This window comes from Argopecten irradians, chromosome 2, assembly GCF_041381155.1.
Source record: "Argopecten irradians isolate NY chromosome 2, Ai_NY, whole genome shotgun sequence".
Lineage (NCBI taxonomy): Eukaryota > Metazoa > Mollusca > Bivalvia > Pectinida > Pectinidae > Argopecten > Argopecten irradians.
In genome coordinates this window covers 29,006,053-29,078,141 of record NC_091135.1, presented here as the reverse complement: position 1 = coordinate 29,078,141, position 72,089 = coordinate 29,006,053, and the positions used below count along the sequence as shown (strand labels likewise).

The window sequence follows — 72,089 nt, the reverse complement described above, 5'->3', positions numbered from 1 at the left end:
GATACAAAATACGACTGGTTCGCCCGTTGTCAGTATAATGTGACCGGGTGGGGTGTGTTGCTTGGTGTCTTCGGCGGCATGCTTCAGTGATATAGCACTATAAAAAGGGCAACAGTTCCACTATACAAGAAGACACAACACGAACATACCGCAGTCTCCCAGTACACTCACCTCGCACAACATACACGCAACACACCGCATACATGGGAGGCCGTCCTTACATGACCATAGCTGTTAATAGGACGTTAATAAATCAAACAAACAAACAAACAAACTTACTTTAAAGTATGAAAAGTTATTTCTTTAAAGACATTGAGATTATGGACAGTTTTTGGAATTATATTTATTTTGTTTGGTTGTTTGATTAATTAACGTCCTATTAACAGTTATGGTCATGTAAGGACGGCCTCCCATGTATGCGGTGTGTTGCGTGTATGTTGTGCGAGGTGCGTGTTTTGGGAGACTGCGGTATATTCATGTTGTGTCTTCTTGTATAGTGGAACTGTTGCCCTTTTTATAGTGCTATATCACTGAAGCATGCCGCCGAAGACACCAAGCAACACACCCCACCCGGTCACATTATACTGACAACGGGCGAACCAGTCGTCCCACTTCTGCATGCTGAGCGCTAAGCTTGTTTGTTTAATTAACGTCCTATTAGCAGCTATGGTCATGTAAGGACGGCCTCCCGGGTATGTGGTGTGTTGCGTGTATGTTGTACGAGGTGCATGTTTTGGGAGACTGCGGTATATTCATGTTGTGTCTTCTTGTATAGTGGAACTGTTGCCCTTTTTATAGTGCTATATCACTGAAGCATGCCGCCGAAGACACCAAGCAACACACCCCACCCGGTCACATTATACTGACAACGGGCGAACCAGTCGTCCCACTCCCTGTATGCTGAGCGCTAAGCAGGAGCAGAAACTACCACTTTTATAGACTTTGGTGTGTCTCGGCCAGGGGACAGAACCCAGAGCCTTCCTCACAGGGGCGAACGCTCAACTCAAGGCCAAAAGTGAGGCGGTGCCAAGGGAGGCATTAGGAAAGATAAAGTCAGTTAGGAAGAAGAGAAGAGATAAGATCCTAAATTTAGTCGCCTTTTACGATCATGCAATAGGGGCAGCAGGTACAATTCTAAAGCAATCCTATGTAGGTGTCAAAAAACCCAACATTTAACAAACCTGATATGGGGTTGAAAAATATTAGTCTTGCTTATTTGTAGGGATACCTGGTGCCAATTTCTCGAAACAATAATGCAGACCTAAGTTAAAACGAAATGTATTTACATCAGTAAACACTAAGCATACATGTATGTATACCACGCGCTTGACCACCCAATCTGATTAAAATCAGCTGTTTGATACTCCGCTTACTACGTGCTCCGCTACAAACATCTGACAGTAGCCCATCGAGGTCACCGTCCGCGCGACCTTTCGAATAACCAATCGGAACAGCGCGCTGGCAAACCATGACTGGTATTTCGTAGTTCTCAGCTTCAGATATAAGATCCGATGAGTTCCGAACAAACAGGTAATGGCTGCGTCCATTAGCACAACACTTACTCCACGAAAAACGTACCCTCTTGGGAATGTGTGCATTTTGTGTGGTTTCTCATACATACAAGTAGAAAAACAAAGCGACGGGACAGATGTAAAACGCACATTCTTAGACAGAAAACTGAAACTTTCCACGGAACGCGTGAAAACAATTGAAGACTTTCTCGATGTGAGTATTCAAAGTGTGATTACAGAGGGTGGCGAATGTGGTGTATGCCAGAAATGTTATCGTTCATTAGAACGATTGGCTAAAACCGAGAAGGAAGTAAAACACAAAAAAAACTGAACTGAAGAATGCAACCAACAGTATTACAAGTAAACTTATGCTAAACATTTTATCACCTAAACGGTCAACTATTTGCAAAAGAATGTTACGCAGTCCTAACGCACCACCTATGAAGAAGGTCGCTCCGTTATTACCTGTTGTTTGCATCAGCCCAGTGAAAATACCAGCCTTCAAGGACATAACAAATACGCTGTCGCAAGCACCAATAGCTCACTTGACAAGTATACCTGTACCACCTGTACGAACATGCATTCCAATATTGCCTGCCACTCAACCTATCGCATCATCGCTGGAAGTAACATCTTTTATACCACCTAAACCACCAGCTTCTGTGAAAGTGAAAACTACCAGTGTCCGAGCCAAAAAGTCACTTGTGAAAGCATTCAGTACCATTCCCTGCAATCCAGATGATTTTCAGTGCACTAGTACTCCAGAATTATCTACTCAAGTTGAGGTATAACATTCATATATTTATTTATTTATTACCGAATTAAATGTTAATTTGATATTAAGAGACTGATTATTTAAATATTTAAATTAAATTTAAGCTGAGTGCAAGTCATTAATGATTTGAACTGGAAGAATTTCAAAAGTATCAGGTAAAAGTTGTGCTTTTAATAAATAATCAGTCTTTGCCTTGATAAAAAGATGAAACAACTTGATGCACAAAACTCAAAATAATTTATTTCAATTTTAAGTAAAATGATATTTCATTTTTACAGTATGAACAATTCAATTACATGAAGTATACATACACAAACACCCTCTCTTTGACACTTATATACATATATTTGTAAGTGCCTTTTTGTGTTATATATTATGTATACACACACACACCCACACACACTTATAAATGACTTTTGTGTATGTATTATAATAAATGTATATTAAAAAATTATTAAAACAGGTTTGTAATCTCTAGCGCTAGAGCGGAGATTACAGACCTGTTTTAATTTTAGTTTTTTTAATATTTTAATTCCATTACAAAGATATTCTATATTTATTAATTTTTTTTTAATATATAAATACACACACACACACATATAAGTGAATTTTTGTGTATGTTATACATATACAATGTATACACACACATATAAAAGTGTCTTGTGTTGTTTCATCTGTAATTACATTTTCAAAGTTATTAATTGTTTAAGTTTTCAAAAGATGTAGATGTAGCTTCCTTGCATGTGGAAGCTTAAGACAGAAAATTTACCTGTTTTATTGTTTTTGTTTAATGAAAATTTTGAATAGGAATCTTGAATTGGTGACACTCAATCACTACATTAATATTATTGTTTCATGACAATGTTACAATATGTTGATTTAATTGATATGTGATTCTCATTACATAATTACATAATTCCTATTCAAACTTTTATTCTGTTGTTTGAGATAAGTTTGATGGATTTTTGATAGCTAGATGCCTTGCCCTTGGTTGGCAATTTTTGTTGTTTAAAGATGTTCATGTGCATGTATTATTAGTTGTTATTGTTAACTTTTTTGTTTGTTTTTTCAGACTGACATTATGTTAGGTGTACCTTCATCATTTTTCAGGAAGAATATCTAGAGCTGCTGCAGGGTAAAATTGAGGACTACCTTCAAATCACATATAAATGTACAGTATATATGTCTATTAAACTATGACTATGAAATATTTTAAACTTTTGTATAAATTAATATCTGTGTTTTTAAGTATCACAGAAGTAAATGTTTTGAAGTTTTGAACTTTCAATTTTCACATTCATTAATTAAAACCTTTATGTGAAATGATAGTGTATAACATTCAGATTTAAACTAAAATAGAATGAGAAAATGTGGTTATAAATTAATGATCTCTTGCAAAAACAAAACCATCATAAATTACATTATGTATGGTATGCTAACATATCATATTTACTTTATTTTCATTAGATGTTATCAATATTTTCAGATAGTCATGACATATCCTAGTGGGCCAAGGACACAATTAGTAAAGAATGAAATGCATAAACAGCTTTGTAAAGCTATATTTAAATCAGAAAATGTTGAACTGTCAGTGACAAAGTTATTGGCGAAGACCAACCCAGATGAAGTGGTAGATGCCGCATCAAAGATTATAGCAGAAGAATCTAAAGAATTATGTAAAAGAACATCTGGATCTGTTCTACAGTTGAAAGACCATAACAATCTTCTGCACTTTTCATGGGACAAACTGCATGAGGAACTAGAAACTTGTGCACCAAATGTTTTGAAAATTGTCAGGTCTACAGTAAGTGATATCCCAGTTTCACCCAGAGAAAAAAAATTCATGAATGTTCTTCATGCTGTAGCTTCAGGTCTTCATGGTCGCAGCTTAGAGATGTCAGGACTCCATTACTGCATAGCATTTGTGCTTATTCACGGTGGATGCACATTGAGGGTAAGATACTGAATTGATTTATGTAAAACAAGATGGCAGACAGGCAGCCATTTTGAATTATGTCTAAATTACTGCAAAAATAAATCTTTTTGCATATACCAGTACAAAATATGCTATAAGAAGATGTCAGAAATTAGTAACAGCTTCACATGTAATTCATCTCATAAAAATTAAAAGGTAATGACTCAGCAAAATATTAATAAAAAATGCATGATTTTTAATTTTTAGGATATTGACAGACTTGCAAAAATTGGATTGTGTGTTTCATCAAGTTCTGTGCGCAAGAAACTTGTTTCGTGGAAAGATACATTGGATGAAGAGGTTCTGAAGCTTCGTATTGAATGGGAAAACGGTGGACGGAATAAATATCAGCTTGTAGGTGATAACTGGGATAAAAACATTGTACCATCTTTCAGGTGAGTCTGTGTATTTGAAACAAATATCTGTAAAATTTAATTTTAATTTAGAATGTTAACTTCTGTTAATTGTCAATCTGATTAAAATCAGCGTGTTGGTATAATAAATATGATAAACTTGCAAACCTACTTATGTCAATTACTATAATATATATGTAATGTAGCTATTTCATTTATTTCTGGTCTGCACATTATAAACTGTTTTGTTTAGTTTTGTTTTATTATATTAACATCCTATGAACAGCCAGGGAGATAAAACTTTATAAATAGAGTTTTAATTTATCTTTACTTGTTCTTTCAGAACATCTCAGCAGAAGACCATATCACTACACCTTTTCAATACAATAGTTGTAGTTTATAGGGTCATACCTGCTGAAAGACAATCTGAGGATACAGACACAAAGATTGAGGTTGAAAAGTTCGTTCCTTCAGTAGAAGAACAAAGTTTACTGATGGATGAGCTCATCTTTATTGTTGCGTCCTCTGTGATACAGAATTTATCACAGATGAAAACAATTTATGGGAAGATCTATCCGAAACATCTGGCCCACCAATTCAGTGACCGAGCAGGAGAAAAGACAAAGCAGGTGCTAATTTATCATTTCTGTATATTTGTACATGTATTAACCATAAAGCGTGTTTCACTATTTTCAAACAAAATTAAAACTTTGCCATCCATATCTTGCAGAACACAAAAGCCAGTGTTCTTTGGTAGAGCTTTGATATTTCATTTAAAATATTCATCTTTACATAGGAGATTAAAACCAAGAAATTTGATTTATGCGTTTTTTTATCCATCTCGGACAGTGGTGTTCGACAAACGCCGATGTATTTCAGGAATTATTTGTTTTAATTATATTGAAATGTACCACAAATTTATTCGAAACATGGTGGTGATATAGGTTTTCTGTCCATACAAAGTAATGTATCAGTTAGTATATATTCAACAAAATATGTATTGGCTTAAAAATTCATCTTAATTGTTTTGGTTTCACATATTTTATTCATATAATGAATGTAATTTCTTGTGTTATTTTCAGTACTCTCTCGGGCTATCAGACTGCAATGAAAACAAAACTGCGGAAGTTATCAAGCTGTTGAAGGAATTTCAAACCAAATATGTTCCGTTTAAGAATGAAGATATATTGGAACCAGTTTTCTTTGGAGGTAAGCTAAACAATTTTTTTTACATATCAACATTGAGTATATCTTACGTAACTAAGAAATCAGATAGTATCAATGTAAACCAGGTTATAGTGTTAAATGCAAGGATTTTCATGAAAGAGGGGCTACATTATCCATTGATAAGCCTGATTACATTCAATGAGATCATGTATGCTGCAAAGGTATGAGAGATGTTTTCATGTAGATGTATTCTTTTTTTCAGGTGACCGATTAACTGATGAAAGAATACAAGCAGGCCAACAAGCTATGCTAAATAGTGATACCCGGACTGGTCGACTGGAAGGCTTCATATCTAAAATAGAGGATTTCCATAGACTGATGAACTTTTTGGAGGTACATATATACAATCTGATTAAAATCTACACTGAAATAGAAAATGTATTTTTAACATAAATTGTCTTATTTAAAGCTTATATGTGGTGATATGATGGCAACATGTGTTACATTTCATGTTATCAGGTATCAAATTTTGTTTATACCAGTTGAAATAAATGTCTTGTACATACAGAATGTTTGAAACTAAGTTTTTGCCCTACCATCATCAGATCAAGATGTCGGGCTAGTCAATTCACCTGTCATCTGTGGTCTGTCGTCCGTTCTTAAAAAAATCTTGTTTCTGCTATTTCTCAGAGAGAACTCAAATTTCATAGGATCCTTTTGGTCTATAGTGTTGCATATTGCACTTTAAGACTGATCACAAAAACAAAATCTTGGATTTCAACAATTTAAGGCTTTTATGTAGACTTAACATACTTTTCCATATTTATTAAATGTTTCGGAAACCTCCAACAGGACATGGTAAGTTCAAATCCTATGTTTGTCAAATTAATGCACTACTTAATGCACTACTTTCCCTTTTTTAGGCTATTGCAAGACTGACTTACAGCACTGAGTCTGGGAGTGATCAAGGCACAATGTACTATTTTCGCAATAGATTGAATGCCAGAAATGTGAAAAGTGATGTCAGAAATCATTACAGAGCGTACAAACTTTTATACTACACAGTGCTTGATGCTTTGTGTTGTGTTATGTTCCTGAATGAATTTGGTAGTTCCAATTTCGAAGAACCTATTCCACTTCCAGAGGACTTCAATAACTCAACACCTGAATTTAAAATAGGCTGGCTGAACGGAATTTGCAGAAGCTTGTTGAAGAAACATTTTTTCAATAATGGTGAGGATTTGATGGAAAAACTTCGAGAAGTGCTCAGTGATCCTGACCATCCAGAAAACTATTGGATATCAAACATGGAGGATGGGAGAGTGAAATGTCATTTCTGTGAAAAGACATATGCTTATGTGGGATCATTAAAGGTGCACGAAGAAGTCAAACACAACGCAAAGGTTCCACCAGTGAAAAAGCCAAAACTAAACAAGGACAATGATGAAATTGAAAGTTACTGTAATCTGTTGTTTAAACTGACTTTGTTGCACAAAAATTTGGACTCGGCTGTGGACATGGCAGATGGATATCGTTCCGTTCGCTCCGCGAAATATGAACTTCCCATTTACAATCTTACAAACAAAACCAAATATGGTATTGGATCTGTCCATCTCATTGCCTTAACAGAAGGCATTTTACCTGATGACCAAAGAATTCGGCTTATAGCAAACCGATGCATAAATTTACAGGGAGGAGCCAACAACAATATGGCGTTAGATGAATATGTTGAACTTTTGAACCGTGATAGTAAAGTCACTTGTTCTGGATTCCAGACAAAAGACAGCATTTTAGCTCGGTCAAAGGAATTTCCAATACTAATGAACTTTGTGAAGCACTACGATTCGGTATGTGATGTTTCACAACGTAAAGGCTTCCATCACTTGCCATCTTATTGTGAGGATGTGAAGAAGTGTTTCATGGATCTTATAGATCTTGATGCATTGAAACACATCAGTGGTAGAAAGATGAAGTGCAGAGTGTTTTCTTCTGACAAGAACATTTTTGACAAATGTTTTCAAGGACTTGGAACCTTCATTTACAGGCACAAACCCCTCCATGCATATCATAGATTAAGGAATAACAGGGTTTAATGAAGCAGACGAAAGACTTCGGTTTCCTGTTCAACTACATCTATGTGCTGTGTCTTAGTGATGAGGATTTGGTTTAGTATTGTTGTAGATCTTATCAACATCTAAGGTCATTTTAAGAATGGTTCTCAGTCACATTTTACGTTTTTAAATGGCTAGTGCTGAGTAGTGTATGTACTCCCTTTTTGAGCAATGGGCTTTAGATGTAGGTGAAAGTGCTTTGTCAGATTAAGGAGCTTCGAGGACTTTTATTTCATAAAGTCAGATAAAAAAGAATCAGTTTTACGTGTCAGTCCTGTTACCATGGATATCTCATAAGAATATATGAAACTGAACTATTCAATTAACCAATATCATTTTCAGAGTTGGTTTCATTTTCAAGAAATATAACTTTATTTGATATCGTATATAAAGGTTATTTGTCAATGAGGGAAAGCATTATGATTCAGTCATTCCTGTTACCATGGATAATGTAACAGGAATGGCATAATGTGGTTATAACAGGAATGATCATTGATATGTAAAAGTTCCATACTTTTCTTGATTATGAAATGATCTTGTTGGACATTGATTCTACTATTTTGACTTTTCAAGTCTTTGCAACTTTGAAATACATGCTGAAGTGTAAGTAGTTGTTCAGGTCAAGTTTTCATTTATGGTAACAGGAATGAAAAGAAGTTTGTAACAAGAATGATTCTTTCTATTAAATGAATCTTCATTGCTCTAGTTTGATGTCATCTAATTATACTATGATATTGAAATAAGTAATAATCAGAGGCAAATTAAAGCAACAGAAATACTTTATCTGTATACGTATGACTTTGAAAATGTTTAGAATTAAAACCAGGTAACACGAATGACATTTGGTAACAGAAATGACAAAGTAGCAACAAAAATTATTCAAACCGATATGAATTGATGCAAGTTGTAAATTATGATTGCACATTTTTTTAAGAAATTTCCTCTTCATTTAAATCCTGTAAAGAGAAATGTCAGAATGTTTAGATTGTTTTCATACAAATTGAAATTGTACCAGGAATGACATACATGTATGTAGCTTTGTCATTGATTCTTGTTACAGTACTTGCTTTATTTGTAACTTCACCAAGTTAATATTTAACAAATGATAAGTTTCAGTATGCTAAAATATTCTGATATTTCTTGTACTTCAATAAAGTCTCAGAATCGTTAATCTTGCCTTTGTGTGTATCTAAATGAAATGTGGTTAAAGCTATGTGTAGTAGTTACCGGTACTAGTATAATGAGGGGCCACGGTGGCCGAGTGGTAAAGATTTCCCAACATATTACCACAAGCCCTCCATCTCTGGGATGCAGGTTAGAATCCCATGTGTGGCAGTTGGCAGGTACTTATCGCTGATCGGTGGTTTTTCTTCGGGTACTCCGGCTTCCTTCCACCAACTAACCTGGCATGTCCTAACATGACCCTGAGCTGGCAGTTAATTATATAATAGGACGTTAAACTAATAAAACAAAACCATACTAGTATAATGAAGTTTTGTAATACTGACAACCTTGCTGTACATACGGCACAATAGCTTGTCATACCCTCCATTTAAAAGACTCCTGATGATGTTAATAGTGTTCATAGTAAATACCATCCTCGATACTCCAGGGGTTACTATTAATTGTGTTATAACAATCCCTGGTTTGAATGCGAGATAGTCCAGTGGTGGATACAAAGACAACAATAGAAACTCCTGGAGTATCGGGGATGAGAGGATATTGGTTGTGCGTGTATGAAATAATTTGAAAACGATTTTCAGTAAAACAGCTACTTGAGTATGAACGGTTTTATTAAATGGAATACGAATACTTCAACAACTTTCAAATAATTCATCCTCAAAGTCTGACACATGCACATCTGGAACTGCTTCATTCTCGGACATTTCCGATTCGTCACTTCCATCAGAGACAAAATGAAAAAGTGTTTCAATGTGTGTTCTTGCACATGTTTCACATGAACAAATACTGTTGCATAAATCACAACAAGAATGGTCCCTTTCTTTTTTGGCTAGGTCTGAAAGCTCTGCAGTGGACAGGAATGGTGTCAACATAGTAGCACGTCTGCAGTCAGAATCAGCACTTTTCGTGTAAACAGCTTTGACATCACTGTCTACTCCACGTAAATGGTATGAGTTATGGAGAAGCATGGCGGTAGCATTTTTTCCATCTCGTCCTATCTCTTGCACGAGGTCAACTATGGACTTTGGACAACCATATAATACAACATTATAAAAGTTTTTTATGTCAATGCCCATACCTAGGGCATTAGTTGCTACAACTATTTTCAAGTCACTGTTTGGGTTTTTCAGGGAATCCATGATTCTTGACTTGCTAACATAATCTGTTTCTGAGTGAAACATGTCAATACACTTGCAGTCTGGTATTTCCTGTAGTATATAAGTGTATATATTGGCTGCATCTTTTATTGACATGCAATAAATCAAAGTTTTTGGGAAAAGTCCATCTTGTAGTCCATTAACAACCCATGACATTGCCATTTCAGTATTGTTGGCAACTTTATTCACCACTATTTTTATGTTTTCCCTGTTTGGTGAAATTCTAATGTCAACAAGATTGTCTGAATTCAAATTTAGAATTTTTTTCACTCGGTTTGAAATTTTCTGGGTACATGTCGCACTTAAAGCTAAAACTGATGCTCGTGGATGCAGTGATCTAAGTTCACCTATACATGAAAACCATTTTCTGAATGCTTTTTTAGAGTCTCCTTCATCTTCTCCCCTGAAATTTAAAAACATTATTGTTAGTAATTTGTGACATATGTTCTAATATTACCTTTCTTTGTTAATAGTATTTATTTAGTATCTAGAATGGGTAATAACACTAATCAGATTAGGGTCACTTGTCAATTAGTTATTGCTTGATGGTTCGTTATAGACTTTTAACAGTGGTTGAACATTGACAAGGTTTTATGTCTGTGTTTTAATATCAGTGTTGGACTAGACTACACTGTCTTATAGTATTTTATTTACAGAGTTATTATGTACTAACCAAGTCGCAATTGTGTGAAATTCATCAACGACAATAGTCGAAACTTCAAACTGCTGCAGTGCAACTCTCCATTTCTGATCACCAACTAATGTCTCTGGTGAAGCAAATAAAAAATCAAAAGATCCACTTTCAATGTCTTCGTCAGTTTGAGAACAACCTCCTGTAAATTGAAAACAAACTAAATGGAAACACACGTTGTGCTGTTTTGTTTATCGTAACGATCGGCCGTTAAATTATTAATGAAACATTCACGTTCCAACGTAAACAATTTTGTCATGATGTTTCAAACATCGATGATCGATAAATTTCATGTATATTGTAAATATTTAACAAATGATTTACCTTTATATATTGCTTTGATGCCAGGGATTTTGCTCAAACGATCACATTGATCCTGCATTAGAGCTGTCAATGGCGAACTAACAACAACTTTCATTCCATCGTCAACCCCCATCTCTCTTTTCGTGGGTATCAACATTTGGTACGGAAGGGACTTCCCAAATCCCGTGGGAAGAACGGCCATACAATCTTTCTTGGCTAATAAGGCATCTAATATTTGCCTTTGTTCGGGTTTTATCGTGTCAATTTGAAAATGTGTGGCCAACACGCTTTCGATCGCTTCGTCTGCACTCATATTCGCCATTTTGACAGAAGACCCGAACCGCGCTTTGAAAGACGAATTCTGATTGGTCGATGTTTTAATGATATTCTTAGTTTCGAAGGTCGCGCGGACGGTGACCTCGATGGGCTACTGTCAGATGTTTGTAGCGGAGCACGTAGTAAGCGGAGTATCAAACAGCTGATTTTAATCAGATTGTTGACCACCCTGCAGGTAGGGCGTTAGAATTGTACCTGCTGCCCCTATTGCATGATCGTAAAAGGCGACTAAATTTAGGATCTTATCTTTTCTTTTCTTCCTAACTGACTTTATCTTTCCTAATGCCTTCCTTGGCACCGCCTCACTTTTGGCCTTGCGTTGAGCGTTCGCCCCTGTGAGGAAGGCTCTGGGTTCTGTCCCCTGGCCGAGACACACCAAAGTCTATAAAAGTGGTAGTCTCTGCTCCTGCTTAGCGCTCAGCAAACGGGGAGTGGGACGACTGGTTCGCCCGTTGTCAGTATAATGTGACCGGGTGGGGTGTGTTGCTTGGTGTCTTTGGCGGCATGCTTCAGTGATATAGCACTATAAAAAGGGCAATAGTTCCACTATACAAGAAGACACATAACATGAATTTACCGCAGTCTCCCAAAACACGCACCTCGCACAACATACACGCAACACACCGCATACATGGGAGGCCGTCCTTACATGACCATAGCTGTTAATAGGACGTTAATTAATCAAACAAACAAACAAACAAAGCTTGACTTTTCGCACACTCGCTTGATTGATATTTCCCTCATTTTTTGCGTTAAACAACGTATCCACTGACACAGATTCCCAATATGTTGTGTTAGTGAATTATTTTATAAGATATCTGTAAGATAGGCTCTGTTCCATGGCCAAAACACAACAAAGTCTATAAAAAGTGGTAGTTTCTGCTCCTGCTAAGCGCTCGGCATACCGGGAGTGGGACGACTGATTCACAGGTTGTGAGTATAATGTGACCGGTTTGGGTGTGTTACTTGGTGTCTTCGGTGGCATGCTTCAGTGATATTTTACTATAAAACGGGTGATCGGGTGTTGTAGTGGTTAAGCGACACAACAAGAGTATACCGCAGTCTGTCATAGCACGTGCCAATCAATTTATACACGAAACACCGAATACGTGTGAGGCCATCCTTACATGACCCTGGCTGTTAGTAAGAGGTTAATTTAATCAAACCAATAATATTTCCCACATTGATCATCAGATTATTGCAGTTCTTACCATCTTGAGAGATATCATCTACTGTTACTAATTGTAGAACTCTCATATATGCCTTATGGTCTTATAGTGTTGTCGAGAGATGGCATAGTACCCGAGCCGGACTCAAAAGAGGGCAATAATGTTTTAAGTACAAAACGAATTGAAAAAAAAATTATGTACGATCATCAATAAAAATTTATTCAAAACTACTGCCACGTCTCCTGGCAGCTAGGCAACCAGTTCTCGCCAAGTACCAATTCTTGTTACATCACGTGAAACGTGCACGCGTGTTTGTTTTTTCGCCTTCTTATGTCATGAAAGAAGAAAGACCGTAATCACAGACAAATATACAAAATTCTGTGAGAAAAAGCTGCCTAGAACGTAAGTTACCGGGTAAAACCCCTCAAGAACCCAATATGGTATCAGCTGATCGTCAGGGGGGGGTCACTTGATTTCAATTGCTTAAAATAACAAATGTCAAATTATGTCAAACTTAACCTCGATTTGTCTTCTGTCGCCTGAAACAGTTATTAGTCCAAAATAGAAACACTAAAAGTGGTTTTAAACATACCTCACGTACTCCGGACTACATATTTTCTTTGCAAAATACGACAGAACACGGGTTTTGCAACTATGCAATGGCCCTGCAGGTAGGGCATTAGAATTGTGCCTGCTGCCCCTATTGCATTATCGTAAAAGGCGACTAAATTTAGGATCAATCTTTTCTCTTCCTAACAGACTTTATCTTACCTAGTGCATCCCTTGGCACCGCCTCACTTTTGGTCTTGAGCGTTCGCACCTGTGAGGAAGGCTCTGAGGCTCTGGGTTCTGTCCCCTGGCCGAGACAAACAAAAGTCTATAAAAGTGGTAGTTTCTGCTCCTGCGTAGCGCTCAGCATACATGGAGTGGGACGACTGGTTCGCCCGTTGTCAGTATGATGTGACCGGGTGGGGTGTGTTGCTTGGTGTCTTCTGTGACATGCTTTGTTTGTTAGTTTGTTTGATTAATTAACGTCCTATTAACAGCTATGGTCATGTAAGGACGGCCTCCCATGTATGTGGTGTGTTGCGTGTGTGTTGTGTGAGGTGCGTGTTTCGGGAGACTGCGGTATATTCATGTTGTGTCTTCTTGTATAGTGGAACTTTTGCCCTTTTTATAGTGCTATATCACTGGAGCATGCCACCGAAGACACCAAGCAACACACCCCACTCGGTCACATTAAACTGACAACGGGCGAACCAGTCGTCCCACTCCCTTTTTTGCTGAGCGCTAAGCAGGAGCAGAAACTACCACTTTTATAGACTTTGGTGTGTCTCGGCCAGGGGACAGAACCCAGAGCCTACCTCACAGGGGCGAACGCTCAACTAAAGGCCAAAAGTGAGGCTTTTGTTTGTTTGATTAATTAACGTCCTATTAACAGCTATGGTCATGTAAGGACGGCCTCCCATGTATGCGGTGTGTTGCGTGTATGTTGTGCGAGGTGCGTGTTTCGGGAGACTGCGGTATATTCATGTTGTGTCTTCTTGTATAGTGGAACGTTTGCCCTTTTTATAGTGCTATATCACTGGAACATGCCGCAGAAGACACCAAGCAACACACCCCACCCGGTCACATTATACTGACAACGGGCGAACCAGTCGTCACACTCCCCGTTTGCTGAGCGCTAAGCAGGAGCAGAAACTACCACTTTTATAGACTTTGGTGTGTCTCGGCCAGGGGAAAGAACCCAGGGCCTTCCTCACAGGGGCGAACGCTCAACGCAAGGCCAAAAGTGAGGCGGTGCAAAGGGAGGCATTAGGAAAGACAAAGTCAGTTAGGAAGAAGAGAAAAGATAAGATCCTAAATTTATTCGCCTTTTACGATCATGCAATAGGGGCAGCAGGTTTGTTTGTTTGTTTGATTTATTAACGTCCTATTAACAGCTATGGTCATGTAAGGACGGCCTCCCATGTATACGTAGTGTACGATCATGCAATAAGGGCAGCAGGTATAATTCTAACGCCCTACCTGCAGTAAATTTAGGATCTTATCTTTTCTATTCTTCCTAACTGACTTTATCCTTCCTAATGCCTCCCTTGGCACCGCCTCACTTTTGGCCTTGAGTTGAGCGTTCGCCCCTGTGAGGAAGGCTCTGGGTTCTGTCCCCTGGCCGAGACACACCAAAGTCTGTAAAAGTGGTAGTTTCTGCTACTGCTTAGCGTTCAGCAAAAAGGGAGTAGGACGACTGGTTAGCCCGTTGTCAGTATAATGTGACCGGGTGGGGTGTGTTGCTTGGTGTCTTCGGCGGCATGCTTCAGTGATATAGCACTATAAAAAGGGCAAAAGTTCCACTATACAAGAAGACACAACATGAATATACCGCAGTCTCCCAAAACACGCACCTCGCACATCATACATGCAACACACCGCATACATGGGAGGCCGTCCTTCCATGACCATAGCTGTTAATAGGACGTTAATGAATCAAACAAAAGTATACGTAGTGTTGCGTGTATGTTGTGCGAGGTGCGTGTTTTGGGAGACTGCGGTATATTCGTGTTGTGTCTTCTTGTATAGTGGAACTATTGCCCTTTTTGCAGCAGGTACAATTAGCTTCAGTGATATAGCACTATAAAAAGGGCAACAGTTCCACTATACAAGAAGACAACACGAATATACCGCAGTCTCCCAAAACACGCACATCACACAACATACACGCAACACACCGCATACATGGGAGGCCGTCCTTTGTAACATATCATTGTACTATCCATATTCATATTACGCGCCCAACGACTCTCGTGCATGAACCGGATGCGTTAAAAGGGTAGATGGGATATACAACACGCACGAGCGAAACGTAAACATGCCGGTGTAGAGAATAATAATTATTTGGACATTATATGGGACGTCTACACGCAAACTTCAGCTTGCGGTGATTACCGTATTACAAATCCATATCATAAATGTTGTATATGTAATGGATAATTTCCGAAAACCTGTCCATTATTAGAGAGAATGGATAGTACCGAGCCCGCAGGGCGAGGTACAATCCATTCTCTCTAATAATGGACAGTTTGATGAATTTATCCTTAAAACCCATCATACCACTACTCACTACCTTGCGTACCCTGTTGCCCATTTCAGAAATTGCACCGGTGTTCAGTCACCTGTGACAAATAATGGACTAACAGTGTTGAGATGCATGCACAATCATTTAGTTTTACACCTTTGGAGGTACAACAGTGTTTTTTAACATGTCGTATAGTGATATTACCTTGCCCGGCCATCATTTAGGGACGTACGCAGCTGTGATTCATATGATATAACGTTCTAACTGGAGTAATTGTTTGCCTGTTTGAAGTGACCTGTTTATTCGCATAAGGACAGGTGCATTGTCTAACTTTACATCAAATACATACAAGCAAGGTGAGTTTTTCCTACAACTTAAACATAATTGTTTTTCCCCAAAAAATAGACCATACGCATGTTATAGATATGATAAAACACATCCATATCTGATTGCTATGATAGCATTGCACTGGTATACTGTGAAACCTGTCTAATCCGACACCACGCGGGAGCAACTTGTTTGGTCAGATTATTCAGGGTGTAGGATGTTTGTTTGTTTACATTAATATTGGGAACTGTGTGAACCAAGTCATTCCTCTCCTGCCTCCATGCAAACGTGGCACTTAAAAACCAAACTCTCATCCTCTAACTCCACACTCGACAGACTTCGTTTGTTTGATTAATTAACGTCCTATTAACATCTATGGTCATGTAAGGACGGCCTCCCATGTATGCGATGCGTTGCGTGTATGTAGTGCGAGGTGCGTGTTTTGGGAGACTGCGGTGTATTCATGATGTGTCTTCTTGTATAGTGAAACTTTTGCCCTTTTTATAGTGCTATATCACTGACGCATCCGCCGAAGACACCAAGCAACACACCCAACCCGGTCACATTATACTGACAACGAGCGAACCAGTCGTCCCACTCCCCGTATGCTGAACGCTAAGCAGGAGCAGAAACTACCACTTTTATAGATTTTGGTCTGTTTCGGCCAGGGGACAGAACCCAGAGCCTTCCTCAAAGGGCCGAACGCTCATCTCAAGGCCAAAAGTGAGGCGGTGCTAAGGAAGGCATTATGAAAGATAAAGTTAGGAAGAATAGAAAAGATAAGGTCCTAAATTTAGTCGCCTTTTACGATCACGCTATAGGGGCAGCAGGTACAATTCTAACGCCCTACCTGCAGGGCACTGGAAGTCAGATATTGTTGTATACGGAACAGTTACAACTAGGATGTAGGGAAAGCAGGTGTCAGATAAGACAGGTTTCGCTCTTAAGTATATTATGTTTAACCATAATCATCAGATTATATGTTATAAGGATTGTGAGATATATGAGCTAAAAGAGGCTGCATATTATCCCAACTCAGTTAAGAATCTAGAATTCCTTTTTCTCGTCAATTACAAGTTTTAAAAATATGTAACAAATAATAATGCAAGACTAATTATGTTTTTTTTTTTCTTTTTTTTTCAGAACAGTAACAGCTAGGAAGGGGAAGTAATAATTTCAATGGAAGAGTGAACATTAATGTAAAATTTTGGATAGTCAAATAAACATGTTTGGTTTTCCTTACAGCAGCGGTTTTTTTTCCTTTGTTCAAAATAGACTGTCCATTATTTTGGGAAAAGACTGTCCATTATTTTCGGAAATAATGGACAATGGCCCTATGATAATGGACAGTGAGTTACATAATGGACCCTTGATGTGTCCATTATGTAATATAATGGTCATATACAACAAAGGAAACTTTACTATCTGGGTTTTAAAGTTTCTTTTATATGCTGTGTAGATAAACAGCCGAGTTTTATTGTTAGTCTATTTATAGATACCTACCCGGTACGGTGCAGTCATATATAAGCGTGTTTAAAATGGTGTTCTGAATATTTCCTGTATTTAAATGATTGTTACTCGGGGTATATTCATATAGAATGATGATATATTTATAAGATGGTTAAAATGTGTTTATTCTATAACACACGTGAGTACGTGTCATTATTTAGTGTTTATTAAATCGTCGCGCGCCGTATTTTGGTATTTGAATTAAGGTTGAGTAAATGTATGTAAATATGAATTATATCAAGTTTGTATGATTGTCTACTACATGTACTTAGACTGACGTTATATATCAGGTATTTAGGGGTAAACTTATGGTGTATTGTAGTTACCCGTCCTGGTTACCTGTCCTGGGTGAGCCGTAACATGGTCGAGGCCTGACAGCGGAATAAGGAATTAGTATTGACTGATTGCCCCTAGTACCTTCTGTAGAGTGATCTGGCAGGTCTTGTGTATATAAGATATCGGAGATTGACTGTTCTATGGTGGATATCTGCCCATCTGTGTGAGCTAACTGTGGATGATTGCTTGTTTGTTTGTTTGTTTAATTAACGTCCTATTAACAGCTATGGTCATGTAAGGACGGCCTCCCATGTATGCGGTGTTTTGCGTGTATGTTGTGCGAGGTGCGTGTTTTGGGAGACTGCGGCATATTCATGTTGTGTCTTCTTGTATAAAGCTGTTGCCCTTTTACAGTGCTATATCACTGAAGCATGCCGCCGAAGACACCAAGCAAAACACCCCACCCGGTCACATTATACTGACAACGGGCGAACCAGTCGTCCCACTCCCTGTATGCTGAACGCTAAGCAGGAGCAGAAACTACCACTTTTATAGACTTTGGTGTGTCTCGGCCAGGGGACAGAACCCAGAACCTTCCTCACAGGGGCGAACGCTCAACTCAAGGCCAAAAGTGAGGCGGTGCCAAGGGAGGCATTAGGAAAGATAAAGTCAGTTAGGAAGAAGAGAAAAGATATAAGAGCCTAAATTTAGTCGCCTTTTACGATCATGCAATAGGGGCAGCAGGTACAATTCTAAAGCCCTACCTGGATGATTGCTTCCCACGACTGTCCACGACTGTCCGTGAGCCATTGAGAGACATTGACGGAACTCTGCCGCCAGTCCAGCTAACGAACCTATTACGTGTAGATGTTTATATGTGCTAGTTGTTGATGTCTATATATATAGGGTGGTGAGAGAGTTGTTGTATTGCATTTGTGGCTGTGGTTTAAAGTGTAAAGTGTAATTAAATATTGTAAATAATGTAAATACATTGTTTTGTGCCCGCCCAAGCTGAACAATATGCTCATCCTTACATGACCCTAGCTGTTAATAGGACGTTAATTAATCAAACAAACAGCAACTATGCAAAAGACGCGCTCGATCTGTGACGTTTCATCTATGGTTTAGAGATTTTTTTTTATACCAAACAGTAGATCTGACCGCCCAGTGGTTCTTATTATGGATAACCGTGATAAGAACCACTGGGCGGTCAGATCTTTTCTCTTCTTCCTGACTGACTTTATCTTTCCTAATGCCTCCCTAGGCACCGCCTCACTGTTGGCCTTAAGTCGAGCGTTCGCCCCTGTGAGGAAGGCTCTGGGTTCTGTCCCTGGCCGAGACACACCATAGTCTGTAAAAGTGGTAGTTTCTGCTCCTGCTTAGCGTTCAGCATACAGGGAGTGGGACGACTGGTTCGCCCATTGTCAGTATAATGTGACCGGTTGGGGTGTGTGTGCTTGGTGTCTTCGGCGGATGCGTCAGTGATATAGCACTATAAAAAGGGCAAAAGTTTCACTATACAAGAAGACACATCATGAATATACCGCAGTCTCCCAAAACACGCACCTCGCAATACATACACGCAACGCACCGCATACATTGGAGGCCGTCCTTACATGACCATAGATGTTAACAGGACGTTAATTATGACCATAGATGTTAACAGGACGTTAATTAATCAAACAAACGAAGTCTGTCGAGTGTGGAGTTAGAGGATGAGAGTTTGGTTTTTAAGTGCCACGTTTGCATGGAGACAGGAGAGGAATGACTTGGTTCACACAGTTCCCAATATTAATGTCATGTAAATATGTATATAATAGTTATATTTTCCAGTTAATTCAAATTTCATAAACATTATTTGATCAAATGTACACTTGAAACACAAACTAACAGCATATTTAGACTGTTTTGACGAGGTATTCCACAAATTGTGACTTTCTCCAACTGAACTTTTCTCTCATCTGAATTCATTATCACGTGACAACGTTCCGCACGCACATGTTCCTTCACTCATTTAAGCGAGGACCTGCAAGATTGCCTTGATAATACATTTTCAACTTAAATTTAAGGTTTAAGAACGGTAAGTATGATCATAAATACTGATTCTATTGTATTTTGGAATGTCATTAGTGTGAAAACCACATAGCTAATAAAAATGAAATGAAAACGAAAGTAAGACTATGATGTGTGTGCCGTTAGTTACATCAAATGTCAATACAAACCATTCATAATCGCAGATTCTTACATCCATTCAGTATTTTCAATAAATGAATAGTATGGATGTCATTTTAACTGTACCTGTCGTAATTAAAAGTAATTAAAGATTTTGCTATTTTTAACGCGATTTAAAAATGTTGGCGAGAATTGGTAATGTACTACCGGAAATTGGGTGCAATATCCCGACTACAATAACCGCTCCCCTATCCGCACAGAATTTGTTTTTATTTTCAGACACGGACACACTAGAGATAAACTTCAAAATACCGAGGTGCCACATGGGGTCAGTTTACGATATTTCTGTGCATGTTGATAAATTCCGAAAAAGTGGCGAGAACTGGTCGCCTGCCAGTAACGTTCAGAAATGTCATGGTCGTAGGCGTCTAGGTATATTTTTAGCTCACCTGGCCCGAAGGGCCGGTGAGCTTATGTCATGGCGCGGCGTCCGTCGTCCGTCCGTCCGTCGTCCGTCAACATTTCCTTTAAATCGCTACTAGTCATAGAGTTCTGCAGGGATTTTAACCAAATTTGGCCAGAAACATCCTTGGGGGGAGGGGAACAGAACTTGTATAAATTTTTGCTCTGACCCCCCGGGGACAAGAGGGGCGGGGCCCAATAGGGGAAATTGAGGTAAATCCTATAAATCGCTACTTGTCCTAGAGTTCTGCATGGATTGAAACCAAATTTGGCCACAAACATCCTTGGGGGAAGGGGAATAGAACTTGTATAAATTTTTGCTCTGACCCCCCCCCCCCCCCGGGGGACAGGAGGGGCGGGGCCCGATAGGGGAAATTTAGGTAAATCCTATAAATCGCTACTTGTCCTAGTGTTCTGCATGTATTGTTACCAAATTTGGCCAGAAACTCCTTTGGGAAGGGGAACAGAACTTTTATAAATTTTGGCTCTGACCCCCGGGGAGAGGAGGGGCGGGGCCCAATAAGGGAAATTTAGGTAAATCCTATAAATCGCTACTTGTCCTAGAGTTCTACATGGATTGTAACCAAATTTGGCCAGAAACATCCTTGGGGGAAGGGAATCAGAACTTGTATAAATTTTGGCTCTGACCCCCCGAGGACAGGAGGGGCGGGGCCCAATAGGGGAAATGAAGGTAAATCCTATAAATCGCTAATTGTCCTAGAGTTCTGCATGGATTGAAACCAAATTTGGCCAGAAACATCCTTGGGGGAAGGGAATAGAACTTGTATAAATTTTGGCTCTGACCCCCCGGGGACAGGAGGGACGGGGCCCAATAGGGGAAATTGAGGTAAATCCTATAAATCGCTACTTGTCCTAGAGTTCTGCATGGATTGTAACCAAATTTGGCCAGAAACATCCTTTGGGGAAGGGGAACAGAACTTGTATAAATTTTGGCTCTGACCCCCCGGGGACAGTAGGGACGGGGCCCAATAGGAGAAATAGAGGTAAATCCTATAAATCGCTACTTGTCCTAGAATTCTGCATAGATTGTAACCAAATTTGGCCAGAAACATCCTTGGGGGAAGGGGAATAGAACTTGTGTAAATTTTGGCTCTGACCCCCCGGGGACAGGAGGGGCGGGGCCCAATAGGAGAAATTTAGGTAAATCCTATAAATCGCTACTTGTCCTAGAGTTCTGCATGGATTGTAACCAAATTTGGCCAGAAACATTCTTAGAGGAATAGGAACAGAACTTATATAAATTTTGGCTCTGACACCCCGGGGCAGGAGCGGCGGGCCCAATAGGGGAAATAGAGGTAAATCCTATAAATCGCTACTTGTCCTAGAGTTCTGCATAGATTGAAACCAAAATTGGCCAGAAACATCCTTGGGGGAAGGGGAATAGAACTTGTATAAATTTTGGCTCTGACCCCCTGGGGGCAGGAGGGGCGGGGCCCAATACGGAAATTTAGGTAAATCCTATAAATCGCTACTAGTCTTAGAGTTCTGCTTGGATTTTAACCCAATTTGGCCCAGAAACATCCTTGGGGTTAACAGAATTCCTATAATTTTTGGCTCTGACCCCCTTGAGCAGAAAGAGTGGGGCCCAATAGGGGAATTAGAGGTAAATATTCAAATTCCTTCAGAAAAGAAACAATGAACCTTACTAGGCATTACAAACCAGGTGAGTGATACAGGCCCCCTGGGCCTCTTGTTCAAGGCAGAAATCTTTGTAAATACTCACTGCATATTGCATTGCTTGCTCAGTTCAATTTTCTATTTTGTTCTTTTGTAAATTCGTCAGCATTCAAATTTCCATACCGTGACATTTATGTTTTGTAAAACGTCGTCCGCACACAGCTTGTTTGACTGTGAACATCGCAGATAGCGACAATGACGTCATTTTTGTCAATATGACGTTCGTAACAAAAAACGCTTCAAACCATAGTCCTAGGACTACGATCCCTGATTGAAGATTACTTATTAAGAGCCAGGGTCATATAAGGATGGTCTCCCATGCATGCGGTATATTTTATGTTGTGTCTGGTATAGTGGAACTCTTCCCCTTTTTATAGCGCTATATCGCCGAGGTATTTCACCGGAGACACCAAACATCACACGGTCACATTATACTGACAATGGGCGAACCAGTCATCCTACTCTCTGTTTGTTGAGCATATAGCATAAAAATCAAATGTAATCCATGGATGCATGTATATTAAAACAATGGTGACCACACTAGAACTATACAAAAAAAATGTTTTATTATAGTCATGGTAAATGATTTAAATGTTCACTCGCCGTTTAAGCATTATGTTCATGAATTATTTTCCTGTAATGCAGTGGTCGTTCATATGCCTATGATCCAAAACAGAAAGCAGTTAAATAATTATAATTACATTTCAACCATTTAATCGCGTATATGAAATATTCAAATATCCCGCCAGTTACGTCAGGAGTGATGATCAAATGGGACAGCTGACTAGCGCATGATCTTTCCTGTCTCATTTTGAAAATATGGTCCGTGGAAAAACCGTAAATAAAATAACATTTCTTCAATTAAGTTTATTAAGTTTTAATGTTTATCTTTCATTATTAATTACAATGTTTTACCCGATGACGGAATCATATGGCCACAGCTTAACTCAATTTATTATAAGAGCCGGGAGTTCTCTGCTTACTTGAAATTCTTTATTTCCTGACCGCCTGCGTTAAAAACACTAATTGACCCGCCAGTGCCTCTTTGGTATCAGAGATGACCTGTATCCCCTCCGTGCAAACGGAGTGAGTGCAATTCCAGCCACTGCCCCCAAAATTTCTACGTGTCCCCTGGTTACCCCCAGGTGGACAACACTCCCTAGCGGTATCGCTAGTGAACAGGATCCCTCCGGGTTCCATATTTTGGAATACCCCCCGAACCTGCCCTCCCCGGTTAACGTGGGTAGGACCTAACACATATAATTTGGGCTATATGGTGCCTGGACTGCATATTCCAGAGACCTCCCTAGGGTCTCGCCCTTTCTAAACTAAAACCGTATGGAAATATTCCTTTTGAACTCCATTTGGTTAAAATTATACAATCTCTTGGTAAGGAATCCTTACGCCCAGTTGAAAGTTCTATTATCGGTGTTTATATGAAACACATCAAAAAGTAACCGATTCGCTTATTAAACTTGACAAAGTAATCATTGTTCGTTACATAGTATCCTGAAAATGAATTTGACTAGATAAAATTGACTAGACACTAAAATGATGTAAAATTAAACGAATGTTCACATAGTAATGTAGAAAATGTACATAATTGATCCATCCACGTGAAGAATGTCGTTCTCCAAGAAAATTGTTCCAGATCTGCATCACAAGCCATATACATAATAGGCCTTAAAGGGTTTGTAACACAAAAACCTTTTTTATAGATTTTCTGATATTTTGACCCTATCAATGTTGGCTGACACACGTTTTACAGCCATCCGCAAAGCTGTTTATCTACTTTAAGGGCAGTAAGGGTGAATTACTGCGGCTGAGAAAACTTTAATGAGCTAGCCGGTCACGTGGTACCAACGCGTCATCCGTTTCACCATGCTCTGCTGTCTGCTGTAGGTACGGTATATTTATAGAGAAAAAATACAGTCTTCTACTATTTTTTTTGTAAATATCTGCAGTGGAAAACAATGACAGGGATATCCCTGCTTTGGGCTTTGTTCTGGACATTATCCCATACCAGTTCGACACTTTGATGAACACTGATAATTCTCTTTCTACGGAGAAGAGGGTTAACATCGCCAGATGTTTCAGATACTGATCAAGAGAACCAAGAAGGTAATCAAGAGGATCGGTTGACAAACACAGTATGGTTTGTAATACACCTATTATTATTTTAATTTATTTGCATTAAATATAGATGTGGATGCCTTTATGGGTATTCGTCAGATACTTTCTTGTTAATATGTAAATATAATCTGTAATATATCTTACATAATTATTATTTTACATAAAAATCATCCATTGAGAACAATCAATGTCTCCTTTTTATTTACATTTTAAAGCGAATAGTCGGGCAAGTGACTGTAAAATCGGTAAAAATGGTATTAATATATCCGGTATAATTTCTTATGAATTAGAAAAATAAAACTTTCCGTCAAAATCGCTGTACATGCAAGAAAATAATAATATCTATGGGAATCCTAAAAGTCCTCCCGACCGGCTATGAGTGCAGTTCAACCTTAACGCATGCGCAACATCCACCACTCTCCGTAGTAAACAAAACATGGCTACCGTAGTTTTGAACCAAAAGGTTTCCGCCGAAACAACCAACTGACTCACCTAAAATGCGAAAGGAAAGGCAATGGAGCAGCGACAATCCCAACAAATGACTCGGTAAACATTACGACGCATGGAGAGTGTTAATACAACTTGTTATAGTGAAGAGAACAGTTCAAACGAGCACGCGGCTCCGGACCGCTACTGTACGTACCTAGGCCTACTACCCGGTACTCCCTGCTCAGCTGATAGTGAGTGAGTCTTCGTATTTTGATCATTATGTAAATAGTCCCTAGCAGTATTTTTTCATAAATGAGTGGTCACATATGGTCACATGTTTCATACCTGTTCCCCAATCGCGTAAAACGTAACCCTGGGGTAAATAGCGGTTCTTTCGTAGGGCCTCTTTAGGGGTAATGAATGCCCTGTATATTTATAAAATGTACCGTTGTAATGCATGTACAGTTAGAATGTAACCGCTAGTGCATTATCAAGCTAAGATTTGTTTCAATTAATCTATAATATTATGCTACCGGTCAATTCATACAGTTCTGATGTATATATTTATAGATTTTTAATTTGTAAATTTTTGTTCTGTACATGTTCTGGTAGTGTTATACACATACATTGTATATAGGATTTACATTGTAGGTTAATTGGTAAAATTGTATTGTATATGTTCTGATATACACATATACATATGTACATGTAGGTTTTAGCTTGTTCTTTAGATATATTTGGAGGACACATACAGTATTATTTCTGGTCATAAATAATAAATAGTGTATGTATATTTATTACAACTGTACCTGGTTCATGTGTATATGACAAACTTTACAGAGTTGAAATGTACTGCAGCCATGTATCATTTATAATTATTTTTAATTTTTTTGGAACTATAGATAATGAATTTTGTATCTTTTTTGAAACAATATTTGATTCTATCAAATGCATCAGTGACACATTCACAACTTATAAAATGTTTTCTCTAAAATAAAAAAAACCCTGTAGAATGAACCTACATTTATTCATTTATATATATTTGAAATTGATCATTTCAATTTTTGTCATATTCAACAGATATAAAAAATTGTTGGTTCTTTTTTTCAGGCACCATGCATGCATAGTGACATGAATACATCTAAAGTTCATCCCTTGGACCTGTATCCTAGTGTATGTATACATATACATACAATTAGCATCATATGAAGACTGAAGAATGTTGATATGTGTGCTCTTGAAAGTAAACTTTTCCAATATGGACCTAGAAGATCATGAACAGAACATTTAAACAGTATTAATTTATTAAATGTTCCTTTCAACTGTAATCATTAAATAAAATTATGATGCAATACTTTTTCATTGTTTAACTTTGTAGAAATATTTGTTTATATTAGTTCTCTAGATCCAGTGATTATAATTCTTGCATCCATATGCCGGCCCATTTGTTTGTCAGGGCTTGTGAGATAGCTTTTCAATTACTTTTAAAATATAAGGATTTTTTTTTACATATAGCAATATAGATACCATTGTCTTAAGATTTCTAAATTCTACTTTACAAGAGAGTAGACTCAACATATAAATAAAACCATAAAACTAGCAAGTTATCTGAAATGTTAAAAATCTTTTTGTCTGAACCAAATTTCACATTTATTGTCTATGTGTAACTTGTACATAGACCATTTATGTATATTAATACTGTAGTAACAGTGATCACAAACCCAGACCAGACTAAAATGTTAGTATGTAGTACTATGTACATCTGTCTTGATTTGAGTTTTCCTAAACAAAAAAGTGGTACCTATTGGGAAGTTGTGACTTGGGGGAGGTGAAATACAGATGAAATAGATACACATGGAAAAGAAAGATATACAGTACCATATGGATTCAAAGTTGCTCCAAATCAATGAGACTAAATAACCAAAAAAAAAGCCATGTAAACGCCCAAATATGCAATGACCAGATCAATGATAAAGCACCCTTCCACTTCCAGTTATCTGTAGCTATTTCTTCTATATTTCAACCCCCCACACTCAAGTTACAAATTCCAATCCCTCATGATTCTTCTGTCTTTTAGCCCCACCCCACCCCCCACCCCCAACACACGCATTACCTGATTGATTGTCATGTTATTTCAGGTTCCTATTCAGGTATTATTCCTAAAAACCAAAAAGGGTATACACACTGTGTACTCTCAAAGGAGGGGAACCACTTCATTCAAAAATGGAATTTACAATTTCATCTTAATTTTGAAATTTTCAATTTAATTATTAATTACTGGACTATTAAAACAGTATAGAACCCCTCGGCTACAGACAAAGTACTGTGGTACACATTTCTCTTAATTAATTACTTTTCTTCAACTCAATCATCTTTTTCTCCAGAGCACAAAAAAGAACAAGAAACAACAGAAAAGGAAAGTAACATACATGTAGGCCTATATGTTTTCTGGAAATATATATGATATGTTAATTCTCACAGCATAGGCCTACATGAATGTGAAGAATTAAATATTATCAATGTTTGAGAGAATTTCCTAGTTGTAATTCTATAGCAGCTACATGGAATGTACGTTTACATATATACATTGTACGATACATATACATCATGAAAGTTTCTTTCCTTCCAGCTGGACATTCATGTCATCTCTCTCCAGAACTCAAATATTGTTTACAAAAAAAAACCCAGAGACATAGATAATTTAATTAAATCTCTGCAAAAAACTACACGAATAATTGAACACATATATTGTACTTGTAAAATATCTATGTATGAGCTAATTTATTTTCACATCTTTGACAGCTACATGCATGGACGTTCTATGGAACGTTTTCGTGTGGTTTTTAAATGGGAAATTATGTTACGATTATTTGTATTTAACCTTCATGATTCGGTTCATGTAAAATACGACGAATGCGATGCTGCAATAATTGCCCCTTGCCGGGGCCCCATCTCTGCATCGGCCGAATATTTGTGTCGATTTCCATGTACAAGATGCTTTTATCGAAAAATGATTACAAAGCATTGTCATTAATGTAAGAATACTTCATTTGCATCAAATGTATCATCTCAAAACAACAATTTGCATACCGCATTAGTGGTTTATCACACGAAGCGAAACCGACACGACTGAGAAACACATGTCCATGTTGACATTTCCACGCAGCCTCGTTTTCAAAGAGTTTGGCGAATTTATATTTAGAACTGTGCTAAATTTACACGGGGCTTCCCCAAAATTTCAATGGTCAAAACTGGACACCGTAAGCAGAACTTGACCATCATTATGGTATACAATGACTTTTGGAAGGCCAAAGAACGCATTTAGACTGGTTTCCTTTGCCCGACTATTCACTTTAAATGCATTTGTATGCTACACCAATTTTACATACCTACATATATATTATGTAAAACATACATGTATCTCAATAAAATGTCTTTTATTAATTAACATCAATGACAACAATGTGTGATATACTTTATTACTATGTCAATAAACAATTGAAGAATTCAGTAAATAAGGGTTATATTCTTAACAACAGATGAATGTATAATAATGACATTGGTTACAACTGTGAAACAAAGCTAATTACACGGTTCAATTACCACAAGTCAATTTTTCCATTTCATGTTTTGGATACATATTGAGTTATCTTTTTTTTTTTAAATTTGGTGCTCATGTGGTTTCTGTGATCATGTGGTTACGGAATTGTAATCTACGGTCTGCTGTCGTGAGATAAATGCTGTCAATTAATAGTTTCCAATAAAACATCTCTGTAGATGGTTTATATTGTTATTAGTTTTACTTATTGCTATGTTTATTATTTACTGAATGCTAATTTTGTTGCAATAATTTATATACATTTCATCTATCCTCTTCTCTATATTATGTATGTACATGACTACATAGCCAGATACTATTACTGATATTATGCAATTATTTATCTAATAATGTGTACTGTAGCATTTGTATGATTAATTAGTAGCAGGTAATGGTGATGATAAATTTTCCTTAAATTGTTACAAGCAAATACACGTTTAAAACACGTACATTCCATGTATAATGTTTACTAACAAACAGAGCTAAGTAAATGGACAATAAATACCATGATCAGGTCATACGTAACAGGTCAACTTTTCAAACATGAATTAAATTGACCCTGAAGTAATTTAATGCTTCCATATCAAACCCCATTCACACAAACGATGATTTTCTGTCAACTCAAACTAGAAGTTTAGGTGTTTAGCTCTATGCTCAGCAGCGGTGAGCCAGTCGGTGAACCAGTGACGCATGCTGGCTGACAGCCTCGTTATCGCAATAATTTTTTGCATATCGGTCAGCTGCCCAGATGGTCCCATGTCTAGCCTGGTATCTCGGTGTGTGTATTTGCCATCCCCATGAAGTGGGCTATTTCGGAGGACTTAAAGGAGCCCAATCCATAGACAACTTATCACTTTTTGTGTCACAAACCCTTTAACACTGTATTGTACACTGAAATTACACGGACTGTCCGAATATGAATTTTCAGAACTTCCATGAAATGTTGGGTGATCATCGGTGCTGGATGGTGAGACACTCATTTCTGTAACACAATAACTCAACACCAGTATATGATTCTTAAGCACGTGTACGAAATAAAATGGGTGGGTGAGAGGGAGAAATTTTCCAAAACTGATTAATACTATAATGGCGGCTATGAAATATTGAAAAATCGTGATCACCTAGACGCTAAAAAATCAGGAATTAACTCCGTTTAGGAAAGTCTCGGGTAATTCGGCCACCCAACATCACATGTTTTTAACCGCTTACTGATTGAAAGAGAATTGCAGTTATTGAATGTTGAGGTTGTGAAGAAGCCAGGAGTGGATATGATATTTACATATCTATTTTCTGAATTGGAGTCGAACGACACGACCACCGTGGCTGAAGCAGGCAGTATTACCGTTTGAGGAGGAAGCATTTGTTTGATTGTTGGATTATTTAACGTCCTATTAACAGCCATGATCATGTAAGGACGACCTTTGCGTGGTGCATGTTTTGGGAGACTGCGGTATGTTCGTGTTGTGTCCTTTTGTATAGTGGAAGTGTTGCCCTTTTAATAGTGCTATGTCGCTGAAGCATGCCGCCGAAAACGCCAAGCACCACACCCCACCCGGTCACATTATACTGATGACAACGGGCGAACAAGTCGTCCCACTCCTTGTTCGCTGAGTAGGAAAGATAAAGTCAGGAAGAACAGAAAAGATAAGATCCTAACTTTAGTCGCCTTTAATGATTTTAACCAAACAAACTCTATTGTATTACAGCGAGTGAACCGAAAGCATGTACGCGCCGTTTACTTAAACTGCCTACCAGCTACGGTTCACTCAAGGCAGTGTGCATAACATCTATTTTTAGCGCAAGGTTACATCACCTACTCACTGGACCGTATCGTGGGATGGAGAATGTCACACTTTCCGAAAAAGAAATGGCTGACAATGGAGCGTTTGATAAGACGTACAGTGAAACGTGACTTGGATATGACATATAAAAAACTTGATTCTGTTCCCGCAGAAAGACTGCGACCAAGCTATGAAGATATCGTCACAAATTTTAAAACCACTATGATGGAATTTAAACCTGATAGACAAATGCAGTTCTTCGACGAAGCATCAGTGAAAAACGACGTCGGAAAAATCGTAAATGTGGCCATGCCCCCGTCGGTCGCCGAGCCGTTGAGTTTCAGAGTTACGCAAGTAATAAAATACTAACGGTAAACGTGTGTTGTAGCTATTTTGGACTGATATTTGATGTACTAAATGGCCCATATAATGCATTTGAGATGATAAACTTTTTTGCTGATGCGCTACAGGAAACTAATGATTTCGGTAATCCGGTATTTGCCCGGATATGTCGAATCAAAGTATTAAGATACATTTTCATATAAATATTGTAATATATCAACAATATGATTTTTGTCTGGTATTATTTCATTATTATATCGGCAATTTATCAGAAATGTGACTACCCATAACGGTCCTGGCTGGATGTGTATACAGGTGAGTCGTAGACGATAGACTGTTGAAGTACATAGCGCGTACACGCTTTCTGTTCACTCGCTGAAATACTCATTTCGTATCATAGTCCTAGGAATCGAAACAGAATTTGATAGGCTCAAATTGTGACAATGAAAGGAAAATGTAAATATTTGCCTATAAGCTGCACACAATTCGTAACGTTATGTTTTGTTTGGTTAATTAATGTTTTATTTCCAGCCTGTGGCGTATACATTCTGTTAACTAGAGGAAAATATTATTATTATTATTCAATGTTCTGTTAAATCATCCGTCCCCGTCAATTACTTTTAATTTTTTTCACGTTTCTTTATTCCGCGGGCCTTACAGTTTTTAAAGTTGCTTCACCACCGGCAGAGCAAAAGGATACCCATAATTTGAGCAATACATGATTATAATGTTTGTATGTTTAACCAACACAAAAATGCATATAACTTATTTTGCGTAGCTTTTGGTGCATGCACAATCAGAACTTAATTCCATATATGTCACCTTTCCATGGATTTTTTCAGGAAGCAATTTTTCTCCTCCGGTTTTTTATAGAGAAAAAATACCAGTCGTCGGGGTTGCGCATCTTTAAGTACTTTGAATGAATGATTCGAAACGTTTCCCGTTCATGTCACATATTGTTAAGATTCTGTATGAAACGAAGATGTGAAATTAGAATGTGTTCGTTTGTTTGATTAATTAACGTCCTATTAACAGCAAGGGTCATGTTAATCGTGTTGTTTGTCGTTATATTTTGTATGAAACTAGGAAGATGGGATTCCATATTCTAAATCGTGTTGTTCGTCCATTAATAGTTAAATCAGTGCTATGTTGTTACATTGTGTATGACAGAGGACTAATAAAGATCTGTAGTGTTATTCATAGTGTTTGTCCGTGCACAGTTCTTTGTCAGCGCTACCTTCATATGACTTATGATCAAAGTTTTAAAACAAAAACTCGTAATAATGTTCGTATCAGTCGATTCTGTTTTTATTAATTGCAAAATGACAGTTTACGATCACATTCTAAGAAAAAATACCAAAGTGGCATTAAAATGTTTTTTTGTGAAGTTACCTTTATATGTAAAATTACCGATCAGGTAACTAGATTGAAATTAGTACTTCAAATGGGTTTCCCGATATTTCTCATATTTCATATACTGATTATCAACATGTTCAGCGTTATTAAACTTGTTCTCCTGCAGTACATATACCAGGTCGTCCACAGCAGCCTCTGGTGTCAACAGCTTGCCATCCTTCCTTATACCTTAAAAGCAATAACAGTTTCAATAGAAATTGAGTATGCAACAATACAGTCGATCTTCGGAAATCCAAGACAGCCATTGTAGACTGTGTTATTCCATTATTATTCTCTAATTGCATGAGACCTACAGGAGATTCGAGACAAAGACCTTTAATTAGATTTATCTTTAAAATTTAAAAATGCCCAGTAATGGTCATCTGTAGTTCGAATTTATCCAAAACTACAATTTTATTAATATCATATTCTACTGGCTTGCGACACATTTTTGTGATATGGAATGGCGCGATATAAAAATGCGATTTAAAAAAAATGTGTGTGTATGTGTGGTGTAGAAAGTAGACACATACCAAAATTTCAGAAGAAAATTAATGTTTAGCTAAAAAAGAATGTGTGATATACATTTGAGACGAAAAAAAAATAACGACGTCTTATTTTATTACCCTGAGGGTAAATTAACCTTCATATCACACTGCCACCGGGGACATATTTTTTTGTTATACCGAAAATTCACGATTCGTTACTCTAGGTTAATAATTGCTTGAATATGCGATGAGTGAAAAATGACGTTTATGCTTTGTCCGTCATTGTTGTACAATCGGAAGGAAAGATAACGTCGTGTGAAAGACGGCGCCCCATGAAAATACGATGTTTTATTTCCCCGAGGGAAATACGACGTTTTATTTCCCGATCATGTGATGCGTTTCAACTTATAACGGACACTGTTATTAAAATGAGTTATAATAATACTATTTACTTGTCTCGACACGTGCAAAATATAACAAATATTGAATGTCCTTTTGAATTATTTAAGTCGACATATTTACACAATAATTGATATGTGAATAACTTGTGACTTATGTATTTTACTCGGAGTCCCGGGGTTACTAAGGTCCATGTCCTTTTAAACCTTTAATTGTTGTTGTTGTTGATGATGATATAGATGGTATTCCTTGTTTCTTGATGAATACCAGTTATATTTCATCGAATGAGGTGGAAACTTTGAAATTTTTCACGGTGCAAAGCACGAGTGAAAAATATCAAAGTTTCCATCTCACGAGATGAAACATTACTGGTATTAATCAAGAAACAAGGAATATTCTATTTATAACATTTGTTTTCTCGCTTTAATTTACAGAAGACCATCACTACTAGTTCCGTCAAAGGTTATTCCGCCATTGTATCTTACAAAGTTATTTGCCCTTTCGGTTATTAAGTCATATTTTTCACAAACATCGTTTGGAATGCCGACGATGAAGTGTTTTCTTCCAGATCCTGCAGCATGACTGTATCAACAGCTCCAGGAGCAAACGTGAGAATCCGGACAGTTGGTTCCTCAGTAGAAAGGACTCGGAAGAACATATCACGGGCAGCCTTCCCTGTAACCATTCACGAATCGGATATTACATTTGGATACGAATTATTGTCAATTTTGTTTGTTAGAATCAGCACCTTACCTACTGCTTACAGTAAGAAGAAAGTGATACGTAATGCTGGTTATGTGTCGATGCCGTGTGTCGTAATTTCTGGGTATTGTGTAGAACTCAATATTGATAGAACATTAAGATACACCAAGTAAATCACAGCTAATATAAAATATCAGAATTTTTTAATTTCTTTAGAAGAGGCAGCCAAACATTAAAAAAAATATGAAAAATAATAAAAGTCCTGGCTCAGCTGGATTTACAGTTGATTTTTTTACAATGTTTTTGGAGACAGCGAGGCGTTTTATTGTTCGTTCCATTAATTGTGGTTATACCAAAGGGATTTTATTGGTTACTCAAAAAGAAGGTATTATTACATGTATTCCAAAGGGAGATAAACCGAAACAGTTTATAAAAAAAATGGCATCCGATTTCACTGTTAAATGTTGTTTATAAAATTGCTCCAAGGTCCATAGCAAATAGAATTAAAACTGTATTAAGCAAACTAATCAATGATGATCAAACAGGTTTTATTTAAGGTAGATATATTGGCGAAAATACCAGGTTAGTTTATGACATTATGCAATTTGCGGAAGAAAACAATATTACGGGGATGTTATTAATGATCGACTTTGAAAAAAAGCCTTCGACTCTGTTTTATGGAAATTTATACGCAATGTCTTGGAGGTTTTTTTTTTAAATTTTGGTCCTAACATCAGAAATTGGTTTAAAGTTTTTAATAGTAACACTAGATCAACAATCAATCAAGGAGGCAATTTATCATCCTTTCTTAATATCAAAAGAGGCTGTCGACAAGATCCTATTTCCTCATATTTCTCCATTTTTATCCTATGTGTAGAAATTCTAGGAGTAAGACTTAGAAATAATAAAAAGATTAAAGGTATTAGTGTAAATAATGATCCAATTTTTATTTCTCAATATGCTGACGACACCTCTCTTATATAAGATGGGACGGAAAGATCTTTGAAAGAATCTATTGAAGAGTTAAATGTATTTGCTAGAGTCTCTGGGTTGAAATCAAATATGTATTGGTAAGACACACGTAGTCTGATTAGGAAACAAAATATATAGTGAAGATACTTGTTTAGAATTAAATCTTCAAATGGGGTAAGAGTAAATTTGCTCTGGTCAAACTGAAATCACTAATTAAGACATGGAGTAGGAGAGTACTGACTCCGATAGGTAGAGTTTTCCTGATAAAATCCTTAATGATACCTCAGTTTAACCATTTATTTATAGCATTACCAAATCCTGATGATCAGTTTATAAATAAACTTAACACTATTCTTTTTAATTTTTTGTGGAACAGTAAAACTGACAAGGTAAAGAGAGACAATCATCAAAAATTACTGTGAAGTGGGCCTCAATATGGTAAATATAAGGTCATTTATAGATGCGTTGAAATCGGGATGGATTAGAAGATTACTCAAAAAGTCAGGCAAATAGCAAATTATTTAAAAAACACACATTGGTTTATATATACTTTCACACTATGGTCCTAATTTTGTAGGGCTATGTAAAACCCGTATTAAAATAAATTCTGGAAAGATGTTTTTCTAGCATGGACAAGGTTTAATCTTAAGGATGATATTATAAAAACAAAGAAAAAGAACATCAGGAAATTTCCTCTGTGATATAATGCTAATTTGACTATTGGTGGTAAAACTGTTTTTTATAAGGCTTGGTTCAAGAAAAACATTACTGTAGTAAATTACTTAGTTAAGAATAGTGACACACTTACTTTTTACAGCTTTGATGAATTCATTCAAATTAATCAGCTTAATACTAATTTTTGTAGAATATCGGAGTTATTATCTGCTATCAGAAAATATCTGAATGAAGCTGACTCAGAAAAATGTCAGATAGAATATACTTTTGTTCCTACTTATATCGAATATTTCATGAGGAATGTAAAAGGCTCAAAGGATATGTACAATATAATGACAAAAATAAAAATTACTCCTACATGGAGGTGAAAATGGGAAGACTTAGTTCATTTAAATCATTTGAAATGGGTTGATTCCCAAATTCCCTTTACAGTAACGAGAAATTCTAAGCTTCAGTAGTTTCAATATAGATTAACACATCATATCTTGACCACAAAGTCTTCAATGTTTAAAATAGGATTGTCTGCCTCGCCTCTCTGTCCTCGCTGTAATCATGAAAAATAATTCACATTATGTGGGAATGTCAAGAAGTGCATATTTTTTTTTTACAAAGTTTGGAAACACTCTTCGACGCACTTATTCCATTTTCCTTTATTAAAGAAAAAATCCTTTTTGGTTTAATTTCGCAAAATCTCATTAAGATTTCATACAAAATAGACAATGTTATTCTCATTTTGATTAAATACTATATATATAAGTGTAAATGTCTCAATAAAAGATTTAATCCATATGTAGCAATCACGGAAATCAAGGTATACTAAAGATTCAGAACTATATAACTAATAGCCAAGGTGAACAAGAGCTGCAGATTTTTAAAAATGAATGGAAAAAATTGATGACTCTGGTACAGTTAGCTGATTAAAGTTATCAATATATATATCTATTTTTATCAATCCAAAATAATTTCAAACCGTGTAATAATTGGCATAATAATTATTTAATGTAATCTTTAAATATTGCTCTTGCTAGCCCAGGCTCACTCACCCCCCCCCCCCTCTTCCCCCTTTTTTGTACCCACCTTTCCCGAATTCCCTGTTTCCCAAACTTCTCTGTCTCTATTTCTTCTACTCTTTCTTCTTCTATGTTTGTTTGTTATTGCCACGTGCAGGTGTCTTACATGTAAGTTTTGTATGGTTGTATGAAAATAGGTGTGTGCGTGTAACTTAGTCTATACAATAAAAATGTATATGAGAGTTATACTATTAATTAGTGGAGGGAATTACTCCTGTATTATAATTCATACAAATTAGGCTTTATAACGGGCCTACTCCTTTTGTGGCAATATAGTTAATTTCAAATTTACATGTCTCAGTGTAAAACAAAATACATGCATAATATGTGTTAGGAATGAAAGTTGTATCTTGTTTATATGTTATATAACTGTCTGATGAAATTTTGGGAAAATAAAATAAATAATAAAAAAAAATCAGAAATTTTATCAAACTTTACAGTAACACGATCTACGACTAGATAGTTATACCTTAGGTTAGGGCCTGATGTATATTTATATTGAAGTATACCTAAGAATTGATATAAAGGCGAGGTGAACAAAATATCACTCGTTTAAACTGGGTCTAAAACAATAGTAATTGTGTGTGAACGTCTCACTGAAAATGTGCTGCAGTTGTTCCATTGCATATTGCTCGGATATTAATCCCTCCTTAATTTTAACTGATACTTTATTTAGACCAAGTCTGTATGTAACTCACGGAAAATGCTCGTGACGCGAATTGGTTCTACCTTTATCATCCTAATCCATCCGGTTCAATGGCCAAGAGATATGAAAATCAAATAAATTAATAAGTATGATTGCGGCTTATGTTTTAATATTGGTAAAATTACCTGCGCTATAGAGACCTAGAGACGGCGCTGGCCGCTGTGCTGCCCCAGAGGATATGTTCACTACGACTCGGACAGGTGAAGGGCCATAGAAAGTTGTAAAGAAACTTGAGTTGAGTAGAATCATTCCACAGAGGTTGGTGTTAAAGTAAGATCGAACACGATCGCCATCACAGTGCTGTAATGCTGTTCGGTCTTTGTCACCAGTTGATACACAGTTATGAACAAGCATGACTTGTTCAAAATCACCCTTCGTTATTTTGTTTTCAGATAGAACTCTATCAAAGATTCCATCAAAATATCCTTGGTCAGTTTTCCCTTGATCATATTGTCGTATTATCACCGTTATATTAGGTGTCAATGTTATAATTTCTGTCCGAACTATTTCCATAGCCCCCACATTCCTGGCCATCAGTACTAAAACAGACTTAGGAGGAAACATGATCGCAAACTTTAGGGCCATACTTTTACCTATCCCTCTACTGGCACCAGTAATGGCTATAAAACTCTTCTTGTGGAACATCTGGTCTGGTTTCTCCATTGTCCTGGAAGGTCTGCGTATTGTTAGGTTATAATTATGCGTATTCACAAGTTAAGATATAATATATTTAAACAGACTGTACCATTGAAATTATATACGACAACTATCTCTCAGGGACATTTATCTGGCCTACCTCACAAATCGACTAGTCCGTTATAATAGACGTACCTGCTAAAGTTATAAATGGGTTTGGTTTTATTTACGTCCTATTATGGTTCTTTAAGGATGGTACCATGTATGCAATGTGTGGTGTGAATGTTGCGTGTCCTAGTAATACTGGAACTTTTGTCATTTTTATAATGAAATCTCACTGACGCATGCCGCAAGACAACAAACAGGCATACTCCATCCGGTCACATTATATTGACAACGAGCAAATCAATCGTCCCACTCCCTGTATCTCTGAATTAAGAGGATGTAGCATGATTCAAGGCAGTTTTTCCCCGTATTGTTAATGCCCAATTCATCGTTTGGTTTATCAGTTACATGTATGCTACGATTGCTTTCCTAGTTCAGTTTTTATATCCTAACAGCAATGAATGATACATATTGGTTTGTTGGTTGGACTTAACCTTATTAAGAGCGAAGGTTATTGAAGAACGGCCACATGTGATGAAATTTACTATGTGCATAATATAAGTGTCGGTATGGGACGCTGTTGTAAATTCGTACTTTTTTTTTTTTTTTACATTTTTTTGCAGTGAAATATAAGGTTTTACGGTGAACATAAAAGCGATAAACTTCACTCCAGTGAAATTATTCACTCGCTTTCGACCAACCGTGTTGCAGCATTGACAGTGAAAATATCATTTTGATAGTTACGTCAATAGTTTGTACAGACATATGACGTAATACTCACAAAAGTGACGTAATAATCGCAAGGACAAATAACTTTGTACAATACAATGGCGGAAAAACCTTTGAGATCAATAAAATATTCCTTGTTTTTTACGAATACCAGTAATAATTCATCTCGTGCGGTGGAAATTTTATATTTAAAAGTATATCAAAATTTCCACCTCACTCGATGAAATATAACCAGTATTCATCAAGAAACAAGGAATATCCTCTGTAATACTGGTATCCTGCCCTTTAGATAGTACTATTTCACGATGTTGCCAAAGATACCAAACGGCGCCAATACTGACCTCGGTCAAACCAGCTGTGTGGGGGTATGAATGTTTTATTCGTAGATTAACAGTCCAGCAGCAGTTTTCTTGTCATTAAAATAAAGACGTTTAACCAGTTCAATAAAATGTTTGATTTACACACTTTGTAATAATTTGTAAAATTATTGGCGGAGACAAATGCACGGGGGACTAACCATTCCTAGGTCTAGAATCTCTATTGGGCTTTGGGATAATTTGTAAATTAGAATCTCTATTGGGCTTTGGGATAATTTGTAAAATTATTAGACATGCATGGGACTAACCATTCCTAGGTCTAGAATCTCTATTGGGCTTTGGGATAATTTGTAAAATTATTAGACATGCATGGGACTAACCATTCCTAGGTCTGGAATCTCTATTGGGCTTTGGGGTAATTGTGATACAGCAGATTATTGTACAGATAATATCACAAAAACGGCCATGACCTAGTCGTATTGACCTCGTATCTCAAATCATCGACCTTTATCATTCGGCTATTAAAGTTATATGCGAGATAGATATGACAGTTGGACACATTCTCCTATGACACACAAATAATCTTACATGAGTGACTGTAATATGGAATTTATTAACCTCGACCTTTTGACTACAAGCTCGTCGCATATAAAATGTTTAAATTTTATATAACAGTCACGGTTGTAAGAGTCCTATAGACACAATACCAGTGTTTATGGAAATAAACCTAGAACTGTCGCCAGAGCGGACGACTAATACCCCCGCTGTATAAAATTATTTGTTTGTTGGAGTTTTACAGCCAATCGACTACTAAGGTCATTTAAGGGCCAAACCACAAGTCGTGCATTAGCTTTAAAGATCCAAATAGTAGATAAATAATGATTGCATCTAAAAGATAAGATAAAACATAGAAAAGTAAAAACTAAATTTCATTTCATAAACAAAAATGGCTTAAACACGTGAGAAAACTTATGCACAATGTTGATGAAACAATAAAATGTTATGTTTATAGGATAAAATGGAAAACACCTTCATACCTGCACAAAGGACCTCTTCACGAACAACGGAAATTTGCCCACCAACCAATTTTATTAAAACTAAATGTTACATGTAGGAACATTAAAGCAAACCCTTGAAATACGTTTAAAAAATTCAAAAGATCCCAGGGGCCTGTGCTGTGGTCAAATTAAAGTTGCACAGTGGAGGTGTATGACAGGGTTCCCTTTTTGATCCAAAAAGGTTTTATGTCATCAACCATTATTTTCTGAAGAGTATGAATAATTACATATTATAATCACAAATATGTAGGCAAAATTTAACAAATACAATTTTGGATGTTATTTTCGCACGGTAGTTAAATATCACTGCGTCAGACGGCAACACGGCGAAATGAATGTTAAACGCCTGCTCATCCCGTTACAACCGTGAAGCCATGGAACCGTATCCACCTAATGTTTTATACAACTGCCGACTTTTAAACCATAGCAATTACCTGAATCTACGTTATGAACGCTATGTTTTGAGTTGTACAGCCCATCGACAACTAATGTCGTTTAGGGTGAAACTACAAGTTATGCTTTATTATCAATGAACCAGAATATAAACAATGATTGGATCTAAAAGATCATGGTTAGAAAAAAAGGCAAGTAAGAACTAAAGCACAGATTGCACATGTCGATTTGATAGAAAGAATGAGTGGTGTTGATAGTCATGCTTTATTTACACAGCATATTACATTATCTGCTTCATCTATTTGTGATAGCGTATTGATAGTAATATTTCGATCTATGCTACACGTACAGCAGAGGATGTCGGAAGCAAACATGGAGAGGAAACACGAAAACATTTTTCTCAGAAAGAGTTTTGTGGCCATTACTGGAGCTAGTAGAGGATTAGGAAGAAGCATGGCACTACAGTTTGCGGCTAAGTTACCCCCTACATCTGTCATAGTACTCATGGCAAGGAATGAGCAGGCGTTACAATCTGTGAGATCAGAAATTGTATCCGAGACAACCACTGTTACAGTGCTGGTACAAAAATTTGACCAGGGGAGTGTAGAAAAAAATTACTTCAAAGGAATGTTCGACCGAATTCTATCACAAAACAAACTCTCATCAAACGATTTTGAACAGTTTATGATCGTACACAATTGTGCTGCTGTAATTGCGGCGTCAAAGTACGCTTTGGATCTCTGCGATGCCGAGGAAGTGAGAAGTGCATTTGACATCAACGTCACTGGAATGATCCTACTTAATACAAGTTTCTTTAAAACTTTCTCTGATTCCTCGAAATCCCGCGTGGTTGTCAATGTTTCATCGTCAGCTGCTTCATACCCGCTAAAATGCATGCATGTTTATTGTGCAGGTGAGCTTTTGTATTTTTAGGGTGACCTATAGCTATCTTGTTTCGTCCGTCGTTGTACGCCATGCGCTGTCCGTAAACGTTTCACATTTCTAGTTATCAAGTTCTACCAATACTATTTAGCTGAATCTTGCCTGAAATGATCCTGACATGTTTCCGACCAAGTGTTTGTTATTTTTTGGGTTCCGAAATCCAAGATGGCCGCCACATACGCCGTCTTGAAATACACATTTTGAACTTCTTGTCAAATTCTGCCTGTACGATGTGGCTGAAACTTGCCTGAAATGATCCTGATATTGTCCCTGACAAAGCGCTAATATTTTTCTCGTCGATCCGAAATCCAAGATAGCGGCCATCGCAGTAATTTTGAAAACACATTTTGAACTTTTCTCAAGTTCGACTTGTAGGCTTTGGCTGAAAGTTCTCTGAAATGATACTGACATGGTGTTGACAAAATGTTTCGTGTTTGATTCCAAATAGAAGATGGCCGCCATGATACCTTATCCAATTAATTTCCTATACGACTTTTACTAAGGTAGTCAAATCACCATTACAGCCCTTGGGCCTCTTGTTTTTTTTTCATTTTGTTTTTTAATCTTTTAAACTGTGTTATATTGTTGACCATGTATGTACTTAGCCGTTGTTCTGTTCCCATGGTCGACGAACACACCGTAGTCTAAAAAAGTGGTAATTAATCCTGCTCCACACGCATATGTGAGAGTGTACCACATTTGGGTCATTGTACTGTATAATGTGATTATGTTAACAGGTGGGTGTGCTTGTTGACGGTTATCTTTGGACATCATGCTTTCAATAAAATTAAAGCAGATAAATACCATTATATTACACACACAGAGGATGCAATACAAATAATATACCACACACTTGAATAAAAATCTATTCACAACAAACCACAAACTGGTAAAACACAGCACTTCATACTGTTGATAAATTTAATGCAACATTTAACCTGTATGCTGGTCGAGAAATTATTAAAATATTCTGAATTATTCAGCATTAGAAATTATGCACACATATCATTTTTAATTATGAGAATAAATGTGCAAATTATCTTGCATATATCTTGAAAATTGTGAACTATACTTTACTCAAGTTATCCTGTTCACAATGAAATGTTAGCGCACGATGACGGACAAAAGACCTATCGCAATAGGTCACCATGACCTATGGTCAGGTGACCTAAAAAATCATATGATTAAAATACAGATCCTCATTATTATTCCAACTGCTTGTCCTTTGTCACGATGATTGATTTGGTAGGTTTTGATGTTCATTGCGCAAGGCAAAATAAAGTCATTATCTAGAAGAATTCTAACATAATCAATTTCAAGAGTCGCAAGAAAAGACAAGACATATATCAGCCTCCGAAAATATATTTACATCTTGCAGGCCGACATTTTGTCGTTTTAATAAAAAATGTATAAAAAGCGCGTTTGTTGATTTCCACACGGTATTTATTGATGATGTCAATCTTTTTCATTAATTTGTTAAAGCCGCCAGGGACATGTATCATGCGCGTGCTTGCAGCAGGAGAGCCGTCCCCTGAGGATATTGACATTTGCTCCTGGCGCGTCGGATACGGTCATGGTGAGAGAATTTTGAAAGCTGCATGTCTTGATAAGGAGCTGATTTGCGTTGCTAAAACGTAAGTTTATCTTAGTATCTTATCTAAACAACGTTCAACCTCACATAACGTTGCTACATATAAGTCACTGTTGTTTCTGAGGGGAGGAGATAGTCATAGTCACTGATGTTCTGAGGGGAGAGATAGCATAGTCACTGATGCTCTGAGGAGGAGATAGCATAAGTCACTGATGTTCTGAGGGATGAGGAGATAGCAAAGTCAATGATGTTCTGAGGGGAGGAGATAGAATAGTCCCTGTTGTTTCTGAGGGGAGGAAGATAGCATTAGTTATCGTGCCGTCACTCCAACAACACCATAAGACTCACTTCGTGATAGATCAATATAAAAACGGCAACAGTTTCACTATACAAAACGACACAACACGAACATACCGCAGTCACCTCCCACTACAACACACGCTAAAAACATCGCATACATGGGAGGCCGTCCTTACATGACCATTGACTAATTAGTTATATAATAGGACCTCTAATTAATCAAACAAACAATCTTGGTTGCAAATGGCATAAAATGGGACGGAGGATCTTAAAGAAATCCTCCAAATCGCCAAACTACCAGTCAAGCATTAGTATTAATGATTCAGACAGATGATAAACAAATGATTGCATTTAAAAGATTAGGATAAGAAAAATGCACTAAAACACAGATATAGTCCAGTCGGAATTCGTGAAAAAAAATTATTGCACATTTTGATAATAGCATGAAACATGGCACAAATATACTTCATCATATTAGGAACTCAAAATAATGGATCCCCGGGCCACCTCAGATTTTTCCTAAATATAGAAATGGCGGCCATTTTCCTAAATTTATAAGAAAAATCACTATATCGATCCTATATATGAACAATTTTTTGTTGGACTCAGACATTAATCTAGTGGTATTTTTTACTGAAGTGTTTTCAGCAATTTGAATTAGATCAATAAATTTATGCTTTTAAATCCCATAAGTTGACTTATAGCATCATAAAAGACATTTTCCAGGATGGCTCGCCAATTTCTAAGGAATAAGGAAATCATCATTATATCTTTTGTAATTGAGAATATGTGTGTTTTTACCTTGACATCATTTGGTATTAATTTTACTAATGGACAATACGCAATTATTTAAGATACATGGCAGTCTCTAAAAGACATTTTTCCAAGATGCGCCACTAGGTTTTATAATAAAATTCTGAAACTTAGAAAGTAAAGTATCTAATTAAAGGATTATATCCATCATATATTAAATATATAAATTAAACGATCAATATACAAAAAATTGGAATTGAAAATTGCAAACACTTTCGGAGGTAGATATTTTCAAGAATGATATGAAATGTTTATAATAAGTTCAATATTTGTTTCAAATCTTTTAACCTATAGCTCCCGTAGGATGGTGTGGGTGGAGGGAGTGTGGTGTGGTGTGGTTAGTATATCATTAATACAGTCTGACTATGATTTCCGACATAAACCATAGAATTTTTAAGAAGAATATGCTGAATTTTGATAAACATTAAAGATTGTCCAATGGGTCTGAAATACTTTGGTTACAGGTTTTGTTGCTTGTTGAGAAATGCAATTAACAAGAATTATCAATGCAATGTTACGGAATTTCACTAAGAATAGTTGGATTATAAGTATTAGTTTTTTGGTATGGGCATAATATTTAAAGGTAAAAAAAGTAGAATTTTGAGAATTTCAAAGATGCTCATGGGGCCAATCTGTACTTTAACTTTTCCTCAACCAACTGACATTGATTTCTGTATTTGAGTATGGTCTTAGGATTACATTATATGTTGTTCTGGATATTAGGCCAATCATTTTAGGGAATAAACATTATTTTTAGAATTTCAACTTCTTCTCATGAAACTAAAGCATGTACCCATAATGCAATGGAGCTTCCTTATAGGGTGGTGTGGGGATTCAAATTTGTACAAATGATGGTGGGCTGACCCCCTTGGGGCCTGAAGGGCGGGATCAAAAGGGCTCAATTTGGCTATTTCCATATACATGACTTCTTCTCTGCAAACTAAGCATGGGAGAGCACTCATAATGCAATGGTAGCATCCTTATAATTTGTGGGATTTGAAATTGTACAAATGTGGGAGAGGTCTGACCCCACGGGGGCCTTAGACGCGGGACCAAAAGGTCATTTAGAGCAACTATCTTTATCATCATTTTTTGGTTATGATTCAAAATTGAACACATTTTGGGTCAATTTTGCTAATTTTTCTAATTTGTAAGAGTCTTTGTGATAATAACATAAACAAAACCCAGGTGTGTGATACAGGCCCTCTGGGTCTTTCTTGTCATGTTGTTTCTTCTTGCATAGGACCTACAAGACGTTATGATAACCTCCCCCGCCTGCCTATTTAATTTTTATTTGGGACCAAAGATATTGAGAATTTTAAAGAAAAAATTTAGTGATTTTTCTCCGGTAATAAAGTCGTAAACTCTGAGAAGGATATGCAGTCTGTACCGATACATTCCATTGCTTGTTCTGAAAATGGATTATCCATACCACAGATACACTCCTGCAAGTGTCTTGACATCTTAAAAAGTAGGAAAGGTTGATAATGTGTAATCTTTGTCGTCGGATGTTTTGTACATTTTCAGTTTATAAATTAATTATAACATGTATCTCGAAGATATCTTCTAATGCCCTTTCCCTTAAGGTTATGCTAATTACTACTTGGTATTTCTAGATGAGCCTGTATAGATTAATATAAGCAGATAAATGTGCTCTTTGTTATGTCTTCACTTTCTAAATATTATACATTGTCTAAAGATTTTCTTCTCTGTAATAGATGCCTTCCAAAGACCCAAATTTAAACTGCAAGATGGGAACACCCCGTGTTCCCATTTCAACTTAAGCAGATGTGTGCTAAGCATGAAATGAAAGTTAAACTGTCAGTAAAATAGTTGTGATCTTAAGAAAATGATTGCAAAATAAAGTTTGGAAGTTTGGTTCCCCAAAGATGATAAAGGAAATTAATCAACTACTTGCTCTTATGAATAGAAATGTTAATTTTGTTATTATTCCAGTTAGTGAAAGACAATGCGCAGAGTAATTACTCTTATGTGTGTAACGATGTCAGCCTTCTAAGTGCTAGGAACAACACTTGCCTGATACAATTGACATACTTAATATATAAATGTCATTAAAAAACTAAAAGCTAATATGAATTATTTAAGAAATAAAAGCTTATTATGAAATTAGATAAAATATTTTACCTTCCACATAAAGAGTTTCTTATACACAAGAAATAAGCCAACATGAGTGTGGAGGCCATATGTGAAAATGGCGCGCCATGATGTCATAGGTTATTTTTTGGGAAATGACCCAGGTCCCTAAAAAGTTTTTTCTTTGCTTGTTTTCTTGTATGTTAAAATCAGAATTAAATATAATTAAATCTTTAGATAAATTTTGATAAACTATAAACTTTGATGCTGTTGGAAATGTACAGTAAATAGAGTGTGGGCAGCCATAGTTGAAAAATGGCCGAATATCACGTCAAAGTGCTTTTTTTGGAAATGCGCCTAGAATCTAAAAAGTTTTGTCTTGGTTGTATTCTTGTTGTCTAATCATAAATAAAATTTTAAAATAAATTTAAAATAAATTTTTATAACTATGACTTGATATTTCTGTTGGAATGTACAGTAAGTTTATATAAAGTGGCGGCAATATTGGAAAAATGTGCCCGCCATGAACGTCATTGGATAAATATTTGGGAAATGGCCCGGGTCCAAAAAAAATACATCTTAGGTTATGGTATTCTTGATGTCTAATCAAATTAATTATTATTTAAATCTTTTAATGAATTTTGATAACTATAACTTGGTAAGTGAAGATAGAGGTCGTCTAAGTTTAAAAATTTGAGTGTGGCGGCCATTATTGGAAACATGGTCGCCCGATGTACGTCATGGGTATATTTTTGGTAAATGGACCTGGGGTCCTAAAAATTTTCCTTTCCGGTTAGTGTTTCTTGATGTCTACTCAACATTAAATTATTTTTCAATCTAGAAATAAATTTTGTGATTAACTATGAACATGATGTATATTTGGAAAATCTAAAAAGTTATATGATGTGGCGACCCATATTGGAAATATTGGTATAATTTTTGGGAAATGGCCCGGGTCTAAAAAAGTTTACTATTTGGTTGTGTTCCTTGATAAGTGGACAATGGTTCAAGCTTATTATCAAATAGGTGCACAATTTGACCAAATTTCTGCACGAATCCGCTGGGACTAATAGTCGAATAGTTGATTTTTATAAATAAAAGATTTGCATGGGCTTTATAAATAGGTTTGGCTTAAAACCTCACATGAGAAAAATTAATGCTTAAGGGAATTTCCGGAAACAGTGATCGAATGCGCAATTCGTTTCGGACTCTCCTCGGGGTCCAATGCAAGCATTTCGGATACTGCACATGTAAAACTCTTTTGTGACTAAGGATTATGAAGAATAGCGATCTATATATTATTCGCGTCTAACCGATATATTACCTTTTAAACGTTAAAATCAGGAATAGTATAGTCGATAAAAGAAGTATTTGTCGAATTTAGAACTTCAGTTCGGTTTGCCGTAAAAGCTTGATACCGGGTGAAAATCAAAGTTTGTTAAGGTAGGTGTAGGACCTAGTTTCGTCAAATGCCAACTAGAAATAATAATATTGTCAGAATAATTGGAATTTGGCAAGGCTTATAAAACATGAAGCTTAATTGAATCCTTTTGAGATGCAGAATTACCTAACTCAATACAACCCGGAGACCTGTTATTATATCCCGAGACTCGGATCTTTGATCTTGTTCTTGAAATAAAATGGAGATTAATCATAAACAATCAAGTGTATAAAATATTTTCAGTTCAAAACTCCGTTATAATGAGAATAATTAGACACTTAAATTTATAATTCATGTGTTTTCAAGGAGATTGCATAAATTAAAACAAGATAATTCCAATATATGTCAGAGTAATACTCCTAGATATAAAACTACAGATACAGAAAATATGTTACCATCTCTCCATCGCCCCAACCCCTACTTTTAACGTTCAATTTTGTACATGTACTAAGCTAGTATATTCCATGAATAGATTGCATATCGTAGATGTCTACCATGTATCATGTTTAGCTAATAGTGGATCCTCAATAAGCACTAATACGTTCGGGAAACAAGATTTTATTTACTGTATACATGTACGATAAGACATAGGCCTAACTACTGTAATTAGATGATACCTGTATTTCCCGTTTTGAGAAAATGCATGGAAGTACTCTCATTCAGTTGATCAAATACTATCTTACGAAAAAGCACATGAAGGCTAGTGTCAACATCAGTATTATAAATGTGATGTAGAAACTAAAACATGTACATGTAGGCATAGACTAATTATTTTCCTGTCTACAGTAATGAGCTGAACGTAGATCGAGGATTCAGAATAAGAGATTTTTTTTCTAAGGCGTATACTTGCCGTATAGGTTATATTGAGGATCCAATAATCTGTTTTAGTTTACTTCGGATAATAAAATATATATCTACACGTATTAGATATGCAGATATCTCCTCAAAAAAACATACAAAGACATACAGTTGTGTATGATGACATCGATTTTATCGACATTTTTGTGATTCAAGTTGAAGTTATCAACTTCGATCGTTGTCACGTAGACGCTTTTCATCGTTACATTTTGGCGCCAAATTCAAATTTTATGCTTGAATATGTGCCTCAAACGACTATTGAAGCTAAGATATCTTGACGATGGGAAGATAGATTTTGATAAAATATTTTTCAGCTTAAACAATATAAAATCCTGGATTGTCTAAAGGGTAATTGAAGTAGAATCTTTACACGGAATTTTCCATATTATTCATTTTTCAGATATTATATCCAGGCAAAATAATGGCTTATTTGTGCCATTTCTTAGCTTTGTATTGCATCAAATCGGTGACATCGTGACATAAAATTAACAGGTATAACAATTTATATTATCATACTATTACACTTTATGATATTCAATATATAAAATGTTCTTTATGAAAATATTACCGCTCGATTTCGGTCTAATAATATAATTGTGGAAAAAGTCATTTTTTTAGGGGGTAGGGGTATAGAAAGGCTAATTACTCAAAAAATTCCGCGGTCATTTATTTTTTTTATATTCTTTCATCATAACCCAAACAACTGTTTTATTATGTGGACAAAATATAAAGAAAATTAAACGACACAATTTTTTGAAAATATGTATTTAAGTTGAAATTCAAATGCAAAAAATTGACCCTTTTTAGGCCTAATTTACACGCATTCGCCTGAAAAATTCACAATTATTGTATTTTTAAGAGTGGAAACGACATTGAGGTCATTGATAGCCATATAAACTTACATATTAAAGATAAAAAATGTTGTTGTTTGTAATATTTCAGTCAATTATCAAGCTTTGAATATATGTGTGTAAAATTGTATTTTGAGAAAAACAGACGGTAAAGTAGGGTTATTGAGAGTACAATATTTCCAAAACCGCACGGTCAAATTTCAAATAAAAGCCTTAATAAACAGTTTATCAACCAATCTTTCAGTGAGCAAATTTTAAAGAAAATTAAACGAGAGGAAATTTTTAGGCCTAAATGTATCGAACCACCTTAATGTTGTAAAACGATCAAATGTTGAGTTGATACGATAAAATAATGGGGAAACGCTCATAATTCAAATTGAATGTTGATAAATGATTATGTTCATTTGAATCAGCTCATTCAATAACGGAAAACTGGTTTATACTAACATCCCAAAGGAAATTAGAAAGATAAAAAGCAACGTATACGTATATTCTATAAACATATAAGTATTATGTGCATTAAGAAAAATCACAATAAACTAGCTTTTTCATGTCATAACAAGACATAACGAATGAATGAATAGTTCATTTAAAAAGATACTTTAGGTTTTGAGTCATCTAACCCAAATGGTAAGGAAAAGGATGACCTATTGTCATCATGCATTGTCCGTCGTCCTGTGCCTTCCGTAAACTTTTCATTTAAACGACTTCTCAATAACAGAAAGTCTCAGAGTGTTCGTATTGGACATGTACCACGTTGGGATAAAGGCCTACCAAGTTTGTTCAAATAAATGACGAACTACATTCAAGATTCACCATAGAGACCTGATAATTAGTCTAGAATGCGTGGGGATATAATTGTTCAAATGAATGACATTGACCTTTATTCAATGCCAGATCAATCAAGACTTGCCGTCTACTTTTTTGCTTTTATATTTTGTATCGTATGTAATATGGTCAAATGAGCATTGGGCCTCTTTGTAAAAAATGTTCCGAATTAGAAAAAACCTGATACTATCAAATGGTAAATGAACACTGCATGCATCGTTATTGGTGGCATGAAACGAAGCTTCCGTAGACGATCTACCATTGATTTAAACCCGTTAAAACCCTTATAACAAACCTAGACACACACATGCATTGTACACTCATCATGGCCCTATTAGAATGACATTCTAATTGTATTTGCTACCCCTATTACATTTTTGAATCGTAAAAGACAAAACTAAAATTATTATCTTCACCCTTCTTCTTAAATGACTTTCTTCAACGCACTGTCACCTTTGATACCGCAGTGCACAGTTGTCCTTCAGTTGAGCGCTTGCACCTCTATAACAATCTGGGTTGTCTTCTTACCAGGACACACCAGTCTATTCACAGTGCTCAGTATGAAAGGAATGGGACGACTGGTTTGGCCATTATCAATATAATGTGACCGGAGGGGGGATGCTTGTTTGAAGTAGTAATAACGACACAAGAGTTACGCTACAACACGGAAACACAACATAGTAATTGTTTAAATTTATAAAGACAAAATAACTTCTTTACCATTATAAACTTATGATAACACTTGCATATGTGTGAGGCGTAATGATGGCGAAGGCTGCACTATGTCACTGACAGCAGACGCAATATCCATTCTAAGAACACAAACTAATAACTATGAGACCAGGCCGAGCACTGTTAGTCGCGAAAGTAAAAATCAAATGAAAAACGGAGTGAAAGTAGAATATTTACCTGTAGTATTGGATTTTACAGTACTGTCACAGACATTTCATGAAATAACACAAACGGTGCATTTGTATGTTTCAGATTTCCGAGAAACTGGCAAAATGACGCAGCCGGACACGCCCATCTCTAAAATGTTGGAGATACTTGAGGAGAACAAGTTTGAAAATGCTGTTTACGTGGAGAGTGACAAAGTGTTTTAAGTTTCAAAGCAAAAACATGACGGATCAAAACGGATTGTATGTGCGTTTGTCCTGATGTTATTGTATTACAATATATAATCAGTTGAAACTAAATAAAAGTGAAGATATTCCTTTCAATTTTTTGCCAAATCAAAACAAAGTTGCTGATCATGATATCACACTCGTCATAGGACACTATTATTTAGCATCTAGTAATAAACATATATGTCAGGTTAACAAAATATATAGACATTCTGTTACAATACAAAACGAAGTTTTGAAAAGGAAAGAAAATGAAACAGCATATTGATATATTCTGTACTTGTAACAAAGTGAACACTTAAAATCAGTTGATACAGACGTGTCTACGTAATAGGAAGGCAGACATTTACTATCTCAATCTTTAAAGGATGAAGGGAGATATTTACTATTTCAATCTTTATAGGTTGAACACAGAGATTTACTATTTCAATTCTTTATTCCCCTTTTGGTCCCTACTACAGCACTCTCGCGGATTGGGTCATATAATTCACAATTTTGACTAGCCTTATGCCATAAAAGTTGTTTTTTTTTCTAAGATAAGAGAATATAGCGTACTTTTGTGGGCAAGTTGCTTATCATTCTCGATATATTCTGTACTTGTAACAAAGTGAACACTTAAAAATCAGTTGATACAGACGTGTCTTACGTAATAGGAAGGCAGACATTTACTATCTCAGTCTTTAAAGGATGAAGGGAGATATTTACTATTTCAATCTTTATAGGTTGAACCACAGAGATTTACTATTTCAATCTTTATTCCCCTTTTGGTCCCTACTACAGCACTCTCGCGGATTGGGTCATATAATTCACAATTTTTGACTAGCCTTATGCCATAAAAGTTGTTGTTTTTTTTTCTAAGATAAGATAATATAGCGTACTTTTGTGGGCAAGTTGCTTATCATTCTCAATCATTTTTTATCCCCCTGCCCAACGAAGTTGGCGGGGGATATACAAATGGGTTCCGTCCGTCTGTCCGTCCATACGAATGGTTTCCGGAGCATAACTCTAAAACCAGTAGAGATATTTCCATGAAACTTCATAGACACATTGTTCTTATGGTCTAGTAGTGCCTTTTGCTATTTTTAGGTTTTCATTTTTTGCACATTTCCGAAACCATGGAAACATTGCTGAAAATATCATATTTTTGAACCAGGTTTCGTTTCCGGAGCATAACTCTAAAACCAGAAGAGATATTTCCACGAAACTTCATAGACACATTGTTCTTATGGTCTAGTAGTGCCTTTTGCTATTTTAAGGTTTTCTCTTTTTGTACTTTTTTCTGTAACCATGGAAACATTGCTGAAAATGGCAGATTTCTGTGTTAGAATCGTTTCCGGAGCACAACTCTAAAACCAGCAGAGATATTTCCACGAAACATCATAGACACATTCTTTTTATGGTCTAGTAGTACATTTTGCTATTTTTAGGTTTTCATTTTTTTGCACTTCTTCCTTTCAGGGTATAATTGATATAGAATGATGAGATAATTTTAAGATGGTGTAAAATATATATTTAAAATGTGTATATTCTACAACACACGTGAGTACGTGTCATTATTTAGTATTTATTAAAGCGTCGCGCGCTGTATTTTGGTATATATGAATTATGGTTTAGTAAATGTATGTAAATATGAATTATATCAAGTTTGTATGATTGTCTACTACATGTACTTAGACTGACGTTATATCAGGTATTTAGGGGTATACTTATATGGTGTATTGTAGTTACCCGTCCTGGTTACCTGTCCTGGGTGAGCCGTAACATGGTCGAGGCTTGACAGCGATATAAGGAATTAGATGGTGAATTATTAACTGATTGTCCTAGTACCTTATGTAGAGTGATCTGGCAGGTCTTTGTGTATATAAGATATCGGAGGATTGACTGTTCTATGGTGGATATCTGCCCATCTGTGTGAGCTAACTGTGGAGGATTGCTTCCCACGACTGTCCGTGAGCCATTGAGAGGCATTGACGGAACTCTGCCCGTCCAGCTAACGAACTTATTAACGTGTGTAGATGTTTATATGTGCTAGTTGTTTTGATGTCTATATATATATATAGGAGGGTGGTGAGAGAGTTGTATTGTATTTGTGGCTGTGGTTCAAAGTGTAAAGTGTAATTGAATATTGTAAATACATTGTTTTGTGTTCTGTGCCCGCCCAAGCTGAACAATATGCTCATCCTTACATGACCCTAGCTGTTAATAGGACGTTTAATTAATCAAACAAACAGCAACTATGCAAAAGACGCGCTCGATCTGTGACGTTTCATCTATGGTTTAGAGATTTATTTATACCAAACAGTAGATCTGACCGCCCAGTGGTTCTTATTATGGATAACCATGATTCCCATATCAATGTCGATGTTATCAGGCTTGTGCAGGAGCATCAAAATATTACCCACGTATTGCAGCCCACTCGATGTCGGAATTAATGTGTCCTTTGAAAAACAAAGCAAAATGTCCAGTCGTTCTTTCGTCTGCAATTGATCAATTCTGTTCACCTGCTAATGTTAAAGAGTCTTTTCGAAAATCTTGCACCAATCCTCTTAACCAGATGCCATCGATATTGTCAGTTGACACTTTCACACTATATTTAATCTCCATCCATAGTGATTCTCCATCCAACTTCCTTCATCAAGTGAAACCTTAAAAATCAACATCTACAAATCAATCTTCCTCACACTCAGCAGGACATCCTCCTTCAACTTCTATCTGCGCAGCAGAATGTGGTTGACAACCCATTAGTCACGGAAGGACTCATCCCATCACATTTGTCCGACATATTCTCAGCATAACTTGCAAAACCATACATTAACAGGAGAAAAATCAGTTACAGAATCCAGAGTGATAACAACTGGAAGTTTTCCTACAGAAAAAATGGAAGAAAAAGTAGGTGAGGAAAAGATGAAAAATGGAGGCAGTCCTAAAAAGGAAGCTTGAAAGAGAAGAAAAGAGAAAGCAAAAGTCAGAAGAACAGCAACAGAAGAAAGCTAAGATGGAAGAAAAGAAGGCAAAACGCACTCGGAGTCGCGGGAAGTTTATAGATGCAAAATATGTAAGAGTGGAAATGATGGGATTGAGAGCGGCGACAATGTATGGGTGCAATGTGAAATGTGTGTGACACATGGTTCCATTTGGATTGTGTTGGGTCTGTCGACTTGGTCCTGCAGGTCAATGTGAAATGTGTGACACATGGTTCCATTTTGGATTGTGTTGGTCTGTCGACTTGGCCCAGCAGGTAGGGCGTTTAATTGTACACCTGCTGCCCCTATTGCATGATCGTAAAAGGCGACTAAATTTAGGATTTTATCTTTTCTCTTCTTCCTGACTGACTTTATCTTTCCTAATGCCTCCCTAGGCACCCCCCTCACCACTTTTGTCCTTGAGTCGAGCGTTCGCCCCTGTGAGGAAGGCTCTGGTTCTGTCCACTGGCCGAAGACACACCATAGTCCCTGGTAAAAGTGGTAGTATTCTGCTCCTGTCTTAAGCGTTCAGCATACAGGAGAGACGGTATCGACTTGGTTCGCGAGCGTTGTGCAATATATAATTTTGAACCGCGGTGTGGGTGTATAAGGTTTCTTGGGTGGTCCGACGGCGCGGTTGTCGTCGTTGCGATATAGCACTACTAAAAAAGAAGCGAAAAAGTTATCGCTATACCAATAGAAGAACACAACATGAAGATACCGCAGTCTCCAAAACACGGCACCCTCGCTAGCTACATACAGGACGCAAACTGCACTTCTAAAGCATACATTGGGAGGCTGTCCTTACAAGACCACATCGAGATGTTAACAGGACGTGTAATTCAATCAAACAGAAACGCAGTCATGTCGAGTGTGCAGTTAGAGGATGAAGTTTGTGATTTTTGCAAGTGCCACGTTTGTGCATGGAGGCAGGGGAGGAAATGACTTTGGTTCACTACCCACACAGTTCCCAATATTAATGTCATGTAAATATGTATATAATAGTTTTATATTTTCCAGTTAATTCAAATTTCATAAACATTATTTGATCAAATGGATACACTTGAAACACAAACTCACAAAAATATTTAGACTGTTTTTGACGAGATGTTCCACAAATTGTGACTTTCTCCAACTTAACTTTTCTCTCAACTGAATTCATTATCACGTGACAACGTTCCGCACGCACATGTTCCTTCAGTCATTTTAAGCGAGGACCTGCAAGATTGACCTGGATAATACATTTTCAACTTAAATTTAAGGTTTAAGAACGGTAGGTATGATCATAAATACTAATTCTATTGTATTTTGGAATGTCATTAGTGTGAAAACCACATAGCTAATAAAAATGAAATGAAAACGAAAGTAAGACTCCGATGTGTGCCATTAGTTACACTTCAAATGTCAATATACAAACCACCATTCATAATCCGCAGAAGATCTTGAAATCATTGCCGAGTATTTTTCACTAAATGTAATAGTATGGAGGATTCATTTTAACTGTACCCGTCCCGCAATTAACAAGTTTAAAAATTTAAGTGAATCATGCTTATTTTTTAACACGATTTTAAAAAGTAGGACGAGAATTAGGTATATGTGACTAATCCTGTAAATTGGTGGCAATCCACAATATTCCGACGACAGACACCGCAGCTACGACCCCCTAGCAGACACGAGAATTTGTGTTTTTCTTTTTCACAGACACGAGACATCACTAAGAGATAAAACTGCAAAATAGCCGATAATTCTGGTGCATAGTTGATAATCTTCCGAAACAGCGTGCGCGAAAACTGGTCGCCTTGCCCAGTAACGTTACAGAAAATGTCCATGGTCGAGAGCGTCTAGATGACTACATTTTTAAAGCAGAAATCCTTGGTAAATATCTCACAGTCATATTGCATTGCTTTCTCAGATTCAATCTTCATATTTTGGTTCTTGTTGTAAATTCGTCAGCATTCAAATTTCCATACTGCGTGTACATTTATGTGTTGTAAACAACTTCGACCGCAACACAGCTTGTTTGCCATTGAACCATCAGCGCAGATAGCGACAGTGACGGTCCATTCTTCGTCCATAAGACGTTCGGTAACAATCACAGGCGCTTCAAACCATGAGTCTATAGCGACGTACCGATACCTCCTGATTGATCAGAACAACTTATTAAGAGCAAGGCGTCATAATAAGGTTGGTCTACCATGCATGCGGTCATAATTGAATTGTTGATGTCTTGTGTAGACATGAACTCTTCCGCTATTTTTTTTTTTTTTTTTATTAGCGCTAATATCACTGCGAGGCATTTCACCGATTGACCACCGAAACAACGACCACGAGTCACATTAACTACCTGACAATGGGGCATGAACCCCAGTCATCCCTACTCTTCTGTATGTGTTGAGCCATATAGCAATAAAAAGTATAATATGAGCGTATCCATGGAAGCGAATATTAATATTAAAACCAATGTAGACCCACACACTAGCACTATAATTCAAATAGAAATGTATATTATAGTCATGGTGAATCTGATTTAAATGTTCATACGGTCAATCGTGCCGTTTAAGCATTATGTTCATGATATATATTTTCCCTGTAATGCATTGTTCGTAGATCATCTGCCTGTTATCCAAAACAGAACAAGCATGTTAATAAACAGTATAATTCTACATTTCAACACATTTTTAATCGCGTATAAGATAATCAATTCAAATATCCCGCCGAGTGTAACGGCAGGAGTGAATGATCATCCCGCAGATGAGGGACAGTCGCTGACTTGCGCATGATCCTTTCCTGTCCTCAGTTTTGAAAATATGGGTCCTGTTGAAAAACCGATAAATAAAATTAAATATTCTTCGTAATAAAGTTTGATCAAGTTTTAATGTCTATTCTATCTTTACAGATGAGCGTAGTTATTATTCAGGAACGGATATGTAGCGCTCAACAGCGTGTGCGTAGCTAAGAATATATCAATGTTTCACAAACTTACAAGTTTAAACTATAATGTATAAACTTTCCATTCTTAAATACAATGTTTATTTAACCCCGAAGTGACGGAATCATAATGGTTCACAGCTTAAACTCAAGTTTATTATAAGAGCCGGGAAGTTCTCTGCTTACTTTGGAAAATTCTTTACTTTCCTGACCGCGCTGCTTTAAAACAGTCTTCATTCTTCGACGCCCGCCATTGCCTCTTTGGTATCGAGAGATGACCATGCTAATGCTCCGACGTGGCAAACGAGAGTTGAGTCCAATTTCCAGTCCACGGGCGGCCCCCAAAAATTTCTACGTGTCCTCGCCCTGGATACCCGCAGGTGGGACAGCAACTCCCTACAGCTTATATCGCTAGTGAAATATTTGTTTGTATGAGATTTATTAACGTCCTATTAAAGCAGCTATGGTCATGTAAGGACGGTCCTCCCATTGTATGTTGCGTGGTGTATGCGTGTAGTGTTGTGGCGAGAGTGAGTTGTTGGTACACTGGAAACACTGCGGTAATTTTTGAGTTCGTGTCTTCCTGCTATGTAGAGTGTGAACTGTTTGCCCGTATTATAAAGCTGATAGCTTGACTGGAAGCATTGATCCAGCCGAAGTACACCAAGCAACACATCCCCCCACCACGGTCACCATTATACTGACAACGAGAGCGAACCAGTCGTCCCACTCCTCCCGGTTCTGCATATCATTGGGAATCCCCCACACACACTGCCCTACTGCCGGGAGAGCGACGTGGGTAAGAGTGACCTGAACACATATATATTTGGGCAATAATGGTTTCCATGGACCAGGCAATATTCCATAGACCCTCTCCCTACGGGTCTCGACCCTTGTCTTAAACTAATACCGTATTGAAATATTCCTTTTGAACTCCATTTTGGTTAAAATTATACAATCTCTTGGTAAGGGAAATCCTTTACGCCCAATTGAAAGTTCTAAGTTCGTATTATCGGTGTTTATATGAAACACATCAAAAAGTAACCGATTCGCTTATTAAACTTGACAAAGTAATCATGTGTTCGTTACATAGTATATCCTGAAAATAAATTTGACTAGATAAAATTAGCTAGACACTAAAATGATGTAAAAATAAACGAATGTTCACATAGTGAATGTAGAAATGTACATGAATTGATCCATCCACGTGAAGAATGTCGTTCTCCAAGAAAATTGTTCCAGATACTGCATCACAAGCCATAATACATAATAGGCCTTAAACACTGTATTGTACACTGAAATTACACGGACTGTCCGACCTATGAATTTTCAGAACTTCCATGAAATGTTGGGTGATCCTCGGTGCTGGATGGTGAGACACTCATTTCTGTAAACACAATAACTCAACACCAGTATCACGATATCTAAAGCACATGTAGCGAAATAAAATGGGTGGGTAGTAGAGGGAGAAATTTTCCAAAATTGATTAATACTATAATGGCGGGCTATGAAAGATTGAAAAATCGTGATCACCTAGACGCCTAAAAACATCAGGAATTAACTCCGTTTAGGAAAGTCCTCGGGGTAAAAAAAAAAAAAAAAAAAAAAAAAAAAAAAAATCGGCCACCCAACATCACACCATGTTTTTAACCAGCGCTTACTTGATTGAAAGAGAATTGCAGTTATTGAATGTTGAGGTTGTTCGAAGAAGCAAGGAGTGAGATATGATATTTAACATAATCTATTTTCTGAATTGGAGTCGAACGACACGACCACCCGTGGCTGAAGCAGGCAGTATTTATACCGTTTGAGGAGGAAGCATTTGTTTGATTGTTGGATTATTTAACGTCCTATTAACAGCCATGATCATGTAAGGACGACCTTTTGCGTGGTGCATGTTTTGGGAGACTGCGGTAAAGTTCGTGTTTTGTCCCCTTGTATAGTGCCATGTCGCTGAAGCATGCCGCCGAAAACGCCAAGCACCACACCCCACCCGCTCACATTTATACTGATGACAACGGGCGAACAAGTCGTCCCACTCCTTGTTCGCTGGAGTAGGAAAGATAAAGTGTCAGGAAGAAAGAGAAAAGATAAGATCCTAACTTTAGTCGCCTTTAATGATTTTAACGCCCATGCCTGCAGGGCCAGGAGGAAATCAAACAAACTCTATTGTATTACAGCGAGTGAACCGAAAGCATGTACGCGCCGTTTACTTAAAAACTGCCTACCAGCTACGGTTCACTCAAGGCAAGTGTGCATAACATCTATTTTTAGCGCAAGGTTACATCACCTACTCACTGGACCGTATCGTGGGATGGAGAATGTCACACTTTCCGAAAAAGAAATGTGCAGTGGCTCTAGACAATGGAGCGTTTGATAAGACGTACAGTGAAACGTGACACTTGGATATGACATATAAAAAACTTGATTCTGTTCCCGCAGAAAGACTGCGACCAAGCTATGAAGATATCGTCACAAATTTTAAAACAACTATGATGGCATTTAAACCTGATAGACAAATGCAGTTCTTCGACAAAGCATCAGTGAAAAACGACGTCGGCAAATCGTAAAAATGCGGCCATGCCCCCGTCGGTCGCCGAGCCGTTGAGTTTCAGAGTTAGGCAAGTAATAAAATACTAACGGTTTAAACGTGTGTTGTAACTATTTTGGACTGATATTTGATGTACTAAATGACTCATATAATGCATTTGAGATGATAAACTTTTTTTTGCTGATGCGCTACAGGAAACTAATGATTTCGGTAATCCGGTATTTGCCCGGGGAGATGTCCTGTGTCCTTGACAATTGTGTCTTTCATCATCATCGTTCAGGGGAAACGAATTCTTCGTCATATGATGGATCGGAATGGTGAATGTAAGTGTATCAGCCACCCGAGTACAATGTTGTTGAGTCTGTGTTGGTGAAAATGCGACAGAAGCTCAAGCTCAACGCCGAATTTTGTTAGGGTATTCCCCCGAGTTAAGCGTGGTTCAAGCGTTAACGGACATTCCAACGTACCATCTACAGCATTATTACAACTTAGTGTGGATATGTCTAGAATCAAAGACTTAACTTTCTCTGTTAACTGATTGAAATTTTGTTCTTAATTAAAAATGTGCGCTCTAGTTTTGATTAACTTGAAATCTGTTGGTCCTATCACCATTTTTTTAATGACTGAAAGACGATGTATTAAGATACATTTATATATAAAAAAAATGTTATACATCAACAATATGATTTTTACCTGGTATTATTTCATTATTAAATCGGCAATTTATCAGAAATGTGACTACCCATAACGGTCCTGGCTGGATGTGTATACACAGGGTGAGTCGTAGACGATAGACTGATTGAAGTACATAGCGCGTACACGCTTTCTGTTCACTCGTATCATAGTCCTAGGAAACCGAAACAGAATTCTGATAGGCTCATTATTGTGACAATGAATGGAAAATGTAAATATTTGCCTATAAGCTGCACACAATTCGTAACGTTATGTTTTGTTTGGTTAATTAATGTCTTATTTCCAGTCTGTGGCGTATACATTCTGTTAACTTGAGGAAAACATTATTATTATTATTCAATGTTCTGTTAAATAATCCGTCCCCGTCAATTAATTTTAATTTTTTCACGTTTCTTTATTCCGGCGGGGCCTTACAGTTTTTAAAGTTGCTTCATCACCACCGGCAGAGCAACAGGATACCCATAATTTGAGCAATACCTGATTATAATGTTTGTATGTGTTTAACCAACACAAAAAATGCATATATACTTATTTTGCGTAGCTTTTGGTGCAAATGCACAATCAGAGCTTAAATTCCATATATGTCACCTTTCCATGGATTTTTTCGGGAAGCAATTGAATTATTTTCAATATTTTATTTTAGATTAAGATAAGAAGTCTCAAACTGTCCAATTGTGGTAATAGTATAAAGTAAGTAACCGTTTGTAACTGAAAAAATGCTAATTCAATCTGCTCGGTTTTTTATAGAGAAAAAATTACCAGTCGTCGGCGGTTGAGCATCTTTAAAGTACTTTGAATGAATGATTCGAAATCTGTTTCCCGTTCATGTCACATATTGTTAAGATTCTGTATGAAACGAAGATGTGAAATTAGAATGTGTTTGTTTGTTTGATTAATTAACGTCCTATTAACAGCAAGGGTCAAGTGTTAATCGTGTTTGTTTGTCGTTATATTTTGTATGAAACTAGGAAGATGGATTCCATATTCTAAATCGTGTTGTTCGTCCATTAATAGTTAAATCAGTGCTATGTTGTTACACATTGTGTAATGACAGAGGACTAATAAAGATCTGTAGTGTTATTCATAGTGTTTGTCCGTGCACAGTTCTTTGTCAGCGCTACCTTCATATGACTTTTGATCAAAGTTTAAAACAAAAACTCGTAATGATGTCGTATCAGTCGATTCTGTTTTTATTAATTGCACAATCTACAGTTTACGATCACATTCTAAGAAAAAAATACCAAAGTGGCATTAAAAATGTTTTTGATGAAGTTACCTTTATATGTAAAAGTACCGATCAGGTAGCTAGATGGAAATTAGTACTTCAAATGGGTTTCCCGATATTTTTCATATTTCATATACCGATTATCAACATGTTCAGCGTTATTAAACTTGTTCTCCTGCAGTACATATACCAGGTCGTCCACAGCAGCCTATGGTGTCAACAACTTGCCGATCCTTTCTTATACCTTTAAAAGCAAAACAGTACAATAGAAATTGAGTATGCAACAATACAGTCGATCTTCGGAAATCCAAGACAGTCATTGTAGACTGTTTTATTCCATTATTATTCTCTAATTGCATGAGACCTACAGGAGATTCGAAACAAGACCTTTAACTAGATTCATCTTTAAAATTTAAAAATGCCAAACAATGGTCATCTGTAGTTCGAATTTATCCAAAACTACAATTTTATTAACCAACTTTCTACTGGCTTGCGACTCATTATCGTGATATGGAATAGCGCAATATAAAAATGCGATTTTTTAAAAAAATGTGTGTGTAAAAAGTAAACACATACCAAAATTTCAGAAGAAAATTAATGTTTAGATTAAAAGTGGCAAATATTCAGTAAATCTTTAAAAAACCCTCAAAAGTAGGAACGTTAGTGAAAAAGAAATGTTTGATATAAGCATGACAATGCAAGTTAGTAAAACTATACCATTTGAGACGAAAAAAATATATTAATAAAGAACGTCTTATTTTATTGCCCAAGGGTAAATTAAATTAACCTTCATATCACACTGCCACGTGGGGACATATTTTTTTTTCTATTATACCGAAAATTCACGATTCGTTACTCTAAGGTTTAATAAGTTGCTTGAAAATGCGATGAGTTAAAAAATGACGTTTTTACGCTTTGTCCCGTCATTGTTGTTACAATCGGAAGGAAGATAACGCCATGTGAAAAGACGGATGGTCACCATAGGGGCACCTTCGCCCCATGAAAATACGATGTTTTATTTCCCCGAGGGAAATACGACGAGTTTTATTTCCCGTCAGAATGTGATTCGTTTTCAACTTATAACAGACACTATTATATTTAAAATGAGTTATAATAATACTATTTACTTGTCTCGACTACGTGCAAAATATAACAAATATTGAATGTTCATTTTGAATTATTTAGAGTCGACATATTTACACAATAATTGATATGTGAATAACTTGTGACTTATGTATTTTACTCAGAGTCCCGGGGTTACTAAGGTCCATGTCCTTTAATACCTTTAATAATTGTTGTTGTTGATGATGATGATATAGATGGTATTCCTTGTTTCTTGATGAATACCAGTTATGATTTAATGAAATTAGGTGGAAACTTTGAAATTTTTCACGGTGCAAAGCACGAGTGAAAAATATCAAAGTTTCCATTTCACGAGATGAAACATTATTGGTATTAATCAAGAACCAAGGAATATTACTCTATTTATAACATTTGTTTTCTCGCTTTAATTTACAGAAGACCATCACTACTATTTCCGTCAAAGGTTATTCCGCCGCCATTGTATTTTACAAACGTTATTTGTCCCCTATTCGGTTATTAAGTCATATATTTCACAAACAAATACGTCATTTTTGCTGTCACTGCAAGCAATTGACTGTAGGAACGTAACAAGTCATATGCTGCATTTCTGATATGGTCGAAAAAGCGAGTGAAAATATCAAAATCGATATTTCCACTCCAGTTAAATGATCACTTTTATATTTTCACCAATACCAAGCTAATTAATTAAGAAAGTTATATTATCAGCCGTGGTGCAAAAATGTAATAAAATAAAATTATAAGAATTAAGATACCCCAAGTAAATCACAGCTATAGAAATTATACTGAATTTTTTAATTTTCTTAGCAAGGCAGCCAAACATTAAAAAAATATTAAAAATCATAAAAGATCCCGGCTCCGCTGGAATTTACGTTTGATTATGTTATAACAATGTTTATTTGGGGACAGCTAGGACGTTTTTTTATTGTGTCGTTCCATTAATTAGTGTGGTTAATGAACATGAGGATTTATCTGTGTTACTTCAAGAGGATAAGGTTATTATTCACATGTATTCCAAAGGAGTTAGATTAAAACCAATAAACAGTTTTTTAAAAAATGGACGCCCGTCCTATTATCAATTGTTAAATATTGTTTATTAAAATTGCTGTCAGCGGTCCATAGCAAATAGAACTTATAACTTTTATTAAGCAAACTTAATCACATGTTTGATCAAAACAGGTTTTATATTTCAGGTAGATATATACAATGGCGAAAATACAAAGGTTAGTTTATGATATTATGCAATTTTGCGGAAGAAAACAATATTACGGGCATGTTATATAATGATCGACTTTGAAAAAAAGCCTTCGATCTGTTTCATGGAAATTTATACGCAATGTCATTGGAGTTTTTTTTTAAATAATTTGGTCCTAACATCAGAAATTGGTTTAAAGTTTTAAATAGTAACACTAGATCAACAATCAATCAAGGAGGCAATTTTTTTATCATCCTTTTTTAAATATCAAAAGAGGTCTGTCGACAAGATCCTATTTCCTCATATTTTCCATTTTTATCCTATGTGTAGAAATTCTAGGAGTAAGACTTAGAAATAATAAAAAGATTAAAGGTATTAGTGTAAATAATGATCAGAATTCTTATTTCTCAATATGCTGACGACACCTCTCTTATATAAGATGGGACGGAAAGATCTTTGAAATGAATCTATTGAAGAAGTTAAATGGTATTTGCTAGAGTCTCTGGGTTTGAAATCAAATATGGTAAGACACACGTAGTCTGATTGGGAAACAAAATATATAGTGAAGATACTTGTTTAGAATTAAATCTTCAATGGGGTAAGAGTAAATTTGCACTGGTCAAACTGACAATCACTAATTAAGACATGGAGTAGGAGAGTCACTGACACCCGAGGTAGTAGAGTTTTTCCTGATAAAATCCTTAATGATACCTCAGTTTAACCATTTATTTATAGCATTACCAAATCCTGATTGATCAGCTTTTAAGACTAAACTTAACAATATTCTTTTTAATTTTTTTGTGGAAGCATTAAAACTGGACATAGGAAAAAGGAGAGAACTCACAATCATTCAACAAAAAACTAGTAGAAGTGGGGGCCACAATAAGGTGAATAAAAGTCATTTATAGGAAGCGTTTGAATCGTGAGTGATGGAATTAGAAGATTACTGCAAAAAGGTCTGTTGCAAATAGCAAATTATATTTAAAAACACACAATTGATTAAGTATAGTAACACTTACACACTAGTGGGTCTAGATTTTATGTGAGGCTTATGTAAAACACCGTAATTAAAATACATTCTGCAAGAAGCAAGATATATGTTTCTAGCATGTGACAAGGATTATAAACATAAGGATGATAATAAGTATAAAAAAACACAGAAAAGTACATCAATGGAAATGGTTCCTCAGAGATATTAATGCCTAAATTAGACCTATTGGTGGTAAATACTGGTTTTTTTTTACAAAGTCATATGGTCCGTAAAAAACCATTACAGTAGTAACTGACTTATGTCAAGAGTAATAGTATGTACACACATACATTTGTAAACTGCTTTGATTGATTCAAATCAAATTAATCAGCTTAATACTAAATTATGGTAGAACAACGGAGTTTATTATCCTGCAATCCGAAAATGAACAGACCTGAAGCTGGACTCGAAAAAAATGGTCACATAAAATATACTATTTATTCCAATCTAATATTATAATAATTTCATGATGCAAAGTAAAAGACTATCAAATGTATACTTGTACAATAACCAATGACAACAATAGAAGAATACTCGAACAAAGTAGCAAAATATTTAATACAATAGTTCATTTAAATCATTTGAACTGGGTTTATTTCCCAAATTCCCATCACAGTAAACGAGAAAATCAAATCATCAGAAGATTTTCAATATAGATTAACACATCATATCTTGACCACAAAGTCTTCAATGTTTAAAATAGGATTGTCTGCCTCGCCTCTCTGTCCTCGCTGTAATCATGAAAAATAATTCACATTATGTGGGGAATGTCAAGAAGTGCATAATTTTTTACAAAGTTTGGAAACACTCTTCGACGCACTTATTCCATTTTCCTTTATTAAAAAAAAAATCCTTTTTGGTTTAATTTCGCAAAATCTCATTAAGATTTACATACAAAATAGACAATGTTATTCTCATTTTGATTAAATACTATATATAAAAGTGTAAATGTCTCAATAAAAGATTTAATCCATATGTAGCAATCACGGAAATCAAGGTATACTATAAGATTCAGAACTATATAACTAATAGCCAAGGTGAACAAGAGCTGCAGATTTTTAAAATTGATGACTCCTGGTACAGTTAGCTGATTAAAAGTTATCAATATATATATCTATTTTTTATCAATCAAAAATAATTTCAAACCGTGTAATAATTGGCATAATAATTATTTAATGTAATCTTTAAATATTGCTCTTGCTAGCCCAGGCTCACTCACCCCCCCCCCCCCCCCCCCCCTCTTCCCCCTTTTTTGTACCCACCTTTCCCGAATTCCCTGTTTCCCAAACTTCTCTGTCTCTATTTCTTCTACTCTTTCTTCTTCTATGTTTGTTTGTTATTGTCACGTGCAAGTGTCTTACATGTAAGTTTTGTATGGTTGTATGAAAATGGGTGTGTGCGTGTAACTTAGTCTATACAATAAAAATGTATATGAGAGTTAAAACTATTAATTAGTGGAGGAATTACTCCTGTATTATAATTCATACGGACAAATTAAGCTTATAAAACGGCCTACGTCCTTTTGTGGCAATATAGTTAATTTCAAATTTACATGCCTCAGTGTAAACAAAATACTTGCATAATATGTGTTAGGAATGAAAGTTGTATCTTTGTTTATGTTTTATAACTGTCTGATGAAATTTTGGGAAAATAAAATAAATAATAAAAAAAAAAAAAAAATCAGAAATTTTATCAAACTTTACAGTAACACGATCTACGGACATAGATAGTACATACCTTAGGTTAGGGCCTGATGTATATTTATATTTGAAGTATACCTAAGAATTGATATAAAGGCGAGGTGAACAAAATATCACTCGTTTTTAAACTGGGTCTAAAAGACAATAGTAATTGTGTGGTGTGAACGTCTCACTGAAAATGTGCTGCAGTTGTTCCATTGCATATTGCTCGGATATTAATCCCTCCTTAATTTTAACTGATACTTCATTTAGACCAAGTCTGTATGTAACTCACGGAAAATGCTCATGACGCGAATTGGTTCTACCTTTATCATCCTAATCCATCCGGTTCAATGGCCAAGGAATATGAAAATCAAATAAATTAATAAGTATGATTGCGGCTTATGTTTTAATATTGGTAAAATTACCTGCGCTATAGAGACCTAGAGACGGCGCTGGCCGCTGTGCTGCCCCAGAGGATATGTTCACTACGACTCGGACAGGTGAAGGGCCATAGAAAGTTGTAAAGAAACTTGAGTTGAGTAGAATCATTCCACAGAGGTTGGTGTTAAAGTAAGATCGAACACGATCGCCATCACAGTGTTGTAGTCCTGTTCGGCCTTTGTCCCCAGTTGATGCACAGTTATGAACAAGCATTTGGACTTGTATCTAAAATCGTCCTTCGTTATAGTGTCCATCAAAATATACCTTGGTCAGCTTTTCCCTATGGTCATAATTGTCGTAATTATCACCGTTATATTAAGTGTCAATGTTATAATTTTCTGTCCGAACTATTTCCATAGCCTCCACATTTCCTGGCCCATCAGTACAAAAACAGACTTAGGACGAAACATGACCGCAAACTTAGTGGCCATACTTTTACCTATCCCTCTACTGGCATCCGAGTAATTGCTATAAAAACTCTTCTTGTGTGAACATCTTGGTCTGGTTTCTTCCATTCTCCCTGGAAGGAAGTCTGCGTATTGTTTAGTGCTATAAATTATGCGTATTCACATACTTAAGATATAATATATTTAAACAGACTGTACCATTGAAATGATATACGACAACTATCTACTCAGGGACATTTAATCTGGCCTACCTCACAAATCGACTAGTCCCGTTATAATAGACGTACCTGCTAAAGTTATAAATGGGTTTGGTTTTTATTTACGTCTATTATGGTTCTTTAAGGATGGTACCATGTATGCAATGTGTGGTGTGAATGTTGCGTGTCCTAGTAATACTGGAACTTTTGTCATATTATAATGAAATCTCACTGACGCATGCCGCAAGACAGCAAACAGGCATACTCCATCCGGTCACATTATATTGACAACGAGCAAATCAAACGTCCCACTCCCTGTATCTCTGAATTAAGAGGATGGTAGCATGATTCAAGGCAGTTTTTCCCCGTATTGTTAATGCCCAATTCATCGTTTGGTTTATCAGTTACATGTATGCTACGATTGCTTTCCTAGTTCAGTTTTTTTTTATATCTAACAGCAATGAATGATACATATTGGTTTGTTGGTTGGACTTAACCTTATTAAGAGCGAAGGTTATTGAAGAACGGCCACATGTGATGAAATTACTATGTGCATAATATAAGTGTCGGTATGGGACGCTGTTGTAAATTCGTACTTTTTTTTTTTTTTACATTTTTTTTGCAGTGAAATATAAGGTTTTACGGTGAACATAAAAGCGATAAACTTCACTCCAGTGAAATTATTCACTCGCTTTCGACCAACCGTGTTGCAGCATTGACAGTGAAAATATCATTTTGATAGTTACGTCAATAGTTTGTACAGACATATGACGTAATACTCACAAAAGTGACGTAATAATCGCAAGGACAAATAACTTTGTACAATACAATGGCGGAAAAACCTTTGAGATCAATAAAATATTCCTTGATTTTTTACGAATACCAGTAATAATTCATCTCGTGCGGTGGAAATTTTATATTTAAAAGTATATCAAAATTTTCCACCTCACTCGATGAAATATAACTAGTATTCATCAAGAAACAAGGAATATCCTCTGTAATACTGGTATCCTGCCCTTTAGATAGTACTATTTCACGATGTTGCCAAAGATACCAAACGGCGCCAATACTGACCTCGGTCAAACCAGCTGTGTGGGGTATGAATGTTTTATTCGTAGATTAACAGTCCAGCAGTTTTCTTGTCATTAAAATAAAGACGTTTAACCAGTTCAATAAAATGTTTGATTTACACAAATAATTTGTAAAATTATTAGACATGCACGGGACTAACCATTCCTAGGTCTAGAATCTCTATTGGGCTTTGGGATAATTTGTAAATTAGAATCTCTATTGGGCTTTGGGATAATTTGTAAAATTATTAGACATGCATGGGACTAACCATTCCTAGGTCTAGAATCTCTATTGGGCTTTGGGATAATTTGTAAAATTATTAGACATGCATGGGACTAACCATTCCTAGGTCTGGAATCTCTATTGGGCTTTGGGGTAATTGTGATACAGCAGATTATTGTACAGATAATATCACAAAAACGGCCATGACCTAGTCGTATTGACCTCGTATCTCAAATCATCGACCTTTATCATTCGGCTATTAAAGTTATATGCGAGATAGATATGACAGTTGGACACATTCTCCTATGACACACAAATAATCTTACATGAGTGACTGTAATATGGAATTTATTAACCTCGACCTTTTGACTACAAGCTCGTCGCATATAAAATGTTTAAATTTTATATAATAACAGTCACGGTTGTAAGAGTCCTATAGACACAATACCAGTGTTTATGGAAATAAACCTAGAACTGTCGCCAGAGCGGACGACTAATACCCCCGCTGTATAAAATTATTTGTTTGTTGGAGTTTTACAGCCAATCGACTACTAAGGTCATTTAAGGGCCAAACCACAAGTCGTGCATTAGCTTTAAAGATCCAAATAGTAGATAAATAATGATTGCATCTAAAAGATAAGATAAAACATAGAAAAGTAAAAACTAAATTTCATTTCATAAACAAAAATGGCTTAAACACGTGAGAAAACTTATGCACAATGTTGATGAAACAATAAAATGTTATGTTTATAGGATAAAATGGAAAACACCTTCATACCTGCACAAAGGACCTCTTCACGAACAACGGAAATTTGCCCACCAACCAATTTTATTAAAACTAAATGTTACATGTAGGAACATTAAAGCAAACCCTTGAAATACGTTTAAAAAATTCAAAAGATCCCAGGGGCCTGTGCTGTGGTCAAATTAAAGTTGCACAGTGGAGGTGTATGACAGGGTTCCCTTTTTGATCCAAAAAGGTTTTATGTCATCAACCATTATTTTCTGAAGAGTATGAATAATTACATATTATAATCACAAATATGTAGGCAAAATTTAACAAATACAATTTTGGATGTTATTTTCGCACGGTAGTTAAATATCACTGCGTCAGACGGCAACACGGCGAAATGAATGTTAAACGCCTGCTCATCCCGTTACAACCGTGAAGCCATGGAACCGTATCCACCTAATGTTTTATACAACTGCCGACTTTTAAACCATAGCAATTACCTGCATCTACGTTATGAACGCTATGTTTGAGTTGTACAGCCCATCGACAACTAATGTCGTTTTAGGGTGAAACTACAAGTTATGCTTTATTATCAATGAACCAGAATATAAACAATGATTGGATCTAAAAGATCATGGTTAGAAAAAAAGGCAAGTAAGAACTAAAGCACAGATTCCACATGTCGATTTGATAGAAAGAATGAGTGGTGTTGATAGTCATGCTTTATTTACACAGCATATTACATTATCTGCTTCATCTATTTGTGATAGCGTATTGATAGTAATATTTCGATCTATGCTACACGTACAGCAGAGGATGTCGGAAGCAAACATGGAGAGGAAACACGAAAACATTTTTCTCAGAAAGAGTTTTGTGGCCATTACTGGAGCTAGTAGAGGATAAGGAAGAAGCATGGCACTACAGTTTGCGGCTAAGTTACCCCCTACATCTGTCATAGTACTCATGGCAAGGAATGAGCAGGCGTTACAATCTGTGAGATCAGAAATTGTATCCGAGACAACCACTGTTACAGTGCTGGTACAAAAATTTGACCAGGGGAGTGTAGAAAAAAATTACTTCAAAGGAATGTTCGACCGAATTCTATCACAAAACAAACTCTCATCAAACGATTTTGAACAGTTTATGATCGTACACAATTGTGCTGCTGTAATTGCGGCGTCAAAGTACGCTTTGGATCTCTGCGATGCCGAGGAAGTGAGAAGTGCATTTGACATCAACGTCACTGGAATGATCCTACTTAATACAAGTTTCTTTAAAACTTTCTCTGATTCCTCGAAATCCCGCGTGGTTGTCAATGTTTCATCGTCAGCTGCTTCATACCCGCTAAAATGCATGCATGTTTATTGTGCAGGTGAGCTTTTGTATTTTTTGGGTGACCTATAGCTATCTTGTTTCGTCCGTCGTTGTACGCCATGCGCTGTCCGTAAACGTTTCACATTTCTAGTTATCAAGTTCTACCAATACTATTTAGCTGAATCTTGCCTGAAATGATCCTGACATGTTTCCGACCAAGTGTTGTTATTTTTTGGGTTCCGAAATCCAAGATGGCCGCCACATACGCCGTCTTGAAATACACATTTTGAACTTCTTGTCAAATTCTGCCTGTACGATGTGGCTGAAACTTGCCTGAAATGATCCTGATATTGTCCTGACAAAGCGCTAATATTTTTCTCGTCGATCCGAAATCCAAGATAGCGGCCATCGCAGTAATGAAAACACATTTTGAACTTTTCTCAAGTTCGACTTGTAGGCTTTGGCTGAAAGTTCTCTGAAATGATACTGACATGGTGTTGACAAAATGTTTCGTGTTGATTCCAAATAGAAGATGGCCGCCATGATACCTTATCCAATTAATTTCCTATACGACTTTTACTAAGGTAGTCAAATCACCATTACAGCCCTTGGGCCTCTTGTTTTTTTTTCATTTTGTTTTTTAATCTTTAAACTGTGTTATATTGTTGACATGTATGTACTTAGCTTTGGTTCTGTCCCTGGGTCGAGACACACCGTAGTCTAAAAAAGTGGTAATTTCCGCTCCACCGCATAAAGAGAGTGTACCTATTTTGGTCATTGTCTGTATAATGTGATTGTGTAACCAGGTGGGTGTGCTTGTTGACGGTATCTTTGACATCATGCTTCAATAAATTAAAGCAGAAAATACATCTATTACACACAGATACAATACAAATATACCACACACTTGATAAAAACATTCACACACCCACAAACTGTAAACACAGCACTTCATACTGTTGATAAAATATTAAGCACAATTAACTGTTGCTGGTCGAGAAATATTAAAACTTCTGAATTTTCAGCATAGAAATTATGCACACATATCATTTTTAATTATGAGAATAAGTGTGCAAATTATCTTGCATATATCTTGAAACTTGTGAACTATACTTACTCAAGTTATCCTGTTCACAATGAAATGTTAGCGCACGATGACGGACAAAAGACTATCGCAATAGGTCACCATGACCTATGGTCAGGTGACCTAAAAATCAATATGATTAAAATACAGATCCTCATTATTATTCCAACTGCTTGTCCTTTGTCACGATGATTGATTTGGTAGGTTTGATGTTCATTGCGCAAGGCAAAATAAA

The 72,089-nt window shown here is 36.4% G+C and overlaps 3 protein-coding genes and 2 pseudogenes across 3 annotated transcripts; 3 read left to right on the top strand and 2 right to left on the bottom strand.

The window, feature by feature from the left end:
- Window positions 1-3,383: 3,383 nt before the first annotated feature.
- Window positions 3,384-8,997, top strand: LOC138315055 (uncharacterized). The gene is made up of 7 exons (XM_069255783.1): window positions 3,384-3,457; window positions 3,773-4,240; window positions 4,469-4,656; window positions 4,958-5,243; window positions 5,697-5,823; window positions 6,044-6,174; window positions 6,705-8,997. Exons 2-7 carry the CDS (start codon window positions 3,779-3,781, stop codon window positions 7,872-7,874), a joined length of 2,364 nt encoding a protein of 787 aa, XP_069111884.1. The 5' UTR covers window positions 3,384-3,457; window positions 3,773-3,778; the 3' UTR covers window positions 7,875-8,997.
- Window positions 8,998-9,492: 495 nt separating this feature from the next.
- LOC138315057 (ATP-dependent DNA helicase RecQ-like) lies at window positions 9,493-11,700 on the bottom strand. The gene is made up of 3 exons (XM_069255784.1): window positions 11,247-11,700; window positions 10,905-11,064; window positions 9,493-10,634 (listed from the first exon to the last, which is right to left on the bottom strand). The coding sequence occupies exons 1-3, from the start codon at window positions 11,545-11,547 to the stop codon at window positions 9,707-9,709; spliced, it is 1,389 nt and encodes a 462-aa protein (XP_069111885.1). The 5' UTR covers window positions 11,548-11,700; the 3' UTR covers window positions 9,493-9,706.
- Window positions 11,701-31,833: 20,133 nt separating this feature from the next.
- Window positions 31,834-37,600, bottom strand: LOC138316957 (sepiapterin reductase-like). The gene is made up of 3 exons (XM_069258590.1): window positions 37,063-37,600; window positions 33,338-33,487; window positions 31,834-32,117 (listed from the first exon to the last, which is right to left on the bottom strand). Exons 1-3 carry the CDS (start codon window positions 37,598-37,600, stop codon window positions 31,963-31,965), a joined length of 843 nt encoding a protein of 280 aa, XP_069114691.1. The 3' UTR covers window positions 31,834-31,962.
- Window positions 37,601-40,547: 2,947 nt separating this feature from the next.
- On the top strand, window positions 40,548-50,996 carry LOC138316955 (sepiapterin reductase-like; annotated as a pseudogene).
- A 19,288-nt stretch (window positions 50,997-70,284) lies between these two features.
- The window catches only part of LOC138316954 (sepiapterin reductase-like), a 15,376-nt pseudogene continuing 13,571 nt past the window's right edge, over window positions 70,285-72,089 (top strand).

Excerpts from the sequence above, each read along its gene's own strand:
- LOC138316957 (XM_069258590.1), bottom strand. The coding sequence starts at position 37,600 with ATGGAGAAACCAGACCAGATGTTCCACAAGAAGAGTTTTATAGCCATT. Across the intron at positions 33,488-37,062 it reads TCTAGGTCTCTATAGCGCAG|GGAAGGCTGCCCGTGATATG; the intron begins GTAATTTTACCA and ends GAATGGTTACAG. Across the intron at positions 32,118-33,337 it reads GGCATTCCAAACGATGTTTG|AAGGTATAAGGAAGGATGGC; the intron begins TGAAAAATATGA and ends GTTATTGCTTTT.
- LOC138315057 (XM_069255784.1), bottom strand. The coding sequence starts at position 11,547 with ATGGCGAATATGAGTGCAGACGAAGCGATCGAAAGCGTGTTGGCCACA. Across the intron at positions 11,065-11,246 it reads CATCAAAGCAATATATAAAG|GAGGTTGTTCTCAAACTGAC; the intron begins GTAAATCATTTG and ends TTCAATTTACAG. Across the intron at positions 10,635-10,904 it reads TTTCACACAATTGCGACTTG|GGGAGAAGATGAAGGAGACT; the intron begins GTTAGTACATAA and ends TTTAAATTTCAG.
- LOC138315055 (XM_069255783.1), top strand. The coding sequence starts at position 3,779 with ATGACATATCCTAGTGGGCCAAGGACACAATTAGTAAAGAATGAAATG. Across the intron at positions 4,241-4,468 it reads ACGGTGGATGCACATTGAGG|GATATTGACAGACTTGCAAA; the intron begins GTAAGATACTGA and ends TTTAATTTTTAG. Across the intron at positions 4,657-4,957 it reads AACATTGTACCATCTTTCAG|AACATCTCAGCAGAAGACCA; the intron begins GTGAGTCTGTGT and ends TTGTTCTTTCAG.